Source organism: Humulus lupulus, chromosome 3 (genome assembly GCF_963169125.1).
Source record: "Humulus lupulus chromosome 3, drHumLupu1.1, whole genome shotgun sequence".
NCBI classification, from domain to species: Eukaryota; Viridiplantae; Streptophyta; class Magnoliopsida; order Rosales; family Cannabaceae; genus Humulus; species Humulus lupulus.
In genome coordinates, this window is record NC_084795.1 from 178,712,222 (window position 1) to 178,784,310 (window position 72,089).

Here is a 72,089-nt window from a genome sequence, read left to right on the forward strand (position 1 = left end):
CTATAGGTCTTGGACCTATCTTTTTTGTTCATCTGTCTTTTTTCAATAATTCTTCATTTTTCCCTTATTTGTGATGCCAGGTGCCGCTTTCTCATTCGCCACATCATCCCTTGATTTTTGAGGGATAACTTTGTGTTACTGAAATATAAGTGGATGGTAGATGAAGTTAATTTCCCTAGTTCATTTAATTATTGAATTCTATTTCCTTTGCTATCTTTTATTCATGCAATTACATTCTTATTTCTATAGTTTTCCTTAATTCTTATAATCAAATTATCGTTCACTAAATAGAATATTATGATTAATGATTGGTACTTGGTAACAACCCTTGTGGGTTCGACCTTTCTTACATTATATTACTTGTTAAACAAACACATATACTTGCGTGTAGAAAATCTGTAACTTTAGGGCGCTATCATCTCTTCTTCTTTTTTTTGTTTTATTTAGGGTTTTTTTTCATATCCCTTGTATTTATGTTTTCATAGACTGAAACAATTGCCTTCGGGCTTAGTTCAAGGTTATTTCTCCTCGTGATATCCATATACTTGTTTAGTACATTTTCATTACTTTATGATCTATTTTTGTTCCATTTAATATATTATCTTGCTATGCTTATGAATTTTATGTCCTTGCACACTCGCAATTATTGGGGTTATCTTTAGATTGAGATAGATTTATGATGGCTTGAACAATTAATTCTAGTCGATATCCTGGTTACACCTAGGAATTGGCCTGCCTAATAGTGTTATGCCTGTTAGGAATCAGGTCTCGGACCTGGTTATATCTAGGAGTTTGTTCGCCTAATAGTGTTACACCTGTTAGGAGTCAAACATCAGACCTGGTTATATCCAGGAGTTCTTCCGGCTAATAGCATTATACCTATTAGGAATCAGGCCTCGGACCTTGTTATATCCAGGAGTTTCTTCGCCTAATAGCGTTATACCTTTTAGAAATCAAGCCTCAGACCTGGTTATATCTAGGAGTTTGTAGTTGAATTCTAGGTTTTGTTACTTTGAATTTTCCTAACTTAGTTCGTATTTGGAATTTATTTGAAAATTTGAGCTAGCTATAAAAAGTCGTTGAATAATTGGTAACATCCAAATTTCCTTAATAAGGCTTAGTGCCTTGATTACGGGGCCAGGAGGGAAATAATTTAATTAATTATGTATTTATGTGTTATTAGTGTATTATTATGTGAATTGTGTGAATTGTATTATGATATGATCATGCTTGCATGTTTAAGTGTACTAAATATGCACGTGGGGTCGTTTCTTATTAGAAGGGTAATTTCGTAATTTTGACCCATTGAGGGTATAATTGTGAATATATGTGATTTATGATTGAGACCATATTATTATGTGGATATATTTGAGTTACCCGACACGAGGTGATCCTATTGAGCAATTTAGGGGTATTTTGGTAATTTGATAAATTATCGAGAATTATTGAGTAACATGAGTTAAATTGGTAAATATTTGGTGTAGTGAGCTAATTGGGAAGTCGTGGTGAAATTTGGGGATTAACGTGAATTCTGAGAAAAAGACTAAAATGCCCTTGGGAATGCTTTGGGGATAAGTTAAGGGCTAGAGGTAAAATGGTCTCTCAGCCACCTAGCTAGTGAAAAGAGGCTAAGGCTGATGAGTTGGTGTCATTCATATGTAAGACTCTTTCTCTTTCTCTCTTTGTGTGTTCACTTGGAAGCTTTGAAGAAATTCTATCTAGATATCAAGCTTAGAAGCAATTTTGGTGAGGATTGAAGATGGTTCTTGTGGATTAGTAGCTCTTGATTGGGACTAGAGGTTTCTAGGATCATCACTAACCCAAGGAATTTGAAATTTCAGAGGTAAGCCCCTGCTTTTGGCATTTCAATGGTGTTCTTGAGTTTCTTTTAGTTTTGATTCCTAGTGGTGAGTTTATGGATGTTTTGTGGTGAGATGAGTATTGGGTTTTGTTGCCTAAGCTTTGTGATACGTTTTTGAGGTTGGAATTCTGATGAAAACGTCTGTTTCCACTGGAAATTGTATGTTTGGAAAATTGGGGAAGAAAATTATGTTCTGGGTTCGATTTTGTGTTTCTGGTGACCTAACGCGACCGCGCTAGGTTGGGTGCGACTGCGCTAGGATGGGTGCGACCGCGGTAGTGTGCTTGAAACTGGGGGATTGAAATTTGATTTGGGGGCTAGAGGCTTGGGGCGCGACCGCACTGAGCAGGGCGTGACCACACCAATGCCATGGAAAGCCCAATATTTCTCTAAGCGCGACCGCGCCAGGTGCCCCCAAAAGTTGTTTTGCTGAATTTTTAAAGTAAGGCCCTGGGGCTCGGGAATCCAGTTTGGGAGCGCACTTGGGAGCTTGGAGGATGTTTTTAGCTCCCCGTTAATTGGGAACAGTGGTTCTGAGAGTTAGCGTCCAGATTGGAACTCGTAATCTGGGGTTGGTTCCTGATGAATGTATACTTGTATTGTGACTAGGGTTTTCGCAAGGCTCAGGTCAGGGATAGCGCTTGGGGTCGTTTCATCATTCACACAAAAATCAAGGTAAGAAAATTGCACCCTGGTTGTGATTAGGGCTCTATCCCCTGTTAACGAGCCTGATTATAATTATGCTTGTGAATATCTGATTAAGCATACTTGAATTCGTTGTGTTTGATTACTCATGATTGGAAAGCTTGGCTTATAAGCCGTGGTAGGCACTATGCGTACAGAACGTAGGCCGTTATGGCTAGGCCTCCCTGGGAGTGCAGTATGCACTTGTCTAGTTTGGATGTCACTTGAATAACTAAAAGTGTGATATGCACTTGTGTGACTCTGTGGTTGCATACTTGTATAATGCTTGAGCACAATTATTACTGCTACACATGTTGTTTATATTTTGTTGACTATCTGAATTTGTTTAATTAAGTTTTCTTGTAGAGCCTTGGCTCATGGGTGCTATGTGGTGTAGGTAAGGGTGAGGAGAAGATTGGCCAGCCATGAGTTGGAGGGTTTCAGGGGCGATGTGTACATATGCAGTCTGCTTGATTGCCACGACTGAGATATCACAGAGGAACTAGGGTTGGACCCTATTTTACGGCTTAGGTTGGCTTATTTTGTAATCCTCTGAGTTGTAAATCACTTTTAAACTTCTATTTTGGGATCTCATGTACAGACCAAAACTTGAATGAAAAGGTTTATTTCTTTGACCAAAATTCTTAATACCGGAACCATTAGTTACTTTAAACACACGTTTAAGTCCAAATGACTCATTTAACAAGTCCAACACTATCTTTAAACACACACAACAAGGAAAAAGGGCTTTTACTTCGGTTTTTAAGCTTGATTTACTTCGGTTTTCGCTAAAATTCGCAACTGCAGTAGTTCGGAGCGAAATAAAAAGTAGTTAAAAACCGAAGTAGAATCCTCACTTTCTACTTCGGTTTTTACATAATAACCGGAGTAGAAAGTGGTGCATGCATCCATCGTGGGCTACTTCGGTTCTTAGGTAAAACCGAAGTGGAAAGTGACCCTTTTACTTCGGTTTTTACCTAAAAATCGAAGTAGAAAGTGCCCCGCCTTTTTTTTTAATATATATTTCTGATTATTTTTAAATGGCCGAATTCTATTTATATATATATATATATATTTTGGCCTAATTTTATTTAAATGATCTAATTAATATATATATTTTGGCCTAATTCTTTTTCAACGGTCTAATTATATGAATTTACAGTTATATATATTTTTACAATTGGAATTGGTTAAGAATTTTTTTTGAATGAAAATATGATAACTTTATAAATTAAAATGTCATACATAAGCATATAAAACACAAGTACTTAAGTAAGATAGCTAGCCTTAATATTAATACATTTACAAAATAATAAACTTACAACTAAACGAACTTATAAACAAAATAGGCTTACTAATAAATGTATGTCATCAATTGACCTAACCATTCGTGTTGGATTGGCAAGAGGTCTGTAATCTCACAATATTGCTTCTTCCCATCAAACTGTAAAATTAATAAATATAAATTAATTTTATAGATTATCGATACCAAAATAAGTTATAAAAAATGATCTTACTTTTTCTTTTAAGGTTTTTATTGCATTTGATGCCCGAACAAGATCTCTAATGTACTTCAACACATAAAAACCACATTCATGACTTTGTAGTTGTCTTGGACAAGAAACATTGAATATCTTTGTAGGATTGCCAAGTAATTCATTGGAAGAAGCCTTATAATATGCACTATTTAAAAAGAAAATTAACAAAAGTTATTAAAATGTAGTAACATGTAATAGTTGTTGCATATTAAGAAATATTTTAAAAAATTTAAAACTTACCTCATTATCATTGAATCAATTTCTTCAGGACGTTTGTGTGCTTTCAGTGGATCCAAGAACACGATTTTTCCTTTTGGCATAACAATCACCAACATCCAATGTTCCCTAAAATAAGAAGTGTGTTAAGTAAAATAATTAAATTTTTAATATATGAATAATCAAATAAGAAAAGTTTACACTATTTCTTACCGTATGTTCCAAGGTATAAAATATAGTTGACCAACTCTATCCATGGTCATCAACCAATTTGCCAAGTCAATGGCTGATCGTTCTACATCGTTAACATTATTAATGCTAAGACGTTCAATGTCAAAAAACTTGTAAAAGACACGCTGATTTGGAAATAGGGACTCCTAAATGCATCTGCAAAATTTTCTTAAGTGTTAAATATTTTTGAAAAATTTCGGCAGAGTTTCCCCTATAAATAGGACTATCCAAACCTGTAAACATTCAATTTACTATGAAAATTTGAAACAGATCACAGAGCATTACTCATAACTGATTCTTCATATCATTCCAAAGAATTAGTTGAAGGGATACCTTAATCCGAATATCATTTCTAATATATTCCCCATCATCATCATCTTCATTGAAATCATGGATTTGCTCAACTTGCTCATGAATTGGTTGTCCAACAATAAAATTGTCATGAAACAAATCATCATTTTCTTCGTCATTTTCATCTTCTATAAACTACCTTTCCGGGGTTCGTAAAACAACTGACCATTTATCATCAGCAGGATCAGTTATGTAAAACACTTGTTTTGCTTGGGCAGCCATGATGAAAGGGTCATTCTTGTGACCTTTCTTACTTAAATCAACCAAAGTGAATCCAAGTTCATCAATTCTAACCCCAACATTGTTGTCCACCCAAGAACACTTGAGCAGAGGAATTTGAAATAAGGAATAATGAAGCTCCCATATTTCTTCAACAACCCCATAATATGTCATAGTACCAGCTACTGGATTATTGTCTTTTGCACTAGCGAAATGCATTGCTTCTGCAACAATACTTACTCCACTATTTTGAACCATTCAAGCATCATCTCTTGACTTTGTGTGAAATCTTTTTCCTCCAACAATGTAAGCATGGTGCTTTATTACATGAACACTTGCTCCAAATGATATGCGTTTTAACTCTGTTGACACTCCATGATTTTCTTCTCCCAACCTTGCTAGAATAGTATTTTTCAACCATCGACTAAATGTTTTATTACGCTCATCTATAATCCATTTCTGTTTATTTTTAACCTTGTTGGGAATCATTGATTGTAATAACTCCATGTGCTCACTGCAAATACAAAGTACAACATTAAAATTTCAATTATACATAAAAATGAGCATAATGTTTATTAAATTTATAACTTACTTTATATATGGTTGAACCTCAGGATTGTTTTCCAACACAACTAAATGAGCTTGATCTAATTCTGCACGAGATATGGTCACTACTGCTCCTTTCCCTCATAATCCTCTATCAACTCCATCCGAGTTATTCCGTTGTTTGCTAATTCCGATTGTGTCGATTCCAACCATGTACTCTGAACAAAATTCCACAGCTTCTTCTGCTAAATAACACTCAACCATACAAGCTTCAGGGCGATAGTGATTACGTACATATCCTTTCAACACCTTCATATTCCTTTCAAATGGATACATCCATCTCGCCAAACTGGCCCACACAACTTCGCTTCTCTTACTAAATGGACCATCAAATGTATCATGATGTCAAAAGAAGATGGTGGAAAATATTTTTCAAGCTTGCATAAAGTTTCAACTATTTCATCATGCAATGCATTCAACTTCTTCATTTCCAATTCTTTTTCGCATAGTTTATTAAAGAAGATGCACACACTTGTCACACTATCTCGAACTCTTTTTGGTAAAACTGACCGAATGCCAATTGGAAGTAATTGTTCCATTAATATATGACAATCATGTGATTTCATTCCAATTAACTTCAAATCTTCCATAGACACCAAGTTTCGAACATTCGATGAATAACCATCAGTGTAACGCCCTACTTCCTTAGAGCCGTTACTAAGTGAGTTTAAAAACGTGCATTTAACTCGCTAATCGAGGTTTTAGGTCAAATAGTGTAATTAAGCCATAAACAAAGGAAAAACTTTAGAAATAATCCCATTTCAATGAATATCATAAAAGCTTAACACCTGGGATCCCAAAATACAGTTTAGAAACATTTACAACATATAAATTGAACCAAGTCGACTAAACGAAAAAATCTAAGTTTATTTACAAACATCTCCCAAAATCCACTGGCTGTGGCAGCCAGGCTGACCAAACATGTACACGTCGCTTCATGCCTGCTACACTCATGGTTGGCTGGCTTTCTCCTTGCCCTTACCTGCACCACAGAGCATCTATGAGCCAAAGCCCAGCAAGTAAACCCATAACAGATAACATATGCAAGACATACACCAAGTATACAAACTGGCCATCCATAGGCTAAACACATACGGCCTAGCCATCCCAAGCGCTTTACCAGGCCTTGGGTTCGCGGTCCACACCGTGAGGATATCCCAGGTATCCTTTAGGGACTCGCCCTAGCAACTCACACTCCACGTGCTCATCGCTGCTCCCGGCCCCTTACCGTACTTGACCTTGCACTCAACGTGCCCAACGTCGATCCTGGCCCTTTAGCGTTCCCGACTCCTACTGACCTCGGCCTACATCGTTCCTGGCTCTTGCCGATCATTCACATAATTGCACTCATAGCATAATAAACAAGTACATAATACTAACAAATACAATCAAAGGGCAACGCCCTGCAATTCAAACACATTAGGCTCAGCCCTGCATACAAGCTCTATGGGAACAAGGGTTTTCTTACCTGAGTCCCGAGCTCTCCGAGGACCGCTATCCCGAGCACAGTCCTCTAACTTAAGCCTCGCTGAAACCCTAGTCACAACACATTAACAATATCCATCCATCAAGTTCTAATCCATTAAATAACTTTGAGCCATATCTCTAACCTCCGGGACCTTGAATTCTATCATTCCGGGTGATAAAATCCATCCCGAGCCTTAACCATTGAGTTCCCAAGCCTAAACACCCTTAAAAACACAAACTGGCACTAAGAGTCGCGGCCCTAGCCACAAGCGCCACGGCTAGCATCTCCCTGGAGCACACACGGGCCGCGGCGCGAATCACCAAGCGCCGCGGCGCGCCTTAAGCATCTCGGCATCCCATGGCCGCGCGCGCACACGGGCCGCGGCCCTCACCTCCAAACCCAGATTTCTTCACCCTTTTTCTTGCATTTTCTTCAAACCAATCCTCCCCAAAACTAATCTAACAGTTCCAGTTTATCACCATAATAATTTCTAACACAGAATCAGCTTCAAAACCCAACAGAGTCTAGCTCCAAATTCAGCCAAACCATCAAGAACAAACTACAACCTCATCCAACATGCAAGCTCAGATATTCAACCTTAAACCAGCTAATAAATTGACACAATTTAACATGATAGGCACTTACCTTTGCTGGATTGAATCTCATAATTTCTTCCTCAAGTGCCCAGCTTTAGCTCCTTAACTCTAACAGCCCAAAATCCTCAATTCTTGACTAATTCCACTAGAATTTTCCTTGAGTTTGTCTTAGAGAGTGAAAGAGAGAAAAAGATAAGAACTATCTTCAGCTGGAAGGAAAAGTAAGTGTCGGTTTCTTAAGCTTCTAAATGATTCTTCCTTTTTGTTTTATTTAACTTAGTCTATGAGGTTACCTCAAGGCTCGGGGTACCAAAACGTCCCCGATGGCAGAATGGTAAATTTCCCCAATATTCCTTCCTAGACATTCTATCCTCAAATATATCTCCAAATATTTATTTTCATAACCCGATAACCCCATAATATATCTAATACCCAAAGTACCCCTCGACTGGCCCCGAGTCGGATTCTCAACCCTATTGTGACTTTCTAGCTAACCGCTCCCCAGGACTGTCTCGGATCGTGTTGCACATACATATCACATACATATAGCATTTATCACATTTATGCCCCTAATATCCAGGCGGGGTCCACATGCACATTTAACTCAACTAAACATGCATCATTATCACATATTCACATTAATTCATATATTAACACAATAATTCATTTATTGCCCTCCAGGCACACTAATCAAGGCCCTAAGCCCTATTAGCAAATTCGGGTCGTTACAACTATCCCCTCCTTACAGAAATTCCATCCTCGAAATTACCTGAACAACTCAGGATACCGCTCCCTCATCTCTGACTCAAGTTCCCACGTCGCCTCCTCAACCTTGTTGTTTCTCCACAGCACTTTCACCAAGGCGATGGTCTTGCTCCGCAAGACTTTATCTTTTTGGTCAAGAACCTGAACCGGCTTCTCCTCATAGGACAAATCCTGATCAAGCTCCAGATTCTCAAAACTTAGAACATGCGTTGAATCTGACATATACTTCCAGAGCATGGATATATGGAAAACATCATGAACCCCTGATAAAGCTGGAGGCATCGCTAATCTGAAAGCTACCTCTCCAACCCGTTCCAGAATCTCAAAGGGGCCAACAAACCTGTGGCTCAATTTTCTCTGAACACCAAACCGTTTCACACCCCTCATGGGTGAAACCCTCAGGAACACATGATCACCAACCTGAAATTCCACGCTCCTGCGTTTCAGGTCTGAATAACTTTTCTGTCGACTCTGGGAGGCGAGCATACGCGCTCTAATCTTCTCAATCGCCTCATTGGTCCTCTGAACCATCCCTGGACCCAAATATATTCTCTCACCTGTCTCATCCCAATGAATAGGTGATCTACACTTTCTTCCATAAAGCATCTCGTACGGAGCCACTCCGATGGTCGCCTGATAACTGTTGTTGTACGAGAACTCGATCAAAGGGAGTTACTTACTCCACGATCCCCCAAAATCTAGCACACAGGCTCGCAGCATATCTTCCAGTATCTGAATCGTCCTCTTAGACTGCCCATCCGTCTAAGGATGATAAGTGGTACTAAACCGTAACTGCGTGCCCATAGCCGTCTCCAGACTCTTCCAAAACTTGGAAGTGAAGGTGGGGTCTCTGTCAGATACTATCGACCTCGGAGCCCCATGAAGTCGAAAAATCTCCTTCACATACAACTCAGCGTACTGCTCCACAGTATAAGTTGTCCTAACAGGAAAAAAGTGGGCGGACTTGGTATACCTATCCACAATCACCCACACCGAGTCATGCTGTCCTACAGTCCTCAGAAAACCAACCACAAAGTCCATAGTGATATCTTCCCACTTCCATTCTGGGATCCCAGAGGCTGGAGCAACCCTACTAGCCTCTAATGCTCAGCCTTAACCTACTGGCAAGTTAAGCACTTGGCCACTTAATCTACCACATCCCTATTCATGCCCGATCACCAATACAGAGCTCTCAAGACTAAGGTAAGGGTTTAATCCATCTTTTTTTCTAAAATTCAACTTTAAGCTTTAGCTGGATTATTGAGGGTGTTGTTCAATTGATGATTAGGGTGGAATTGAGCAGGGGAAATCCTTGGAGTCAGCTGAGTTTTGGCTAAGGGAGGAGTTCAATCAAGAAGGTAAGCTTTATTTCATGAATTGATGATTTGAGCTTGAGTTTTGACTGGTTATAACAAGGTGTTTGTGTTCTTAGAGTCTCAAGGGTTGGAGGTGAATCTTCTATGGTTTATTGAGCTGAATTTCTGTTGAAATTGTGTGGCATGAGTTGGGGATATGTTGGGTGTTGAAGTAGGAAGCTTAGGGGTAGTTTTGGTTGAGGTTTTAGGCTTTTAAAATATGGGTTTTCTGGGCACGAAGGGAAGGGCCGCGACTCTGTTCTAGAGCGCTGCGGCCCTAGGATGAAAAAGGGCCAAGGAGGCTCAGCCATGGGAGGGCGCCGCGGCACCCAAAGCAAGGGCCGCGGCTAAGCTTCAAGGGCCGCAGCCCTTGGTTGCACACATGATCTTTTGAGGGTTTTAGGCACGGTAAAGTGGTCTAGTATGCTCGGGATTGATTTCACCACCATGCTTGGTGGAATTTGGAGTCCCGGGAGTCAGCTTTGTAACCAGAAACCTATATTCGAGTATTAATGGAACCCTATACTTTGGTTGTGACTAGGTGATAAAGGCTTAGGCTCAGGAACGGATCGTGCTTGAGGGGCGTTGATCGTAATTCAATAACCGTACAGACTAAAGGTAAGAAAACTACACCTGATTGTATATTTGAATGGGACTAATGGCTCCCTAATATAAATGATTGAAAGAACGGTATTATGCCATGTAAACTGTAACCAACGGCCTAAGCGAGCCACGGTTAACTTGTGCAATCGGCACAGCTCGAACACTGGTATCCGAGGACAGCTTATTATGCACTGAGCTCGGTTTAAGCGGGCCGGAGTCAGTGGGTCAAAAAGAGGGTGCGGCCTAAGGTGTCGGCCCTAGTATTTGTGAAACTGGACGCTGTATTTGGCTATAGATGAGATTGTTGAATAATCTAACCGTGGTTGAAGTTGTTTGTACCTTGAAATATGCTTATATGCCATGGATTTGATAACTGAACATGCTTACTAGAATATCTGTGTGAGATTGTCGTATATATTATGTATGTTGTTTTCTTGCTGGGCCTTGGCTCACAGGTGCTACGTGGTGAAGGTAAAGGCAAAGGCAAGGCCGATTAGCCCTGACTAGAGAGGTCTGCAGGGTGAATGTACATGGCAGGCCGCTCAGCCGCCACGGTTGAGGAGATTTCAGGGACAAGAGGACCAGAACCTTGTATTTTGCCTTAGTATGGCTAATATTTAATTTTAACTATTGCGTTTTGTAACCAGCTTTTGAACACTGATGTTTTGGGGATCCCTACTGGATACTGTTTATAACTTAAAAAACGTCTCTTTTGAGACCAAAATGTCTTTTAACCCTAGAACACTTAAACTAATGACACATTTTTAAATTGATGACTTAATTAGCAAGTCTTGCACTTTATAAGTACACAGCGTAGCGGTCCTGGCTATCCAGGGCGTTACAACTTCGTATCAGAGCGTCCTAGGTTTAAGGGTTCCTGAAGACAGGCTGGACATGTACATTCGTTGCTGGAGACAAGCTCAAATCAGGGTTCGGTAATGTGTACATGTGCTTATGTGCTTTTGTGCTTGTGATGAGCTATGAATGCTGTTCACTACTGGATTATTAGGAAGCATGAGATACTGATAGGGCATGGCCCTTGACTGCTATGTGAAAATATTGGGGCATGTTTATTAACATCACCGTGCATGTAAATGAGTATATGGATGATTAATTATATGTTGTGCATGGATGAATGGTTGTTTTACAGTTATTGTGTAGTGAGATTGGAGGCGTGCTTATTAGCAGCCAGTGCATCAGAATGGATGCTTGTATGAAGATTGTTTGAGAGTGGTTGTGTTTTGCTGGTGGATCTTGAAAAAGCTTTTACTCTGTCATCATGGTCTAATTTTCGAGTCGTTATTTGCAGATTGACTTAGATAGCTATGCGTCCAAGAAAGTCTACATGACTAGCCGGCACTAGGTCTGGGGCCGGAAATGATGACCAGGGCCAGAACCCTCCACCAGTCCCTGAGAACTGGCAGCAGTTAATGGCTGATATGCAGGCTCGACTACAGAGTCAGGACGAGCAGATCCGTATTCTGCAACAGCAGACTCCATCAGGGGGTGCTACCCCTAATGATCCACCAGCAGTGGTACCAGTTGTGCAGCCTGGGGAGGTTGCTAATAGGTGAGAACCGTTGTATGAGCGGTTCAGGAAGCAGCAACCCCCAATCTTTGAGGCTGGACCGGATCCGTTAAAAGCCAAGCAGTGGCTAACTATGATCACTAGAATTTTGGATTTCATGAGGATTGAGGGGCATGATAGAGTGTCCTGTGCCACTTATATGTTGAGGGAGGATGCCCGCATTTGGTGGGAAGTGGCATCACAGACTAAGGACGTTACTACCTTGTCTTGGGAAGGTTTCAAAGATTTGTTTGGCCAGAAGTACTACAATGTTGCTGTCAGAGCAGCAAAGGTTAATGAGTTTATGAGTTTGGTTCAGGGAAATATGACTGTTACTGAGTATGCCCTGAAATTTGATAGGCTTATGAAGTTTGCACCAAATCTTGTGCCTACTGATGCTGCTAGGCAAGATCGTTTTATCAGGGGGCTTAATGCTATGATAGCCCTGGATGTTAGGATCACAACGGTACCTGAGGGAACAACTTATGCCCAGGCCGTTGAGAAGGCTCTTACCGCTAAGGAAGCGGAAAACAAGATATGGAAGGAGAGCGAGGTGAGGCGTGAGGGCCACAGAGCGGTGCCTCCTTATTCACGGACAGGTAGGGGCGGAGGCCCCAGTGACTTCAAGAGGAAGACTCCTGACACTTCGACCGCTCCTGGTCCTGATAGGAGGGGTCGGGCTGGTCAGGGTGGCCGTCAGGGTGGCGGTGAGGCATGGTGGACCTATCCAGAGTGCCCGAGGTGTAGAAGACGCCATCTGGGCAAGTGTCGGGCCAAGGCATGCTTTGTGTGTGGGGCAGTAGGGCATCTCAGGAAAGACTGCCCAACGATGAAGAAAGGTGAAGCGGGAAAGGTGGATAGCTTGACTCCAGCTCAAGTATTCACCTTGACTCAGGCAGAGGCTGAGGCTAGTCCCTCAGTGGTGACAGGTCAGCTTTCTAGTGCTAGCTTTCCTTTTACAGTATTGATTGATTCTGGTGCTACACATTCTTTTGTTTCTAGTAGAGTGATTGATTGATTGTGTACACCTAGTGAGTATCGGACCACAGGGTTTGGGACTTTGTTGCCTACAGGGGAACTGGTAGTCTCTAGGAGATGGATTAGGGCACTGCCAGTGATGATTGATAGTAAGGAACTCTCGGTGGATCTAATTGAGCTAGATATGGAGGATTTTGATATGATTCTAGGGATGGACTGGTTGGCTAGATATGGGGCTACGATAGATTGCAGGAAGAAGATGGTTACTTTTGAGCCTAAGGGCGAGGACCCTTTTGTCTTTGTGGGTGCGGTGTCTGGACCCCGCGTACCCATGATTTCGGCATTGAGAGCCAGAGACTTGTTGCAGGGGGGATTCATAGGTTTTCTAGCTAGTGTAGTGGATACCGCTAGAGTTATGATGGCAGGGCCGGGAGAGACCAGATTGGTGTGTGCGTTTTTGGATGTCTTCCCTGAGGATCTACCAGGGTTGCCGCCTTGCAGGGAGATTCAGTTTGAGATTGAGTTGGCACCGGGGACAGAACCAGTGTCAAGGACACCATACAGAATGGCACCAGCAGAATTGAAGATACAGTTGCAAGAACTTCTGGATTTGGGGTTTATCAGGCCTAGCTACTCTCCATGGGGCGCTCCAGTGTTGTTTGTTAAGAAAAAAGACGGGACTTTGAGGATGTGCATCGATTACAAAGAAATGAACAAGTTAACTATCAAGAATAAGTACCCTCTACCAAGGATTGATGACCTGTTCGATCAGCTACAAGGTAACACAATGTTCTCAAAGATTGATCTTCGATCTGGTTATCACCAGCTGAGAATCAAGGATGAGGATATACCGAAGATGGCCTTCCGGACACGGTATGGGCATTATGAGTTCTTGGTCATGTCTTTTGGTCTGACCAATGCCCCAGCAGCTTTCATGGATCTGATGAACAGGGTGTTCAAGAATTTTTGGATCAGTTCGTCATTGTCTTCATTGACGACATTTTGGTATACTCCAGTTCAGAGGCAAAACATGAGCAGCATCTCCGACTGGCTTTGCAGAGGTTGAGGGAGCATTAGTTATACGCCAAGTTTAAGAAGTGTGAGTTCTGGCTACCAGAGGTGACCTTCCTTGGACATATAGTTGGGGCAGCAGGGATTAAGGTGGATCCATCCAAGATAGAAGCAGTTAGGGATTGGCCGAGGCCGAGGAATGCCTCGGAGGTGCGAAGTTTCCTTGGGTTGGCTGGTTACCATAGGTAGTTTGTAGAGGGGTTCTCAAAGATTTCTTCACCAATGACAGAATTGACAAGGAAGAATTAGAAGTTCATCTGGTCAGAGAAGTGTGAGAACAGCTTTCAGGAGTTGAACCGACGGCTTATTTCTGTGCCTGTGTTGAGTCTTCCTTCGGAGGAAGGGAAGTTTGTGGTCTACTATGACGCATCGAGGATGGGTTTAGGCTATGTATTAATGCAGAGCGAGAAAGTTATAGCCTATGCATATCGACAGCTGAAGGAGTATGAGCAGAGGTATCCGACTCACGATTTGGAGTTAGCAGCAGTGGTATTCGCACTAAAGGTGTGGCGACATTATCTGTATGGGGAAAAGTGCGAGATATACACTGACCATAAGAGTCTGAAGTATTTCTTTACTCAGAAGGATCTAAATATGAGGCAGAGACGTTGGTTGGAGTTGGTTAAGGATTATGATTGTGATATCCTTTACCACCTTGGAAAAGCCAACGTGGTGGCAGATGCATTGAGCCGGAGGGGCCCAGGGCAGTTGTATAGTTCTACTCAGATCTCGAGAGAATTGGCTGATGAGATGGTCAGAGCAAGGATAGAACTGGAAGTGGGCCAATTAGCCAATATTACTTTGCAGTCGACCCTGCTAGAGCAGATCAAGGAGAGTCAGTTAGTGGATGCGCAGTTGCAGGAAAGTAGGCAGCATGTCTTAGCGGGGACAGCTAAGGATTATTCAGTTTCTGAGACAGGTTTGCTCTGATATCAGGGACGGATATGTGTTCCAGCAGATGAGGGGATTAGGCGTGAGATATTGGATGAGTCTCACACTACGCCATACTCACTTCATTCGGGTACCACGAAGGTGTATCAGGATCTGCGGACATTATATTGGTGGCCCGGGATGAAGAAGGATGTAGTTGAGTATGTGTCCAGGTGTTTGACATGTCAGCAGGTTAAGGCTAAGCATCAGCGACCAGCGGGATTGCTTCATCCTTTGGGTATCCCAGAGTGGAAATGGGAAGATATTACGATGGATTTTGTGGGAGGATTACCCAGGACAGTTGGACTTCATGACTCGGTGTGGGTGATAGTGGACAGATACACCAAGTCAGCTCATTTTCTACCAGTGAGGTCAACTTTTACAGTGGAGCAGTATGCAGAGCTGTATGTGAGGGAGATAGTTCATCTCCATGGGGTTCCAAAGTCTATTGTATCTGATCGAGACCCTATCTTTACCTCTAAGTTTTGGGGTGCTCTGCAGAGAGCCATGGGGACTCAACTAAAGTTTAGCACAGCTTTTCATCCTTAGACTAATGGACAGTCTGAGAGGATGATTAAGGTATTGGAGGACATGCTTAGGGCATGTGTGATTGATTTCGAAGGTTCGTGGAGTAGGTATCTCCCATTGATCGAGTTTTCATATAACAACAGTTATCAGTCCACGATTGGAGTGGCTCCTTATGAGATGTTATATGGAAGGAAGTGTAGATCACCCATTCACTGGGATGAGATGGGTGAGAGAAGGTATTTGGGCCCAGATATGGTTCAGAAGACTAACGAGGTTATACAGAAGATTCGAGCTAGGATGCTTACCTCGCAGAGTAGATAGAAAAGCTACGCTGATCCTAAGCGTAGGAACATGGAGTTCCAAGTTGGGGACCACGTGTTTCTGCGAGTTTCACCATTGAGGGCTGTGAGGAGGTTTGGAGTGAAAGGCAAGCTGAGCCCTCGGTTTGTTGGACCCTTTGAGATCCTAGAGAGGGTTGGGCAGGTGGCTTATAGGTTGGCCTTGCCACCATCGCTATCAGGAGTTCACAATGTGTTCCAAGTTTCTATGTTGCGAAAGTATGTTTCTGATGCGACACATGTGTTGAAGTATGAGGACTTAGAATTGCAGACATATTTGTCCTATGAAGAGAGACCAGTTCAGATTTTGGACCGGAAGGACAAAGTTTTACGGAATAAGACAATTTCGTTAGTGAAAGTATTATGGAGGAATAGCAAGGCCGAGGAAGCGACCTGGGAGCTGGAGACAGCGATGCGGGATCAGTATCCCGAGTTATTCAGGTAAATTTTGAGGATGAAATTCTCATTAGGAGGGGATAGTTGTAACGACCCAAATTCGCTAATAAGGCTTAAGGGCCTTGATTAGTGTGCCGGGAGGGCATAATTGGGATTAGAGTGAATATTATTGACTTTAATGTGTGCATATGTGATAATATGAATATTTATGTGAAATATGTGAGAACCACATTATTATGTGGCCAGGTTCATAGAGCGCAACTTGAGACGATCCTAGGGTCAGATAGCGGGGAAAGTCACAACGGGACTTAAGATATGACTTTGGACAAGTCAGGGGTATTTTAGGTATCGGTTAGTGATTTGAACTATCGGGTCATGAAAATAAATATATGGAGATATATTTAAGGTTAGGATGTCTAGGCGGGAATATTGGGGGATTTTACCGTTTTGGCCTCGGGGACAGTTCCGGCACCCCGAGCCTTGGGATAAGCTTAACAAGTAAGACAAGAGTTAGGAAGCCTTTAGGGAAAAATAAACCGACCTAATCTCTTACTCAGCTGGTTACTCTCACTCTCACTCTCAAGAAAAACAAAGGGAACTAAATTAGAAGCACTCAAGGGAATTGGGGATTGGAGCTGAAGAATTGTTGGAAGTTTAGTGAGATTCTAGAGTAGATCTTGAGGCTTAGCTCAGTGAATAAACCAGGACTGAATCAAGACTAAGGTAAGGGTTTAATCCATCTGTTTTTCTGAAATTCAACTTTAAGCTTCAGCTGGATTATTGAGGGTGTTGTTCAATTGATGATTAGGGTGGAATTGAGCAGGGGAAATCCTTGGAATCAGCTGAGTTTTGGCTAAGGGAGGAGTTCAATCAAGAAGGTAAGCTTTGTTTCATGAATTGATGATTTGAGCTTGAGTTTTGACTGGTTATAACAAGGTGTTTGTGTTCTTAGAGTCTCAAGGGTTGGAGGTGAATCTTCTATGGTTTATTGAGCTGAATTTCTGTTGAAATTGTGTGGCATGAGTTGGGGATATGTTGGGTGTTGAAGTAGGAAGCTTAGGGGTGGTTTTGGTTGAGGTTTCAGTCTTTAAAATATGGGTTTTCTGGGCATGAAGGGAAGGGCCGCAGCTCTGTTCTACAGCGTTACGGCCCTAGGATGAAAAAGGGCCAAGGAGGCTCGGCCATGGGAGGGCGTCGCGGCGCGTGTTTTGTTTAAGATGGCATTGGTTCTGTTTTGAGACAAGGGTCGCGGCTAAGCTTCAAGGGCTGCAGCCCTTGGTTGCACACATGATCTTTTGAGGGTTTTAGGCACGGGAAAGTGGTCTAGTATGCTCGGGATTTATTTCACCACCGTGCTTGGTGGAATTTGGAGTCCCGGGAGTCAGCTTTGTAACCAGAAACCTATATTCGAGTATTAATGGAACCCTATACTTTGGTTGTGACTAGGTGATAAAGGCTTAGGCTCGGGAACGGATCGTGCTTGAGGGGCGTTGCTCGTAATTCAATAACCGTACAGACTAAAGATAAGAAAACTACACCCGATTGTATATTTGAATGGGACTAAGGGATCCCTAATATAAATGATTGAAAGAACGGTATTATGCCATGTAAATTGTAACCAATGGCCTAAGCGAGCCACGGTTAACTTGTGCAATTGGCACAGCTCGGACACTGGTATCCGAGGACAGCTTATTATGCACTGAGCTCGGTTTAAGCGGGCCGGAGTCAGTGGGTCAAAAAGAGGGTGCGGCCTAAGGTGTCGGCCCTAGTATTTGTGAAACTGAACGCTGTATTTGGCTATAGATGAGATTGTTGAATAATCTAACCGTGGTTGAAGTTGTTTGTACCTTGAAATATGCTTATATGCCATGGATTTGATAACTGAACATGCTTACTAGAATATCTGTGTGAGATTGCCGTATATATTATGTATGTTGTTTTCTTGCTGGGCCTTGGCTCACAGGTGCTGCGTGGTGAAGGTAAAGGCAAAGGCAAGGCCGATTAGCCCTGACTGGAGAGGTCTACAGGGTGAATGTACATGGCAGGCCGATCAGCTGCCACGGTTGAGGAGATTACAGGGACAAGAGGACCAGAACCTTGTATTTTTCCTTAGTATGGCTAATATTTACTTTTAACTGTTGCGTTTTGTAACCAGCTTTTGAACACTAATGTTTTGGGGATCCCTACTGGATACTGTTTATAACTTATAAAACGTATCTTTTGAGACCAAAATGTCTTTTAACCCTAGAACACTTAAACTAATGACACATTTTTAAATTGATGACTTGATTAGAAAGTCTTGCACTTTATAAGTACGCGGTGTAACGGTCCTGGCTATCCAGGGCGTTACAGTTTTCTTACCTGAGTCCCGAGCTCTCCGAGCACCGCTATCCCGAGCCCAGTCCTCTAACTTGAGCCTCACCGAAACCCTAGTCACAACACATTAACAATATTCATACATCAAGTTCTAATCCATTAAATAACTTTGAGCCATATCTCTAACCTCCGGGACCTTGAATTCTATCAATCCGGGTGATAAAATCCATCCCGAGCCTTAACCATTGAGTTCCCAAGCCTAAACACCCTTAAAAACACAAATTGGCACTAAGAGTCACGGCCTTAGCCACAAGCGCAGCAGCTAGCCTCAAAACAGAGGCTAGCATCTCCCTGAAGCACACACGGGCCGCGGCGCGCATCACCAAGCACCGTGCCGCACCTTAAGCATCTTGGCCTCCCATGGTCGCGCACGCACACAGGCCGCGGCGTGCCCCTCCTAGGGTCGTGGCCCTCACCTCCAAACCCAGATTTCTTCACCCTTTTTCTTGCATTTTCTTCAAACCAATCCTCCCCAAAACTAATCTAATAGTTCCAGTTTATCACCATAATAATTTCTAACACAGAATCAGCTTCAAAACCCAACAGAGTCTAGCTCCAAATTCAGCCAAACCATCAAGAACAAACTACTACCTCAGCCAACATGGAAGCTCAGATATTCAACCTTAAACCAACTTATAAATTGACACAATTTAACATGATAGGCACTTACCTTTGCTGGATTGTATCTCATAACTGCTTCCTCAAATGCCCTGCTTTAGCTCCTTAACTCTAACAGCCCAAAATCCTCAATTCTTGACTAATTTCACTAGAATTTTCCTTGAGTTTATCTTAGAGAGTGAAAGAGAGAAAAAGATAAGAATTATCTTCAGCTGGAAGGAAAAGTAAGTGTCAGTTTCTTAAGCTTCTAAATGATTCTTCCTTTTTGTTTTATTTAACTTAGTCTATGAGGTTACCTCAAGGCTCGGGGTACCAAAACGTCCCCGAGGGCAGAATGGTAAATTTCCCCAATATTCCCTCCTAGACATTCTATCCTCAAATATGTCTCCAAATATTTATTTTCACAACCCGATAACCCCATAATATATCTAATACCCAAAGTACCCCTCGACTCACCCCGAGTCGGATTCTCAACCCTATTATGACTTTCTGGCTAACCGCTCCCCAGGACTGTCTTGGATCGTGCTGCACAGACATATCACATACATATAGCATTTATCACATTTATGCCCCTAATATCCAGGCGGGGCCCACATGCATATTTAACTCAACTAAACATGCATCATTATCACATATTCACATTAATTCATATATTAACACAATAATTCATTTATTTCCCTCCAGGCACACTAATCAAGGCCCTAAGCCCTATTAGCAAATTCGGGTCGTTACAATCAGGCACTTTCATCCCTGCCATTGATTGACATACGGCTTACTTCTCTTCTTTAGACAATGTAAAACAAGCAGGAGGCAAATATGTGCGAGCCCCTTTTTCTTCAGGTGCCAAGCGGTGTCTTATACCCATCTCAACAAGATCTAAATGACTAGACAAACCATCTTTGGTTTTACCTGGGATATCAAGTAATGTACCGATTATACTTTCACATACATTTTTTTCTATGTGCATGACATCCAAGCAATGTCTAACGAGTAAATCTTTCCAGTAAGGAAGTTGAAAGAAAATTGATTTTCTTTGAAAACATCCATTGACTTTTTTGTTTTTATTCTTCTTCCCATACCTAAAGTCAACTTTTTTTACTTCCTTAAGAATTCGCTCACCTGACAATGGCAAAGGAGTAGGGTCTCATTCCACAGTATCGTCAAATGATTTTTCTTTATTTATGTCAGGATGACTTAAATGAAAATATCGTCTATGACCCATATAACACATTTTGTGTCCATTTGACAAGCGACGGGCCCTTGTGTTGGTGCAACAAATTGGACAAGCTTGGTAACATTTTGTGCTCAAACCTGATAGGTTACCATATGCTGGAAAATCATTAACAGTCCATAACAACACCACTTTCAAATTAAAAACTTCTTCTTTAAAACCATCATATTTCTCAACACCATTTTCATACAACTCTTTCAAATCATCAATTAATGGTGCCAAATAAACATCGATATCATAGCCTGGTTGTGTTTGGGCCTGAAATCATTAATGAAAGCATCTTAAACTTCCTTTTCATGAACAACCAAGGAGGAAAATTGTATATAACCAGGAAGACAGACCATGAACTATGCCTACTACTAAGAGATCTATGCAGGTTTACTCCATCAGTAGCTAAACCGAGACGAAGATGTCTTGGTTCATTTTTGAATTCTAGATTGATATATTCTACCTTCTTCCAGGCCTGTGAATCTGCAGGATGCCAGAGTTTACCATCTTTCACTCGTCCAGTCTCATGCCATATTAAGTTCTTAGAGTGTTGTGTACTTCGATATAATCGCTTCAGCCGCGAAATCAAAGGTAAGTACCATAGCACTTTCTGAGGAATAAGTTTCCTAATCTCCTTACTTTTGTTAGGTTTGTACCGTGATAAACCACATTCTGGGCAAGCGTCCATGTCTGCATACTCCTTACGATATAAAATACAATCATTCGGACATGCATGAATCTTCTCATACTTCAACCCTATCAAACTTAATGTTTTCTTTACTTCATATGTAGACTCCGGAAAACAATTTTCTAGCGGCAAAATCTCCTTGAAAGCAGCTAAAAATTGACTGAAACACTATCACTAACTCCATTTTCTGCTTTTATGTTATAAAATTTAACCATTGTGGGCAATCTTAGTTTATTGCAACCACTGAAAAATTGTCTGTCTGCATCTCTAACCATACTATCAAATTTTTCTGGATTATGAAAAAACTCTTCTTGTGCTTCATCAAGCAATTCTATAGGATGATCGTCAAAATCATTACTCTCAAAATCATCTACACCTCGCCTACCTAATGGATATGGGTCATCATTTAATAATTCTCCATGCTAATACCATTTACTATAACTCATATCAAATCCCCGACAAAATACATGATCCTTTATCATGGTAATATTCCCCTTTACTCCATTACCACAATCGATACAAGGACAACGAATTTTTTGTGGATCACTACAATTCTTTAGGCAAAACTCTAAAAATGTGTTGAATCCATCTTGAAATTGTGATGTTTCTCTCCTCTCAAGCATCCATGATTTATCCATACTAATAACAATATTAAATTCCTAATAAGTTAGAAAAAAACTTATATTAGGTTCTAGTCTTATAAAAATTTTAAAAAATTCGACAAAGTATCCTCTGTTTCTATAGCATACCGTAATTTCATAATTACCTATAAAACCAATACAAACAAACACAATAATCAAGCATAGATGAATCCATCATTATTAGGTTCTAGTCTTATAAAAAAAATTTAAAATTCGACAGAGTATCCTCTGTTTCTATAGCATACCATAATTTCATAATTACCTATAAAACCAATTAAAACAAACACAATAATCAAGCATAGATGAATCCATCATTATTAGGTTCTAGTCTTATAAAAATTTTAAAAAATTCAGCAGAGTATCCTCTGTTTCTATAGCATACTGCAATTTCAAAATTTCCTATAACAACAACACAAACAAACACAATAATCAAGCATAAATGAATCCATCCTTATATCACCACAGCACGCAAATTTCCCAGAGCCTACTTCACTAATTTTCAAACATAACTTTCACTAAATCTAATATGCATGATTACATTAGCCTTATCTTTATACATAAATCTTGTAGTAATATAAATAAATAAAAAATAACTAACTTCAATATTACTCTTCAATGCACCCGAAATGAACAACAAAGTTCACCACTCAATCAACAACCCTACTAAAACATTACATAATTAGTAAACTACATAATTAATTATCAAACCAATAAATTAAAAAAATCAAACTAGTTAAAGAAACTAATGAACAACACTTTGATCATCTTCAAGCTATTTATTTTTTTCAAATATTTAAAAAGAAAATTTATCTCTTGTCACAATTTCTAAAATTCACTAATATACATATATATTTATAATTGTTATTCAATAGATTAGCATTTGTGACGTGGCGAATAATCTCATGACACGTGGCTGACACCTGGAGCGTCTGCTAGAGTATCGACCAGGAAACACACCAGAAGCAGAACAGACCTGTCTTTACCACGACCAGACTGGTCGGTGGTTCCGCTGGCAAAGCAACATTTACGGAAAGATCTTATGAATCCCAAATTTATCTCATGCAATCTTCTGAATATCCGATGATTCAGGGGATAATATCTGTAACAATATTGGGCAACCCTCCATGAGCCTATAAAAAGCAAGAGATGGCTCATGGGAAGGGACTTTTGGAGCCCGGAAATCATAGAGATTATAGAAATTATCTGTGAAAACTTGTATTGTTTATGAGGAGTGTTGAAACTCATTGAACCCAAGTTCTCTGATCACACTTTTGATCCCATATCAATATCATTCTAAGTGGACGTAGGTCATTACCAGATTCTGGGGCCGAACCACTATAAATTACTGTGTTTTCTTTACTTTTGTCATTACGTTATTATCTATACATATTCGTCTATATCATTCATATTTTGACTCCGTGTCAGTTGGCTAAATCGTGGGTCAACATTCTGGTGCTTTCATTGAGAGGACGATTCATCGTTGTTGATAAAACTAATGGCGAAAGCAGGGAAGAAAGCTGCTCAGACCGCCGCCGCTGCACCGTCGAATCCGCCACCTCCTCCTCCCCCTGCAAGCATGGCGGAAGATGAGCCACAACTAGATTTTGAAGAGGAGGAAATGGATGATGCGACTTTGAGGAGCACCTTGGGCACGTTGCAGGAAGAGTTGGCTAGCCTGAGAGCCAATCAAGAGACTGCCGCAGAAGCTATGGCCAGGCAGCAGCAGGAACTTGATCGTCAGCGGGCGGAGTTAAGCGAGAGACAAGCGTAGGTGGATCGCCGCCAGACTGAGGCCATGGCAGCCCTTGAAGCGGCCTTGCTGTTGGCCAGAAATCAGGCCACGCCTGCCTCACAGCCTAATCAACCTGAAATTGGGCCACCCCAGGGAGGTCCCAATCCTAGCCCACCAGTCCATCCTGCAAGTCCGCAAAGGCCTGAACAGCCCCAGATGCCCCATGACGACGTCCCACTGGACCCCGAGGCAGATCCACCATCCCACGCTGCTCGAGGTAATCCCCCGTAGCAAAGGCAGAATAGGGCCGAGCGACAGCCTCGTAGTCCTAGACGCCGCGAGAATGATGGGCCACACCAAGCGAACAGGGGTCACTACCCTCCTGGTAACAGGAGAGACTCGGAGTTAGGCTCTGCGGTCCGTGGATCCCAACGGCATGATAATGCACGGGGACATCGCGACCAGCGCAGGCCACCCTCTAACGCTCGGGGTGTTTCTGCCAGAGACGGGAATAGAGGGAACAACCAGTCTTACCACAGCCAGTCAAAGTTCAAAGATGGCCACGGCTACAACGAGGCTGACTCAGGCAAGGACAATGCTGATGGGAGGAACGGAAATAGAGGTAAGAGCAAGAGCCAAATACCTCAAGATGATCAACCAAATAGACAAGATGCTGGGGGGCAACCCAGGAAAAATAATGTCTTCAACCGGCTCGGAGGTAGCGAGCAACGGAGAAGAGAGGAAGATCTAAGAGACATACTCAATGATCGTCGAGAGAAGCATGGTGAGAACATCCCCCCAACAGCAGAGACCGTAGCTATTCCTACTACGTTGCAAGCCCAGATAGACGCACTGAATCAGGCTGTGCAACAGCTGGTCGGAGGAAGGACCTCTTACATCGATCACGATAGGAGAAAAGGCACTCCATTTATCCAAAGAATAGCCAATGCAGAGACTCCCGGCAAGTTCAAGATGCCTACGCTCCCAAACTTTGATGGATACGGGGATCCCGTATCGCATGTGAATAAGTTTGAAATCCAGATGGACATTCAGAAAGTGTCTGAAGACGCTCGGTGCAGGATCTTTCCTGCAACACTTTCTGAAGCCGCGCAGGAATGGTTCTTTAAGTTCCCACCAGCAAGCATAGTTTCCTGGGAAATGTTCGTAAGGGAGTTCTACGGACAGTTCTACGCAGGTCGTGTCCACCCGACCGAAGCAAACCAACTGGTTGAGATCCGCCAGCAAGATGGAGAATCACTAAAAGATTACATCCAGCGCTTTATGCGAGCGGCAGCCGGAGCAAAGACAGTCGGGGACGAAGGAAAAATGATGGCTATAACCGCGGGAGTGAGGCGCCGTTTGCCCCTATGGAAAAGTCTTCGAAAGGATGGGGTCAGAACCACCCAGGAGTTCTTAGACCGAGCTGATCGGTATATCAAGCTCGAAGAAGCCATTGCCGATGATGGAAAACCCTCGAACAAGGGTAAGAAGGCTGCCGAACCCGCCAAAGCCGCCAATGGCACCAAACCAAATGGCAACGGCAACGGCAACGGAAACGGCAACGGTAATGGCAAGAATGGTGGGAAACGGCCACACAATGAGCCTTCCACCTCCGACAATAAACGAGCCAAGGGTAATCGTTATGAACCTAGGTTCACTAACTACACTGCCCTCGTTGAGTCTCGAGGAGAGGTTTACCAGGCCACAAGCTCTAGTGTGCCCTACAAGAAACCTGGGCCCATTCGAAAAGACATTTCAAAAAGAGACACTACCAAATTTTGTCGTTACCATAACAACTACGGACATGACACCAATGAATGCAACCAGCTAAAAGATGAAATTGAGTTCCTCATTAGACAAGGACACTTGAGAAGGTACGTACGGGCCTCGGGAACTTCCCAACGAGAAGCTCCAGGTGGCAACGAGCAGACGTCCACACGCCAACGCTCGCCACCATTACAGCCTGCCCCCGTAGCCGGAACACTTTTAACCATCTGTGGAGGCCCGCACCTCGCAGGAAACAGCAGAAAGGCTAGAGAACGATATGCTCGAACTCTACGCCACGACCAGGACATCGAGATGATGACTGTGGAGGACCGAGCGCCGAAAAAGGCCCGCTCAGAGGAATGCGGGATAACCTTCTCTAAGGGTGATGCCCAACACGTCCGGTTCCCACATTCCGATCCGCTGGTCGTGGACATCCAAATGGCCAATATGATGGTAAAAAGAGTACTGGTCGATACAGGAAGTTCAGTGAACATCCTGTATAAATCAACGCTGGAACGCATGAAGCTGTCCGTGAAGGACTTGGAGCCCTGCAATCAAACCATATACGGCTTCTCTGGAGAAGGACTCGCACCAGCCGGAATGATCAAACTCCCAGTGACAATGGGTACAACGCCTGCCTCAAGGACATTACTCGCCACTTTTGTAGTGGTCAATTGTCCTTCAGCGTATAACGTAGTTATTGGACGACCCATACTGGTTGAACTGAGGGCCATCATCTCCATGTGGCATCTAGCCATGAAATTCCCAACGGACACAGGGGAAGGATGCGTTTTGGGAAACCAAAGGGAATCCAGGGAGTGCTATAACGCCTCGATCACAAAGGCAAAAAGTGGAGCATCGAGGGGCGCTACCCCAGAACGATTGCAGATGACGGAAAACAGACAAACCCAATCAGGTGGAAAAGTCACCAAATAGGGTGTTGCCCAAAGTGAGGATATAGATTTGGATCCTCGCTTTGGGGATTTTGAAGAAAATTTTGGACCCGTCAAGGACCTGGAGGAGGTCCAGCTCGATGAAAAAGACCCGACCCGAATCGTAAGGGTTGGGAAGAATTTAGAACCTACCGCAAAGCAGGCGCTGGTGGAATTCTTGCAAGAGAACCAGGAAGTTTTCGCCTGGTCACATAAAGACATGGTCAGAATAGATCCTATAGTGATCAGCCATGTCCTGAACATAAACAAAGTCTTTCCACCGGTGCAATAGAAAAGAAGGCTGCTCGATAAAGACAGATCAAGAGCCTTGAAAGAAGAAGTCGAAAGACTTAAAGAGAATGGGTTCATCAGGGTGGCGTTTTATCCATCATGGGTCTCCAATCCGGTGCTGGTCCCCAAGCCTAACGGCAAATGGCGGACCTGTGTGGATTTTACAGACCTCAATAAAGCCTGCCCAAAAGACTGTTTCCCACTCCCGAGGATCGACCAGCTAGTCGATGCAACTGTTGGGCATGAGATCCTTTCGTTCATGGATACGTATTCAGGCTACAATCAGATCAGCATGCATCCACCTGATGAGGATCATACCAGCTTTCGGACCGATACGGGCTTATATTGTTACAAGGTAATGCCTTTTGGACTAAAAAACGCAGGTGCGACTTACCAACGACTAGTCAACCACATGTTCAAGGAGCTGATCGGAGTAAGCATGGAGGTATATGTGGATGACATGCTGGTAAAGTCCAAGAAGGCTGAAGGACATGTGAGGGATTTGCGAAGGTGCTTTGATGTGTTAAACAAGTACCATATGAAGTTGAATCCCCTCAAATGTTCCTTTGGAGTCGGGTCAGGAAAGTTTTTAGGGTTTATAGTGAATTCAAGGGGCATCGAGGCCAACCCCGACAAGATAAAAGCCCTGATCGATATGAAGTCGCCAGAAAAGATCAAGGATGTCCAAAGTCTGACCGGAAGGATAGCTGCCCTTAGTAGATTCATCTCAAAATCAACTGACAAGTGCGTTCCATTCTTCAATCTACTTAGGGGAAATAAGAAGTTTGAATGGACGGAAGACTGCGAGCAAGCATTCCAGAAAATAAAGGCTCATATGTCGCAACCTCCCATCCTATCAAAACCAATCGAAGGAGAGACTTTGTATATTTATCTAGCGATTACCGAAGTTGCTGCTAGTGCGGTAATGATACGGGAAGAAGAAGGCGTGCAGAAAGCTGTTTACTACGTCAGCAAAAGGCTTATCGGTGCAGAATTGAAATATCCGCCGATCGAAAGATTAGCATATTGCCTAATTTTGGCCTCCCGAAAGTTGCGACCGTACTTCCAAGCCCATCCTATCATGGTTCTGACCGACCAGCCCCTTCGGCAAGTCCTCCAAAAACCTGAAGTGGCTGGACGACTGTTAAAATGGGCAGTCGAATTGGGACAGTTCGACGTAACTTATTCACCGCGAGCAGCAATAAAAGGGCAAGCTTTAGCCGATTTTATTGCGGAGTTCACCGAACTCCCCAGCAACGAGTTGTGCGAACAGCCTGAGGCGCCCATGCCTCAAGACAAGACTCCTTCTTGGAAGCTATTCACAGATGGATCATCTAATGAATCTCACGCTAGAGCGGGAGTGATATTGATAACGCCCGATGGGCATCGATTTCACTGCGCAATCAGGTTTGACTTCGCAGCGTCAAACAATGAAGCGGAATACGAAGCACTCCTCGCTGGACTGAGAATGGCCAGGGAAATGAATATAAAAGCGCTCGATATTTACAGCGACTCCCAGCTGGTCGTGAATCAAGTCCTGGGAGAATATCAAGCGCGAGGGTTAAAAATGATGGCCTACCTTAACAAAACAAAAGATTTGCTAGCGCAGTTTACAAAATACACCCTCCAGCAGATTCCGCGAGACCAAAATTCGAATGCAGACGCCTTGGCCAAACTTGCAAGTGCTAAAGATGCTGACACCTTGAACATAGTCCCAGTAGAGAGATTAAGTGAACCAAGCATTGATGCGGCCGGAGCCAGCATGGAAATTCGAATAGAAGATACATGGATGGCGCCTTACCTGGAGTATCTGACAAATGGGACATTGCCAGCAGATAGAAACAAGGCCAGAACTCTGCAAAGACAAGCTGCTAGGTACATACTGCTCGACGGTGTTATGTACCGAAGAGGATACTCAATGCCACTGCTCAGGTGTATCACGTCAGAAAAAGCTAAGGAACTCATGAAAGAAGTGCATGAAGGCTTCTGCGGAGATCACGCTGGGGGGCAGAGTTTGGCGAAAAAAATTCTCCGACAGGGCTATTTTTGGCCAACGATGAACGAGGATTCAATGGAGTACGTACGAAGGTGTGACAAATGTCAGAGGTTCTCCAAAATCCCACGAACAGCTCCAAACGAGCTAAAGCAGATGCAGAGCCCGTGGCCTTTCGCAATATGGGGGATAAATTTAATTGGATCACTGCCAACAGGAAAAGGAGGAGTAAAGTACGCAGTTGTGGCAGTCGATTACTTCACAAAATGGGTCGAAGCTGAACCACTCGCAACCATCACAACCAAGAAAGTTCTCGACTTTGTCATCAAGAACATTGTGTGCCGGTATGGTTTGCCCAGAAAAATAGTATCAGACAACGGTACCCAATTTGACAGTGACCTATTCATCGATTTCTGCGGAAGGCATGGGATAATTAAGAGCTTTTCTTCAGTCGTACACCCCCAAGCGAATGGGCAAGTCGAAGCTCTAAACAAAACCCTCAAGGACACCCTGAAGAAAAGACTTGAAGAAGCGAAGGGGGCATGGCCAGAACAACTACCTGAAGTCCTCTGGTCGTATAGAACATCTCATCGAACAGCCACAGGACGTACCCCATTTTCCTTAGCTTATGGGTATGAGGCCATGTTACCCGTCGAGATAAATCCCCCCTCACATCGGCATTTAACGTACGATCAAGAGCAAAACAGCCAGCTAATGCTAGAGTCCTTAGACTCAATTGATGAGATACAAGAAAAATCTCAACTCCGAGTTGCTGCTTATCAACAAAAAGTCGCCCGGTACTTTAACTCCAAAGTTAAAGAAAGAAGATTCAACGTCGGAGACTTGGTGTTACGACGAGTTTTCTTGAATACCCGCGACCCCACTGCTGGCGTGCTCGGACCTAACTGGGAAGGACCTTACCAGATTGAAGAAGTCCTTCACCCAGGCACCTACAAACTTGCACGCTTAAACGGAGATCTCGTTCCACATTACTGGAATGGAGAACACCTGCGCAAGTATTACCAATAAACAGCCCTTCTTAAAGGACTGGCTTGTTCAAATTTTTCTATTAATTTTTACAAGTTTTACAAAGAGGGTTAGCCACGGTGTTTGGCTAACTGCTCGTATATGTAAGATTCTGTTTCAGAATCATTCGTAAAGAAATGATTAGTCCATTTTTAATACGAAATTATAAGGGACTGTGCTCAGCCAGTCGTTCTTGCCAACCTTTGTGAATTTACATTTACAAGTATTTGTTCATTACGTGTGTTGTTTTGCTGTATTACAAGTATCATTTTTCCGCACGAACAGGAATGTTCGGACAGGCCATGGTCAAGGCAAGTGACCAAGGACCTAAAGCTCCTCGATCACTTGGGGGGCATATAAGGCACATCGATAGCAAAGCATACTCTCAAGGTATGTAAACACATGAACAAAATGAGTGAAAGCATGCTTCAAGTACTTAGAGTATTTTTTCAAAATATATGTTTTGATAAATCATGACAAAGTACTATGCTGAGTTCGGTCATACGGACAAACGTTATAATAAGTAAAAATATTATAACACCAAGAGTTAAGCCTTTACACCGCAAGCATTACTGCTTGAATGTAATTGTTCAAACAAAAAGATTTACTGCCCGTGCAGCAAAGTTTAAAAAGAAACTGTTGTTTTTACATTGCGACCCGTGGGTCACATGTTCAAAAAGAAAGAAAGACAGTTAAATAAATTAAGAGGCATGGGGGGCAGGAGGATCCTGGGCAACAACCTAGTCAGTCTCTTCCTTGATGGTTTCTTCGTCCAAACCAACGACGCTTGGGGTTGCAGGAATCGCGGCTCTTGCCTCCTCTTCAGCCAGTTGAGCAGCGCACCGAGCCAACTCCGCAACTCTGACTTCCTCTGAAAGGTAGCTAAAGTCAGCACCCTGATTGTGTTTCCAGAAGTTATAGAAACATCGGAGTGTCGTCCTCTTGTACTTTTCCAGATTCTTGGAGTTGTCAAGCTCCGACTGCTGCACCTTGCCCTCGAGAGTGGCAATAGTCTCGTCCTTAGACTTGACTACCCCCTCCAGATGCTTGATTTCGCGGAGATGAGTTTTGGTTTACGACCGGTACTCTTCCCTCAGCTTAACCGCTGCATCTTTTGCAGCTTCAGCCGCGGACAGTTTGGTCATCGCTGCATCCCTCTCTCGGACCACCGCCTCCAACTCCTTAGCATGTTTGGCCTCAGCAGCCGAAAGCTCCTCAGCCGCCTTCACCTGATGTTTCTCGAGAACTTTAGCCTCAATCTGCTCAAAGTAGGCCTGGGCTCGGGTACGAGCAGTAATGGCCGAAAGTAAGGCCTGTAAACGAAAGAAAAAGAAGTCAAGACTTATCACGAGAACTGAAAAAAAAAAAAAAAAAAACAAAGACTCAAGGAATAAAGAAATACTTACGCTGGAGATCTCGTTCAGAGTCCTGTTCAGGATCTGATCGACTGGTAGCTCTACAGCTTGGATCATAGCAGCCCCAACACGCTCACCTTTGCCTATGCGTTCAATTCGATCCAGAAACCAATAGATTCAAACAGTACACCATTTAAAAGCATGCACCACGAAAGGTTAGAAGCATGGAGTTTCAGAGTAACTTACCAAGGAAAGTGGTCGTGAAGATGGAAGTGAGAGTTTCGGGAGTCAATGAGCCCACCGTCTGATCCTACAGCACAAAGGAAGGTTCGCCGGAGAGAGTAAAGCTCTGGTTTTTAGGGTTTTTCGACAAAGAGATGACGTGCGTAAAAAGGAAAGAAATGGCTCAAGTAACCTTATATAAGTTTGTCTTTGGTATTCAAAAGGCGTGATCATTATTTTTCCATTTTCGAAGTATGGGGAACCGTAATGGCCGTCAAAATTGTTTCTGGGAAACTGAAAAGCCTTGATTAGACAGGAGTGGTTCGCTTTTTTCAAAAACGCACGAAGGGCTCTGACACGTCAGGAGGGGTTACCGAAGGGTCGTTCGCTCAAAGTTTATTTACTGTTCGTAGTAAATAAACTTTGGGGGGCAAATGTTATTCAATAAATTAGCATTTGTGACGTGGCGAATAATCTCATGACACGTGGCTGACACCTGGAGCGTCTGCTAGAGTATCGACCAGGAAACACACCAGAAGCAGAACAGACCTGTCTTTACCACGACCAGACTGGTCAGTGGTTCCGCTGGCAAAGCAACATTTACGGAAAGATCTTATGAATCCCAAATTTATCTCATGCAATCTTCTGAATATCCGATGATTCAGGGGATAATATCTGTAACAATATTGGGCAACCCTCCATGAGCCTATAAAAAGCAAGAGATGGCTCATGGGAAGGGACTTTTGGAGCCCGGAAATCATAGAGATTATAGAAATTATCTGTGAAAACTTGTATTGTTTATGAGGAGTGTTGAAACTCATTGAACCCAAGTTCTCTGATCACACTTTTGATCCCATATCAATATCATTCTAAGTGGACGTAGGTCATTACCAGATTCTGGGGCCGAACCACTATAAATTACTGTGTTTTCTTTACTTTTGTCATTACGTTATTATCTATACATATTCGTCTATATCATTCATATTTTGACTCCGTGTCAGTTGGCTAAATCGTGGGTCAACAATAATAAACCTAATTTTTATCACATTATTTAACCTAACAAAATAAACAAATAATTAGAAAAGTTAACAAAATATTAATAATATTAATTATAAAATTCGGAATAATAAAAAAAAAATTAAAAAAAACATAGAAAAATAAAAAAATTATCATCAAAACCATATTTTAGTAACCTATACCTGTTTTGAAGCTCAAAATCATCTTGCAATGACAAAACTCCGATCAAAATCCAGCAAGAAACACCAAGAAACCATGGAGAAAATACCCACGGCCAAATGCTTTTTTTTTCTCTAAAAAACAAAAAAAAAACAGATTTTTGGACTATATTTTGGTTTATAGTGAATAAATGTAGCAAGAAATAAAGAAAAAAAAAAGGGTTTGGAGAATGAAAATGGGTGTTGGCTCACGGTTGTTAATGGAGGTTTTTGGGGGTTTTTTGCACAGAGGAGAGAGAAGGGTTTGAGGGATATGACCGTTCGGGTTGGGGAAAAGGGTTATATAACCCTTTTACTTCGGTTTTTAGGTAAAAACCGAAGTAGAAAGTTCATTTTCTACTTCGGTTTTTACCTAAAAACCGAAGTAAAAGGGGCTTTGGACATATGGGTTGTGCACCTTTTACTTCGGTTTTTAGGTAAAAACCGAAGTGGAAAGTGCACTTTCTACTTCGGTTTTTACCTAAAAACCGAAGTAAAAGGTGCACAAGGGTCGCGTTTGGCTTGGCCATTTTTCACATTTTTATTATCTCTAAACATAAGTCACAGGCTTGTGCAACCAAACATGGCCCTCTTCACTTTGAATTTTTCACTTCGTTTTTTTTAAAAAGCGAAGTAGTATGTAATTTTTTTCAGAGCGCCAATTTCAAAAGTGAAGTAAAAGAGTTTGAAAAGGTTTTTACTTCAGTTTTTTTGTATGCTCACTATAAAAACCGAAGTAAATGCCTATATTTCTAGTAGTGGCACGTCGTAACGGTTCTTGATTAGTAGGGCGTTACAACTAAGTATCAGAGTTGCCAAGGTTTAAGGGTTCCTGATGATGGGTCGGGCATGTACACTCACTGCTAAGGACAAGATCGACTCAGGGTTTGGTAACTATTAATATAGTTATGCGTGCAATTGCTTAAATGAAATATATATGCGTGCAATTGCTTAAATAAAATATATATGCTATTTTGGTAATTTGGTAAATTACCGAGAATTATTGAGTAACATGAGTTAAATTGGTAAGTATTTGGTGTAGTGAGCTAATTGGGAAGTCGTGGTGAAATTTGGGATTAACGGGAATTCTAGGAAAAAGAATAAAATGCCCTTGGGAATGCTTTGTGGATAAGTTAAGGGCTAGGGGTAAAATGGTGTTTTGGCCACCTAGCTAGTGAAAAGAAGCTAAGGGTGATGAGTTGGGGTCATTCACATGCAAGACTCCTTCGCTTTCTCTCTTTGTGTGTTCACTTGGAAGCTTTGAAGAAATTCTATCTAGAGATCAAGCTTAGAAGCAATTTTGGTGAAGATTGAAGAGGGTTCTTGTGGATTAGCAGCTCTTGATTGGGACTTGAGGTTACTAGGATCATCACTAACCCAAGGAATTTGAAATTTTAGAGGTAAGACCCTGCTTTTGGTATTTCAATGGTGTTCTTGAGTTTCTTTAAGTTTTTATTCCTAGCAGTGAGTTTATGGATGTTTTGTGGTGAGATGAGTATTGAGTTTTGTTGCCTAAGCTTTGTGATACATTTTTTAGGTTGGAATTCTGTTGGAAACGTCTGTTTTGGTTGAAATTGGGGTCAAGTTCTGCTGGAATTTGTAGGTTTGGAAAATTGGGGAAGAACGTTATGTTCTGGGCTCAATTTGTGTTTCTGGAGACCTAGCGTGACTGCGCTAGTGTCACAGAAACCAAAGGATTGAAATTCAATTTGGGGGCTAGAGACTTAGGGCGCTACCGCGCTAAGCAGGGCACGACCGCGCCAATGCCATGGAGAGCCCAAAGATTTCTGTGGGCGTGACTGCGCCAGGTGCCCCGATAAAGCTGTTTTGCTGAATTTTGAGAGTAAGGCCCAGGGGCTCGGGAATCCAGTTTGGGAGCCCACTTGGCGGCTCGGGGGACGTTTTTGGCACCCCATTAACTGGGAACAGTGGTTCTGAGAGTTAGCGTCCATATTGGAACTCAGAATCTGGGGTTGATTCCTTATGAATGTATACTTGTATTGTGACTAGGGTTTTCACAAGGCTCAGGTCAGGGATAGCGCTCGGGGTCATTTCATCATTCACACGAAACTCGAGGTAAGAAAACTGCACCCTGGTTGTGATTAGGGCTCGGGCCCCTAATAACGAGCATGATTATAATTATGCATGCTTGAATGCGTTGTGTTTGATTATATGATAGATAATTTATATGTTTGATTACTCCTAATTGGAAAGCTCGACTTATAAGTCGTGGTAAGCACTATGCGTAGAACACAGGCTGCTATGGCTAGGCCACCCTCATAGTGCGGTACGCATTTGTCTGGCTCGGATGCCACTTGAATAAATAAATGTGTGATATGCACTTGTGTGACTCTATGGTCGCATACTTGTATAATGTGTCTGCTTGAGTACAGTTATTATTGCTACACATACTGTTTATATTCTATTGACTATTTGAATCTGTTTACTCAAGGTTTCTAGCTGAGCCTTGGCTCACGGGTGCTATGTGGTGCAGGTAAGGGTAAGGAGAATCTTGGCCAACCATGAGTTGGAGGATTTTAGGGGTGGTGAGTACATATGCAGTCTGCTCGACTGCCACTATAATGTCCCTGAATCCCTAATGTGGTTTAATGGTTGGATTAGTAGTCCGGGAGGGCCATAATTGTTTTATTATGCCATTAAATGATTATATGCATGTTTATGTGAATTATATTATAATATGATGTTAAATGCATGCATGTGGGTCCACATTTCATGATAGGGATATTTTGGTAATTTGGCCCGTTGAGGGCGTAATTGTATATTTGTATGCATGTCGGTGATATATTGTTGAGTCCACATTATAATGTGGATTTGTTCGAGCTATTTGGTCTGAGACGATCTTTGAGTATAAATTAGCAGTTTAGTCATAACGGGATTAAGTTCGAGGCTCGGGGTGAGTCTCGGGATGTTTAAATGATTAGAACGTTGTCGCGAATAAAAGGGTAACGGGATATGAATTATTGGTATTTGAGAATATCGAGAATAGCGGGAATTGGAGAGCGTTAATTATGATTAAAGAAATAGGTGGAAGATGACGATTTTACCCTTGGGGAAATTTTAGAAGCTTTTAAATGACCTAGGGGCATTAAGGTCATTTGGCATGGATATATATGACTTTGGTAACCTGTAGAAGAACAGAACAAAACAGAGCTTCACCTTCTTCCTCACGTTCATCATTTTCTCTCTTTTCTTCTTTGAAATTTTTGAAGCCAAATTGAGGAATTAAGCTAGGAAACTAAAGGTTTAAGCTTAGGAACTTGATTCATTCATTGAAAGGGATTCAAAACCAGTTTGAGGTAAGATTTTATTCATGAATTTCAAGAATTTCTATATTTTTCTTATAGTTTTCAGCCTATGGATTTTGATATGGATAATTGGAATCAATGGGAGTTTTTGGGTTTGGATGCTTGGGTTTTGATGAGGGTTTGATGTAGATGAAGTTTAGGGATTAAATTGGATGTTTGAGTGAAGTTTGGGAGTGGTTTGAAAGCTTGGATTCAAGGAGAATCACAAGGAGGGAAAAACAGGGATGTTGCTGGTCTGAAGCTGGCGCCCCAGCGCTAGGCAGGGCTGAAATTGGCCTTCTCTGGTATTTGGACAGCGCCCCAGCGCTAGGCCAACTTCAAGGGATGTCATTTTTAGGGCTCGAGATGGTTTTTAAGGCTCAGGGGTTCCTTTACCCCTTTTGAGTAGATTGGGAGTCCCGGGAGTGAGGGAGTGATCCCGGGAGTGTGGTTTTAGATTGTGAACCTTTTATTAATTTACTTTATTAATTGATTATAATTGGTTATGATTAGGTAACCGCTAAGGAATATAAAGGCTGATCGTTCTCAAGGGTCGTTCTTATATTATTTCTCACTCAAACCCGAGGTAAGAAAATTGTACCCTATATGTGACATGCAGGGTTATTATAGAGGCATGTTGGTTGTTAAATGTGGAAATTGATTGCACATTAAATGTTTAGCAAATCTTGCTTACTTGTGTATGGCACTGACTAGTCAGGGTCGACACTGGTCGCGTATTACTGACCTGAGAGCCAGAAAACGGCATAAGCATCATGAACGCATGGCCGATAAAAGATTAGATCTAATCGATATCATCGTTGAATGACTCTGGGAGCATTAATGTTGGACCGACCCTAAGGTCGATGAAAATTCTAAGCGCTTGACTAGTCTAGGACTAGTTACTCAGAGTCAGGGCCTAAGGCCTAGGTGACTGTTTGTCACGTGGCTAGGGAGCGGAATCCCATGGTTGTGACTCTATGGTCATGCGGTAGGTTATATTGATGACTAGTTCATCGAGCACCTATCTTGATAAGATAGTGAAAGGATCACTTATTTGAAAAGCCCAGGTGACCCTATCGTCACATGGCTAATGGGAACGGAACCCACTTTAGTGATTTTTCTAATTGTCACTCCTCTATTTTGGACTGAAAGTCCTGAATGATTATTATGGTCATTGTTGATATTATATTCATCCAATATTGTGTTTTCTTGCTGGGCTTTGGCTCATGGGTGCTATGTGGTGCAGGTAAAGGGAAAGAAAAGCTCACCCAGCCTTGAGTGGAGAGCTTAGGTTGTGTTGTGTACATATGCAGTCGCTTGACCACCACAGCCAAGGAGTTCTCAGATGAACTAGGGGGTTTACCCTATTTTTGCCGCTTACGTCGGCGGGTTGTAAATTTAAACAGTAATGACCATTTTGAGTTGTAAATAACTTGTAAACATTTTTTAGGGGCCCATGAACAGTTTTATGTTTTAAATAAAATATATCCTTTCCTTTTGATTGGTTTTTCACCTTAACCTATTAATAACACCTAGAAGCACGTTTTTAACCAAAGAACTTGGGTAGCGAGTTAAATTCACTGTTCATCATTCACCGTAACTGTTCTATGGTAACCAGGGCGTTACAGCCACGGCTAAGATATCACAGAGGAACTAGGGTTGGACTTTATTTTGTCGTTTAGGTCGGCTTATTTTGTAAACCTCTGAGTTGTAAATGACTTTTAAACTTCTATTTTGGGATCCCATGTGCTAACTGAAACTTTAATGAAAAGGTTTATTTCTTTGACCAAATTTTTTAATACCGGAACCATTAGTTACTTTAAACCCATGTTTAAGTCCAAATGACTCATTTAGCGAGTCCAACACTGTTTTTAAAAACACGTCGTAACGGTCCTTGATTAGTAGGGCATTACATAATCAATTTCCAAATTCTAAGTTTCAAATTTTATCCAATCACACTAAATATTTTTAAAGACTCATTGAGGTTTATATGCCCCCCAAGCAATTAGAATTTATGGATATTCAAGGTCAATTTTACAAAATGAGTACGTGATACATCACGTGAATAAGATAAACACGTAGTGATCCCGTGTCATTTAAATAGAATGGCTTTTATAAATAAGCCTTACACAGAAAAATATTGAAAACATCAAAAATTAACAAAACTGCCCTATTATTGATAATATTTTTTAAGATGAAAATCATTCCAAGTTTGTGGTACCAACTCTCCACTTAACCGAGCTAGCTTGAATTTTCCTTCACGTAAAATTTTCACCATATGGTATGGTCCTTACTCTCCAAAAACACCATTCGAAGCACCAAATTACCCGGTTCGAGTCTGCGTCCTTTTACCTTCGAGTTAAAGTAACACGTAATTCTCTGTTGATAATGGGCGAGTTGTAATTGTGACTCATCCCGCTTTTCTTTGATTAAATCTAGGGATACATTGAGAAATTCGTGGTTTCGATCTTGAACGAAGGGTTTCTGTCTATGTGTCATCACTGGAGTTTCAATTGAGAGCATAGCCTCACTTCCAAAAGTTAAAGAGAAAGGAGTGTGCCCCGTGGAGGTGTGATTGGAGGTCTTATAGGCCCAAAGTATTTGTTGGAGCTGCTCGGGCCATAATCCCTTGGCTTCATCAAGTCGCTTCTTTAAGCTCACCTTTAGGGTTTTATTTACACCCTCGACCTGCCCATTAGTTTGCGAATACGCCACTGAAGAGAAACTCTTGGTTATGTCGTACTTCTCACAAAAGTTTGTGAAAAGATCACTATCAAACTGAGTTCTGTTATCAAACACGATCTTCTTCGGGAGACCAAAACGACATATGATGTTCTTCACTATGAAATCTAGGACTCTCTTTAAGGTTATGTTCACCAGTGACCTCAACCCACTTCGTAAAGTAGTCGATGGCGACAACTTCATAACGAACTCCTCCTTTTCCTATTGGTAATGAACCAATTAGATCGATCCCCCATACTGCAAATGGCCAGGGGGATGAGATCATGGTTAACTACATGGGCACTGCCCGAGAAATCGTGGCAAAGCGTTGGCACTTGTCGCATTCTGTACTTACGAGGCCGAATCCTTTTTGAGTGTAGGCCAAAAATAGCCCTGTCTCAATATCTTTAGAGCTAGGTTTTGCCCCCCTAGTGTGGTCTCCACAAAATCCTTCATGTATCTCTTATAGGATGGTTTGTGCTTCTTCGGGAAGAACACACCGCGGGAGGGGTAGCGAATGCCCTCGTCAGTATAGAATTTCCTCAACCATAATATATCGTGGGAATTGATATAACAATTTTCTTGTGTCCTTTCTGTCATTTGGTAGTTTACCAGTTGTGAGGTATTCCACTATAGGGTTATCCAGGTTGGTTTTTGTCAATCACTCTGACCTCAACCATTCCAATGGTTATGGTTGGTTGTTCTAAGAAATCTACTGGAACCACGTTTAATGCATCTGCTTCTTTAGTGGTGGCGAGTCGGGCTAAGGCACCAGCATTCGAATTCTGCGTGCGGGGTACCTGCTCAATGGAACAGAACTCGAACTCAAACAACTCATCTTTAACCTTAGCTAGATAAGTTGTCATCTTGATACCTCGAGCTTGATACTCCCCCAATATCTGATTAACCACAAGCTGAGAATCACTATAACACTGGATCGCCTTTTCTTTCAGTTCCTTTGCCACCCATAATCCTGCCAATAGAGCTTTGTGTTCTGCTTCATTGTTGGATGCTTCAAATCCGAACCTCAGGGCTGTATGGAATCGATATCCCTCAAGTGAGGTCAAAATTATCCCAGCTACAGATTCGTTTTCGTTAGATGATCCATCAACGAAGAGTTTCCACAACTCTTGCACTGGTTCTCTCATTGGCTCGTCCTGAAAACCTGTGCATTCTGCCACAAAATCAGCGAGCGCTTGACTCTTGATTGATGTTCGTGGCTTATATAATATCTCAAACTAACTGAGTTTGATGGCCCACTTAAGCAAACATCCCGATGTCTCAGGTTTTTGCAAGACTTTCCTTAAAGGTTGATTGGTTAAGACGTGGATGGTGTGGGATTACAAATACGACCTGAGTTTTCTCAAGGCTAAGATCAAGCAGAACGCGAGTTTTTTTATTAAAGGATATCTGGACTCAGCTCCCAGAAGCCTTTTACTCACGTAGTACACCAGAATCTGCGCCCAATTTTCTTCTCGAACAAATACGGTGCTGACTGCATTTTCTGTCACAACTAGGAATAAGAGCAAACATTCTCCAGCTGTCGGTTTCGATAGTATGGGGATTCAGCCAGGTGAGTTTTCAAATCCTGAAATGCCTGCTCACATTCTTCGATCCACTCAAAAATTTTGTTTCCTCTGGGCAAGGGAATTTCTAATAACAACCTGATCTTCTCTGGGTTCGCCTCTATCCCCCTTGTGTTGACTATGATGCCCAAAAAAATTCCCGACAAAACCCAAAAGGTGCACTTATGAGGGTTTTGCTTCATGTCATATTTCCTTAGCATGCCAAAACATTCTTCCAGGTCAGTTACATGGTTATGGCAATCTTTGATTTAACGAGCATATCATCGACATACACTTCCATATTTTTTCCGATCTGGTTAATGAAAAATTTGTTGACTAGCCGTTCGTACGTTGCTCCAGCATTCTTTAGCCCGAATGGCATAACCTTGTAGCAGTATACGTTATGCTCGATCATGAAGCTAGTGCACTCTTGGTCTGCAAGATTCATTGTGATCTGGTTATATCCATAATGTGCATCCATGAAAGACACGAGCTCGTGACTGGCTGTTGCGTCTACCAATTGATCGATTCAAGGTAGTGGAAAACAATCCTTAGGACAGGCCTTATTGAGGTCGGGGAAGTCAATGTAAGTTCTCCAATTTCCATTGGGTTTTGGGACCAAAACAGGTGCTTCCCTGATGAATTTATACTTAAGTAGGCAAGCTACTTCTTCTTCTAAAGCTTCTGATCGCTCCTTCCCCAAAAGCCTTCATTTTTGTACCTTTGCAGGCACATTCTTGTCCAGATTCAGAGTATGCATTATTACATTTGGAATGATTCCCACCATATCTTCATTTGACCAAGCAAATACGCTAGGTTATTTCTCAAAAACTCGACCAACTCCTTCTTCCTTTCGGTTCCAACATTTTTTCCAACTTTTACTACCCTTGAAGGTACTTCTGGGTCGATATTGATTTCCTCGAGCTCTTCCAACGCTTGGAGCTCAGACCTGTCTTTGCCTAATCTTGAATCAATGTCGTCTTCCTGGGCGACCTTGTTACCTCCTTCCTAAGGTTCTTTCAGTCCACGGACAATTTCCATTTCCCGAGGCTCCTCTCCTCCCTCAATAACGACCATTTCTTGCTGCCCGGGTATTGATTTTCCCTTCATGGAAATGCTATACCATTCCCTAGCAGCAAGTTGATCTCCTCTTATAGTACATATACCTGAGGTCGAGGGGAACTTCATCGCTAGATGTTGGATCGATCTGATAGCCTCAAAAGTCATCAACGCAGGTCGTCCCAAAATTTTGTTGGATGTGACTGGACAATCGATTATGACGAACTCGAGTATTTTAGAAACAGTTCGTGTATCATCCCCTAGCGTAACTACAATTCCAATCGTCCCTATGGTTGTTGTTCCTTCTCCTAAGAATCTGTATAAGGTAATTGAGGTTGCCTTAAGATCAGTTACAGACAACCCCATCTTTTCTAGGGTGGACCTGAATAGCACATTTACCGAGCTCCCATTATCAACCAATATCCTTCGTACTCTTCGATTTGCGAGCTAAACGGTTATCACCAGTGGATCATTATGCGGGAACTGGACGTGGCTAGTGTCCTCTTTCATGAAAATGATTGGTTGTTCCCCAACCACTATTGTTTTGATAACCGCTCCAGAATAAATTCAGTGCCATTGTGGGTATTTAACTCCTGTATGTACCTTTTTTGGGCCCCATTACTCGTGCTCGCTAAATGGGGTCCTCCGACGATAGTGGTTATATCCCCCCCCCCCCCCCCCCCCGCCGTCTAGTGGAGGGGGGGGAGATCTGGTTCCCCTGATCTTTTTGAGCCTGGTGTTAGCCGACCGGATTTTCCCTAACTCGATGAATATTTTGCTAGGCTGGCTGATTGGGAACTACTCGGTTTTGGGCATACTGGCTAACGATCCAGCCTAGATAAGAGTTTTGATCTCGTCTTTTAGCTGACAGCAATCATCAGTATTATGGCCGATGTCGTTGTGATATCGGAAGAACTTAGCGGGGTCTCTCTTCACCCTGTAGTGCCTCAAAGGCTTCGACTTCTTCCATGGAAGGTGATTAGAGTTCGCCGGGATAATATGCTCTCGCATATCGGTCAGGTCGGTGTAGGTGGTGTAAATGGGCTTGAAATTTTCTCCTGACTTGTTCTTTTCAGTTCCATTCTGGTTGCCCTCACCAGTCTCATTCCGCTTATTGTTTCCCGCCTGGTAATTCTAGGTAACAGGTTGAGCCATAGATGCAACATCTACCACCGCTCCAATAGGATGAACATGGGTCTGTCTGGTTCCTGCGACAACAGATCATGCCTCCTCCAGATTTATCCATTCCTGAGCCTGAGCCATGAATTCATCTACAGTCTTTACTCCTTTTCGCTGGAGTTCTTGCCATAAATCACCTCCTACTGTGATTCATGTCCTCATTGCCATAAGCTTGGAGCTATCATCAACATCCCTTGCTTGTGCTGCTGCATTGGTGAACCGGTTCAGATATGCCTTCAGGGACTCACAAGGATGTTGTCTTATGTTGGCCAGTGAATCCACCTCAATGCGATCTTCCTTCAAAAGACAATTTCTTCCACGAGGTGATTGAATTCCTTTTGTACGTGTTGAACCACAATCTGGCTGGTCCAGTCAGAGTCGCGAGGAATAAGATACATCTTAAGTCGAACCCGATGTTGTGAGCCATCATTAATGTGTTGAACATCCCAAGGTGGTTGGATGGGTCATTGTTTCCATAATATGCGGGCATGGTCGACATCCTAAAGCCAATAGGATACGGACCTGTCGCAATGTTTGGAGCAAAAGGCTCGAGCTCCTCATCGAAATCACAATCATCGACTCATTTTCTAGATAGGAGTCTCTTCATCTATTCTTCCATTAAGGCTAGTCGCTTGAGGGTTGGGTACTTTGCATCTAAGTTATTTGGGAGCTGATTATTAGCCCCCATCCTATTGTACGCATTAGATGGGTAGTTTTCCCACCAAGCTTGAGCTCAGTTAGGTGGGACATTCTCATTATCGCATGTTGGGGGAGAGTGAGATAACACCACCTCAAAAAATAGATTCTACTCTAAATTTGGATTGACAAAGACTTAAAGAAGATTAAGAAAGAACTTGCAAACCCAAGTAGATCAATGGTGTTCATCAACTTTGGTGAAGCTTCAAAACCCTAGGCAATACCACAACTTTGAGAAAATCATTTGAGCAAACCAAAACACAAACCAAGGCTTATACACATTGCAAAACGCTGTCCTAAAACTCTATTTCCCAGGCACCGTGGATGCTTAAGACCTTCTCTTGAGGAAATGAAGATTGAGATTGAACAAGCCTTCAACTCTCAAAGTCAAGCACTTTCTTTGAGAGTTCTTGGAGAAAAAATAGAGATTCTTGGAGCTAGAGAGAGATTGGAGAGAGTGATCAAGTCTTCCAAAATACTATTTTGACCCTTATATAGAGTAGGCACCATCCTGAGGTCTAACCAACAGGATTAGACTTGAAAAACACATCATTAAGAGCAGTTTACGTAATTTCACGTACTACAGTAGGCAATGCGTCGCCTGTTAGGGTTTCTTGAAACCCTAGGCATCAGGCGATGCCTCGCCACTTGGGTAGCGACGTATCGCCACCCTCTCTGACTTTGGACACTTCCATATATCCTAAAATTGCGTTAAATTCTACCAAACTTTTTGGGAACCCTTAGATACTCTCATGCATCACTTTGGACCCAAAATTACATTTTATAATTGCCTACAATTGAAGCTCAAATTTCACATCTTCATTATGTCAATTTTACTAAGTGTTTATACCTTGCTTGTATTTTAACATTTATCATTTGTATTTAACCAATCATAACAATCCTCCACTTGGTTAAATACAAGCCTCATTCTCTAGAATAAAACAGTTTTGGTGCATAAACTTTCGGTTTGAACTTTACCTTAGTGAAAATACCACAAGGTCTTATCGAAATCATTAGTTGCTTAAAGCTTGAACCAAGTATTCCATATGATAAAATTGGTGATACCTCACACACCTCCACCACATCTTTTGTTTTTCTCACTTTCTCACTTAACACTATCATAGCCATGCGCTCATCTCTTCATGAACTTTCTGGGGAGAAACTCCAACTCCCATAAGACGCGGCACCACCTCTAAGTCCACATAGGTGAAGTTCTTACAGCATCTTTGCTACCTTTATATATGCTTGTTACACTCAACTAAACTTCATTAAAATCCCTAGGCTTAACCCTAACTCGGTAGCAACCAACATTAACCATCTCAGATGGAGCTCATCATAAATTTTAGTGTTGAAACTATTCACTTATCAATGACTTGTTCTTACCCATTGAACTCTTTCCCTTGATTTGCTTAAGTTGAGAGTTGGGTTTCCATCATTGGTGAATCTATTATTCATGGAGTTTCAATCTTATCCCTTTTAAAGTAGAACTTACTAACCTTCTCACAAGAGATTTTGTAAATGGATCTGCTAAGTTCTCACTTGTCTTAACATATGATATCGATATGATTCCACCTTGAATAAATTGTCTCACATATTTATGTCTTAGACTAATGTGTCTAGACTTTCCATTCTGCACTCTATTGTATGCTCTAGCAAGTGCGGATTGAATATCACAATGTATTGAAATTGTTGATACCATATCCGTGGTTAAAGGAATATCCATCATGATATTCCTAAGCCACTCGACCTCTTTCCCAGTTTCCGCTAAAGCTATAAACTCTGCTTCCATAGTTGAGTTTGATATACAAGTTTGCTTCTTGGAGCCTCATGAGATTGCACCTTCTCCAAGAGTAAACACCCAACCGGTGGTAGAGAGATTATCTCCAACTCTCGATTTACAATTAGTATCGGAATATCCTTCAAGTATATTTGGAAAATTTGTGTAGTGAAGAATATACTCTCTGGAACCCTTAAGATAACAAAGAATTCTCTCAATAGCATTCCAATGCTTGATAATTGGATTGATAGTAAACCTACTAAGTTTACGAACTGCATATGCAATATCCGCTCTTGTGTAATGAGCAGCGTACATTAGGCTACCTATTGCACTTGCATATTCAAATTGGACCACCGTTCTTCCTTCATTCTTTTCAAACTTCATGTTTGAATCAAATGGTGTATGTGCCTCTTTGATTTTGAGATGACTGAATTTATCGAGCACTTTCTCAACATAGTGGATTTCACTCAACACAAAACCCCCACTATTCCTTCTAACTTTGATATCTTGAATGGTATCCACATTTCCAAGGTCTTTCCTTTTAAAGTTAGAAGATAGAAACCTCTTCGTTTCTATTATATCTTTCATGTCATTACTCAAAATCAACATATCATCTACATGTAGACACACAAGTATGACAAAGTCACCACAAGTCTTATAGTATAAGCACTTGTCTGCATTGTTGTGTCTAAATCCATTAGAACACAATGACTTTATCAAACTTCTCATGCCGTTGTTTTGGAGCTTGTTTCAAACCATATAATGATTTGACAAGTCTACACACTTTATGTTCATTTCCTTGAAGAACAAAACCTTCCAGTTGTTCCATATAGACCTCCTCCTTGAGATCCCCATTTAGGAATGTTGTTTTGACATCCATTTGGTGAACATAGAGGTTATATATAGATGATAAGGCAAACAACAACATTATAGAAGTAGTTCTTGCTACCGGTGCATATGTGTCAAAGTAATCTACTCCCTCTCTTTGTTTGAATCCTTTGGCTACTAGCCTAACCTTAAAGGTTTGTATGGTTCCATCGGTATGGTATTGCACCCAATTGGTTTGGACCTTTTTGGAAGGTCAACCAATTCCCAAGTGTGGTTTGACATAATTGAATCAATTTCATCATTAATTGCTTCCTTCCAAAAAGCGGAGTCTCTTGAGGACATTGCTTCTTTCAATGTTTTGGGATCATCTTCTATTTGAAGTAATATTGGATGTTTCCGAGTAACTTCCTCATTATCACCTTCAACAAGGTATAGTGTCTATATTGGAGAACACTTCTCACTTGATCCCAAATCTTTGAGCATTTGGCTCCTTCTAGGAAATTGAGGTTACTCACCAACTATTCTAGGAGTCTTCTAGTTTGAATTGGTTCTAGCTTGTTGTCATCGCATGACATGTTCTCAAAGAACTCAACATCTCTAGATTCAATTATTACATTAGACTCCAAGTCTAATAATCTATAAGCTTTGCTATTTTGGGCATAACCCACAAATGCACATCTTATAGCCCTTGGACCCAACTTGGTCCTTTTACGATCGATGCTCTTGCAATAAGCAAGACACTGCCACACTTTAAGATAATCAATGTTTGGTTTCTTTCCTTTCCATAACTCATATGGAGATATATTATTTTTCTTCATGGGAATAAGATTCAAAATATGACAAGTGGATAGCAAGGCCTCACCCCACAAACTAAAATTCAATTTAGAGTGTAATAGCATAGCATTAATCATCCCAATAAATCTTCTATTTTTTCTTTCCGCTATACCATTTTGTTGTACAGTATAAGGGGTTGTACATTCATGAATTAGTCCATGTTCTTCTAAAAACAAGTTAAATTCATTTGAAAAATATTCACCACCCCTATCGCTTCTAAGCACTTTAATTTTCCTTTCAAGTTGATTTTTAACTTTCTCTTTATAAACCATAAATATATCAAATGCTTCATCTTTATTTTTAAGCAAATAGACATATGCAAACCTAGAGAATTCATCAATGAAAGTAATAAAATATCTACTTCCTCCTCTATTCAACATTCCATTAAGTTCACATAAATCACTATGTATCAAATTTAACAACTTAGAGTTCCTTTAAACACAAGGAAAAGGTTTCTTTACCATTTTAGATTTAACACATAATTCACATTTGTCATGCTCAACATTATCACAATCAATTAATCAACATTTGACAGCCCTTTTAATTGTGTTAAATCCTATATGTGCACGTCTAATATGCCATAAAGTAATATCATTTGATTAAAGCATATAACAAGAAGAAGAAACTTTATTGTCCACATGATCAATAGAAGTACAAATTTTGAACCTGACATCACAAGCATATCCCTTTCCCACAAAAACATTGTCTTTAGATAAAATGAGCTTGCAAGAATCTATCACAACCTGTAGAGATCATAGAGCCTATCCGAGAGGGCATTGAGGATGTGACCCCTACATATCAATTTATCTTCTTCGCGCTTCTTCCATTCTTTGACAACTTCTTGAGTATCATCTTCCTTGGGCTCTTCCAAGGATTTTAGGTCTTTATCCAAGACATAGAAAACTTTCAAAGTGGTGAGCAAGAATCTAATATTGTCTTGTCAACAAACAAAGTTAGTCCCATCAAACCTATTCATTCTAACAAAGTCTTGAGTAATGAATTTCAATGCCGAAAGAGAGTTAGATTCTTTCATGATATGCTATCTCAGATTTTAGAGTATTAGAATGTTGGGGGAGAGTGAGATAACACCACCTCAAAAAATAGAATCTACACAAAATTTAGATTGACAAAGACTTAAAGAAGATTGAAAAAGAAATTGCAAACCCAAATAGATCAATGGTATTCTTCAACTTTGATGAAGCTTCAAAACCCTAGGTAAGATCACCACTTTGGGCAAATCCTTTGAGCAAACCAAAACACAAACCAAGGCTTATACACATTGCAAAATGTTATCCTAATACTCTATTTCCCAGCCATCATGGATGCTCGAGGCCTTCTCTTGAAGAAATGAGGATTGAGATTGAACAAGCCTTCAACTCTCAAATTCAAGCACTTTCTTTGAGAGTTCTTGGAGAAAAACTAGAGATTCTTGGAGCTAAAGAGAGAGAGGATAGAAAGAGATTGGAGAGAGTGATCAAGTCTTCCAAAATACTATTTTGACCCTTATATAGAGTAGGCACCGTCATTAGGTCTAACAGATAGGATTAGACTTGAAAAACACGTCATTAAGAGCATTTTACGTAAATTCACATACTACATTAGGTGATGTGTCGCCTGCAAGCAGGTGATGCATCGCCTGTCAAGGTTTCTTGAAACCATAGGCATCAGGCGATGCCTCGCCACTTGGGTGGCGACATATCTCCACCCTCTCTGAATGCTACCAAACGGTTTAGGAACCCTTAGATACTCCCATGCATCTCTTTGGACCCAAAATTGCATTTTATAAGTGCCTACAGTTGAAGCTCAAATTTCACATCTTCATTATGGGAATTTTACTAAGTGTTTATACATTGCTTGTATTTTAACACTTATCATTTGTATTTAACCAATCATAACATCGCGTATGATAGACGGATCTCCCCTGTGCTCAGTATAACTCAAATCATCATGGCGAACTGGATATCCTCTTTGTGAATTCAAATGATCACGCATGTCAGGATGTGGGTTGGAATGAAGACTTTGTGCGGAGCTCAAGTGATTCCTCGGGTTGCACTCATGCTTGTCTCCATGCTAGCACTTCGTCCAGTAACTTCCATTAGCAAAGCTGACAGCTCGTGGTCGGGATCGATGACCTGGATTATTAGCCCGAGATCATGGGATATAAATGTCTTATGAGGGAGGAGGATTTCTCCTGCTATCCCCTCGATCTAGAGCATTCCTCTATGGGCGAGGTGACGTTGATGTCGAACTGACAACGACGACGGATGTCTTATTGGTGAAGCTATCCTTGTTCTGTAACACCCTACTTCCTTAGAGCCATTACCAAGTGAGTTTAAAAACGTGCATTCAACTCGCTAATCGAGGTTTTAGGTCAAATAGTGTAATTAAGCCATAAACACAGGAAAACTTAGAAATAATCTCATTTCATTGAAAATCATAAAAGTTTAACACTTGGGATCCCGAAATACAGTTTAGAAACATTTACAACATATAAACTGAACCAAGTCGACTAAATGACAAAATCTAGGTTTATTTACAAACATCTCCCAAAATCCACTGGCTGTGGCAGCCAGGCTGGCCAAACTTGTACACGTCACTCATGCCTGCTACACTCAAGGTTGGCTGGCTTTCTCCTTGCCCTTACCTGCACCACAGAGCATCTGTGAGTCGAAGCCCAGCAAGAAAACCCAAAACATATAACATATGCAAAACATACACCAAGTATATAAACTGGCCATCAATAGGCTAAACACATACGGCCTAGCCGTCCCAGACGCTTTACCAGGCCCTGGATTCGTGGTCCACACCATGAGGATATCTCAGGTATCCTTTTAGGGACTCGCCCTGGCAACTCGCACTCCACGTGCTCAACGCTGCTCCCAGCCCCTTGCCGTACTCGGCCTTGCACTCAACGTGCCTAATGCCGTTCTCGGCCCTTTGCCGTTCCTGGCCCCTGCCGACCTCGGCCTACACCGTTCCCAGCTCTTGTCGATCATTCACATAATTGCACTCATAGCATAATAAACAAGTATAGAATACTAGCAAATACAACCAAAGGGCTACGCCCTGCAATTCAAGCACGTTGGGCTTAGCCCTGCATACAAGCTCTATGGGAATAAGGGTTTTCTTACCTGAGTCCCAAGCTCTCCGAGCACCGATATCCCGAGCATAGTCATCTAACTTGAGCCTTGCCGAAACCCTAGTCACAACACATTAACAATATGCATCCATCAAGTTCTAATCCAATAAATAACTTTGAGCCATAACCCTAACCTCCAGGACCTTGAATTCTACCAATCCGGGTGATAAAATCCATCCCGAGCCTTAACCATTGAGTTCCCAAGCCTAAACACCCTTAAAAACACGAACTAGCACTAAGAGCTGCGGCCCTAGCCACAAGCGTCGTGGCTAGCCTTGAAACAGAGGCTAGCACTTCCCTGCAACACACACGGGCCGCGGCGCGCCTCAAGCATCTCGGCCTCCCATGGCCGCACGCGCACACGGGCCGCGACATGCCCATCCTAGGGTCGCGGCCCTCACCTCCAACCCAGAAATCTTCATCATCTTTCTACACTTTTCCTCAAGCCAATTCACCCAAAACTTAGCTAACAATCCTAGATAATCAACACAAACATTCCAGCTCAATATCAACATCAAAACCCATTAAAACCTGCTCAAAAACTCAACTAACATACCCAAAAATAGATCAAGTTCCATTCACATGCATATCCTAAAACACAGCAGAAATTCAAGCTTAATTCCCATGGTTAGAGCTTTCCTTTGCTGAGTTTAGTCCCTAAATTTGATCCTTAATCCTCAATCTTCTAGCTCCCAAGATTTCCCAGCTGAATTCCTCTAGCTTCTAGCTAATTTCTCCAAGTTTCTCCTTAAGCCGCCAAAGAAAAGATAAACACTTCTTGAGAGAGAACGAGTGGGTCAGTTTCCTGAGTGTTCTATATAATTCTAAGGTTTGTTTTATTCAACTTAAGTCTATGTGGTTACCTCAAGGCTCAGGGTACCAAAACGTCCCCGAGGGCAAAATGGTAAATTTCCCCAAAATTCCCTCCTAGACATTCTATCCTCAAATATATCTCCAAATATTTATTTTCATAACCTGATAACCCCATATAACATCTAATACCCAAATTACCCCTCAAACCGCCCCGAGTCAAAATCTCAACCCTGTTGTGACTTTCTGGCTAACCGCTCCCCAGGACTGTCTCGGATCGTGCTGCACAAACATATCACATATATATAGCATTTATCACATTTATACCCCTAATATCCAGACGGGGCCCACACGCACATTTAACTCAACTAAACATGCATCATTATCATATATTCACATAAATCCACATATTAGCATATCAAATCATTTATTGCCTTCCAGGCACATTAATCAAGGCCCTAAGCCCTATTAGCAAATTTGAGTCGATACAACTATCCCCTCCTTACAGAAAATTCGTCCTCGAAATTACCTGAACAACTCGGGATACCGCTCCCTCATCTCTGACTCAAGTTCCCACGTCGCCTCCTCAACCTTGCTGTTTCTCCACAGCACTTTCACCAAGGCAATGGTCTTGCTCCGCAAGACTTTATCTTTTCGGTCAAGAACCTGAACCGGCTTCTCCTCATAGGACAAATCCTGATCAAGCTCCAGATTCTCAAAACTTAGAACATGCATCGAATCTGACATATACTTCCGGAGCATGGATACATGGAAAACATCATGAACCCCTGATAAAGCTGGAGGCATCGCGAATCTGTAAGCTACCTCTCCAACCCGTTCTAGAATCTCGAAGGGGCCAACAAACCTAGGGCTCAACTTTCCCTGAACACCAAACCGTTTCACACCCCTCATGAGTGAAACCCTAAGGAACACATGGTCACTAACCTGAAATTCCACGCTCCTGCATTTCAGGTCTGAATAACTTTTCTGTCAACTCTGGGAGGTGAGCATACGCGCTCTAATCTTCTCAATCGCCTCATTGGTTCTCTGAACCATCTCTGGACCCAAATATCTCCTCTCACCTGTCTCATCCCAATGAATAGGTGATCTACACTTCCTTCCATAAAGCATCTCGTACGGAGCCACTCCGATGGTCGCCTGATAACTGTTGTTGTACGAGAACTCGATTAAAGGGAGATACTTACTCCACGATCCCCCAAAATCAAGTACACAGGCTCGCAGCATATCCTCCAATATCATAATCGTCCTCTCAGACTGCCCATCCGTCTGAGGATGATAAGTGGTACTAAACCGTAACTGCGTGCCCATAGCCTTCTGCAGGCTCTCCCAAAACTTGGAAGTGAAGGCGGGGTCCCTGTCGGATACTATCGACCTCGGAGCCCCATGAAGTCGAACAATCTCCTTCACATACAACTCAGCGCACTTCTCCACAGTATAAGTTGTCTTAACAGACAAAAAGTGGGTGGACTTGGTATACCTATCCACAATCACCCACATCGAGTCATGCTGTCCCACAGTCCTTGGTAAACCAACCACAAAGCCCATAGTGATATTTTCCCACTTCCATTCTGGGATCCCCAGAGGCTGCAGCAACCTTGCTGGCCTCTGATGCTCATCCTTAACCTGCTGGCACGTTAAGCACTTGGCCACATAATCCACCACATCCCTCTTCATGCCCGACAACCAATACAAAGCTCTCAAGTCCTGTGTAACGACCCAAATTTGCTAATCGGGCTTAGGGCCTTGATTAGTGTGCCTGGAGGGCAATAAGTGGTTTAATATACTTATATGTGGATTTCTGTGTATATATGATTATGATGCATGTTTAATTGAGTTAAATGTGCATGTGGGCCCCGTTTGGATATTAGGGGCATAAGTGTGATAAATGAGATAAATGTTGTATATATGTGATATGTCTGTGCAGGATGATCCGAGACAGCCCTGGGGAGCGGTTAGCCAGAGAGTCACAACGGGGTTGAGATTCGGACTCGGGGCGAGTCGAGGGGTAATTTGGGTATTGGATGAGTTATGGGGTTATTGGGACATGAAAATAAATATTTGGAGATATATTTGAGGATAGAATGTCTAGGCGGGAATATTTGGGAAATTTACCATTTTGCCCTCGGGGACGTTTTGGTACCCGAGCCTTGAGGTAACCCTTTAGACTTAAGTCAAATAAAACAAAAAGGGAGAATTGTTTAGAAACTTGAGAAACCGACACATATTTCCTTTGAACTGAAGATAACTCTTGTCTCTCTCTCTCACTCTCTAAGACAAAACTCAAAGAGAAACTCAAAGGAATTTGTTAGGAATTAGGAGGATTTCAGCTGGGATACTCTAGGAACTTGAAGCTCGGGGATTGAGGATCAAACTCAGGGACTAAGCTCTGCAAGGTAAGCTCTAATTACTAAGGTTTAGTCTTAAATTTCTGCTGGTTATAGGGGATTTCATGTTAGCCAAGCTTGATTTATCTTTGGGTGTTCTAGCTGAGTTTTGGAGCATATTTTAATGGGGTCTTGATGTTGTTTCTGAGCTGGAATAACTGTACTGGATATCTGGGAATATTAGTCAAGTTTTCGGATGAATTGGCTTGGGGAAAGGTTTAGGAAAATGGTGTGAAAATCTGGGTTTGGTGGGGAGCGACGCGGCCCTAGGAGGGGTGCGCCGCGACCCGTGTGCGCGCGCGGCCATGGGAGGCCGAGAGGTTCATGCGCACCATGGCCCGTGTGGGGGTCAGTGTGGTGCTAGCCTCTGTTTCGAGGCTAGCCGCTGCTCTTGTGGGTGGGGTCGCGACCCTTAGCATCAGTTTGGGTTTTAAGGGTATCTTAAGCTTGAGAACTCAAGGGGTAAGGCTCGGGATGGATTTTATCACCCGGATTGATAGAATTCAAGGTCCCGGAGGTTGGGGTTATGGCTCGAAGTTATTTATTGGATTAGAATTTGATGGATGGACGTTGTTAATGTGTTGACTAAGGTTTCGGCGAAGCTCACATTAAAGGACTGTGCTCGGGGCATCGGTGCTCAGAAAGCTCAGAACTCAGGTAAGAAAACCCTTGTTCCCATAGAGCTTGTGTGCAGGGCTAAGCCCAATGTGTTTGAATGGAATTGATATGCAGGTTCGAGCCCAATATGTTAGAACTGTGGGGCGTAGCCCTTTAACTAAATATGCTAGAATTCTATACTTGCTTATTATGTTATGTGTCTTATGATGTGAATGGATGGCTAGAGCCGAGAACGGTGTAGACCAAGAACGTCGAAGGGCCAGGAACGGCATTGGGCACGTTGAGTGCAAGGCCGAGAACGGCAAGGGGCCGAGGGTAGCGTTGAGCACGTGGGGTGCGAGTTGCCAGGGCGAGTCCCTAGAAGGATACCTGGGATATCCTCACGGTGTGGTCCGCGAATCCAGGGCTTGGTAAACGCCTGGGATGGCTAGGTCGTATGTGTTTAGCCATTGGTGGCCTGTTTATATGCTTGTTATATGTGTTGCATATGTTATCTGTTTGTGGGTTTTCTTGCTGGGCTTCGGCTCACAGATGCTCTGTGGTGCAGGTAAGGGTAAAGAGAAGATCAACCAACCATGAGTACAGCAAGCATGAGGCGGCGTGTACATGTTTGGCCAGCCTGGCTGCCACAGCCAAAGGATTTTGGGAGATGTTTATAATAAATTTAGATTTTGTCGTTTAGTCGACTTAGTACAGTTTTTATGTTGTAAATATTTTTAAACTGTATTTTGGGATCCCAAGTGTAAAACTTTTATGATTTACTATGAAAAATTACTATTTCTAATGTTTTTCCTTTATTTACGGCTTAATTACACTGTTTGACCTAAAACCTCGATTAGCGAGTTGGAAGCATATTTTAAAACTCACTTAGTAACGGCTCTAAGGAAGTAGGGCATTACAACTTGGTATCAGAGCGAGCCAAGGTTATTGGTTCTGGAGATTGACCGAATATGTACACACCCAGTCAGTGACAGGCTTAACTCAGGGTTGGTTGGTAAGATTGGCTGATATGTCCGAATATGTGTTTGAATGCCCAGTTTGCCTGCCTATTTTGTATAGAGCATGATGAATGAATTAACATATGCATGATGTTAGGGCACGGCCCACTGTGTGTTATATGCTATATGAGTTATTATGTGTGGATTACTGATGTGCCTGGGAGGTGGTTTTGGATGTTGTTATCATGCCTAATGAGCGGCGTCGTTGGTTGCAGGCATATTTGTTGTGATGCCTCAACAATCAGCTAGACTCCGCGGCAATAGGGCCGAGGATGACAATCAGGGTCAGAACCCTCCACCTGCCCCACAGAACTGGCAACAGATATTGGCCGAAATGGAGGCTAGACTGCAGAGAACAGAGGAAGAACTCTGTCAGATGAGGCAACAGGCCCCGCCTCAGGTTACTGGGCTGCCAGTGCAGCAGGCTGCAGTGCCGGTGCCAGTTCAGCCTGCTTTGGAGAATAAGTGGGGACCTTTGTATGAGAGGTTCAAGAAGCAACAACCTCCTACCTTTGAGGGTGGTTCGGACCCACTGCGGTCAGAGCAGTGGATGAACATGATTTCCTTGATCTTAGACTTTATGAGGGTCGAAGGAAGTGAAAGGATTTCCTGTGCGAGCTATATGTTTAGGGAGGATGCCCGCATTTGGTGGGATGTGGTGAGTCAGCGGAGGAATGTTGCAGTCACGACATGGGAGGAATTTAAGAGTATCTTTAATGAGAAATACTACAGTGTGGCAATACGAGCTGCGAAGGTTGATGAGTTTATCAACCTGACTCAGAATCGATCGACAGTAAGAAAGTATGCAATAAAGTTTGATAGATTGGCGAAGTTTGCGCCAAATCTAGTGCCGACAGATGCGGCCAGGAGGGATAGGTTCGTGCGGGGGTTGAATGTCATGATCGCCCGCGATGTGAATATTACCTTGGATCCAGCGACTACTATTTATGGCCAAGCTGTGGATAAGGCCCTTACTGCAGAGAGGGCTGAGGATCAGATATGGAAGGACAGCGCTGTTAGGCGCGATGCCAGGAGGACGGTGCCTCCTTTTGTTGGGACTAGTTGGGGCAATGGCCCCAATGAGCAGAAAAGAAGAGTTTCAGATTCATTTACCTCTCCTAGTTCTGATAGGAGAGTGCAGGGTGCTTCTGTTGGCCGTCAGAGTAGCAGTGATAATTGGAGGAGTTTTCCTATGTGTCCACGGTGCAGGCGTCGACACCAGGGTGAGTGCAAGATCAGGGCCTGCTTTGTTTGTGGGAGTGCCAGCCATCTAAAGAGGGATTGTCCTCAAGTTAAGAAGGAGGAGCAGAAGTAGAGTGACAATCTTGCCCCTGCCAGCGTATTCACTTTGACACAGACTGAAGCGGAGGCTAGCCCTTCAGTTGTGACAGGTCAGATCTCTAGTGCTGGTTCTTTGTATACTGCATTGTTTGATTCAGGGGCTACCCATTCATTTGTGTCTGCTAGAGTGATTGATCAGCTTTGTAGGCCTAGTGGAGTGTATGCTAGGGGATTCCAGACTTTGTTGCCAACAAGAGAATTGGTAGTCTCTAGGAAGTGGATTAGGGCATTTCCAGTAGAGGTAGATGGTAGGGAATTGTGTTGTTGATCTGATTGAGTTGGAGATGGATGACTTTGACATAATTTTGGGAATGGATTGGCTATCCAAGTATGGGGCAACAATTGATTGCAGGCGCAAAATGGTGACTTTTGAACCAGAAGAGGAGGTACCCTTTGTGTTTGTGGGGTCAGCTAATGGACCGCGTGTACCAATGATTTCAACCCTAAGGGCTAGGGACCTGATGCAGGAAGGTTGCATAGGATTCCTGGCAAGCGTTGTGGATACTTCTAGGGTGGTGCCGATTGGACCGGGTGAGACAAGGGTGGTGTGTGAGTTTCCGGATTTGTTTCCAGCGGATTTTCCAGGGTTGCCGCCGCGGAGGGAGATTGACTTCGTTATTGAGTTAGTACCAGGAGCGGAGCCAGTATCTAGGACACCTTATAGAATGGCTCCGATGGAGCTAAAGGAGTTGAAGATTCAGTTGCAAGAGTTACTTGACTTGGGGTTCATTAGACCTAGTTTCTCGCCATGGGGTGCACTAGTGTTGTTCGTTAAGAAGAAGGATGGGTCCCTTAGGATGTGTATTGATTACAGGGAGCTGAACAAGTTAACCATTAAGAACAAGTACCCACTGCCTAGGATCGACGATTTATTTGATCAGCTACAGGGAAGAACGGTGTTTTCCAAGATAGATCTCCGATCAGGTTACCATCAGTTAAGGATTAAAGAGGAGGACATACCAAAGACCGCTTTCCGAACGAGGTATGGACACTATGAATTCCTGGTTATGTCCTTTGGATTAACCAATGCCCCGGCAAATTTTATGGACATGATGAATAGGGTTTTCAAGGATTATCTGGATAAGTTTGTGATCGTATTCATCGATGACATCCTAGTACACTCCCAGTCAGAGGTAGAGCATGAGCAGCATCTACGGTTGGTATTACAGCGGTTGAGGAAGCATAAGTGATATGCTAAGTTCAGTAAGTGTGAGTTCTGGTTGCCGCAAGTTACATTTTTGGGCCATATCGTCAATAAGGAGGGGATTCTAGTTGACCCAAGTAAGATAGAGGCGGTCAGAGATTGGCCTAGAACGAGCGATGTTCCTGAAGTGAGAAGTTTCTTGGGTCTAGCAGGGTATTATCGGTGATTTGTTGAGGGTTTCTCCAGAATAGCTACGCCATTGACAGAGTTGACAAAGAAGAAGACCAGGTATGTCTGGACGGACAGATGTGAGAACAGTTTTAAGGAACTGAAGCGATGATTGATTACTGCGCCAGTACTTAGCTTGCCAACAGAGAATGAAAAGTTTGTGGTCTACTGTGATGCATCTAGGCAGGGTTTGGGGTGTGTATTGATGCAAGCTGGCAAGGTGATAGCCTATGCATCGAGACAGTTGAAGGAATATGAGCAGAGATATCCTACGCATGACCTGGAGTTGGAAGCAGTGGTGTTCGCACTTAAGATTTGGAGGCATTATTTGTATGGTGAGAAATGCGAGATATACACCGACCATAAGAGCCTAAAGTATTTCTTTACTCAGAAGGACCTGAATATGCGCCAGAGGCAGTGGCTGGAGTTGGTTAAGGATTATGATTGCGATATTCTTTACCATCTTGGAAAGGCTAATGTTGTGGCTGATGCATTGAGTCGGAAGGGCCCAGGACAGTTTTTTAGCTCGAGGCAAATATCTGATAAGTTAGCTGAGGAGATGACCAGAGCCGGTAAAGAGTTGGTGGTTGGTCAGTTGGCCAACATCACTCTTCGGTCTACACTCCTTGAGAGGATCAGGGAAGCAAAGGGGAAGGATTCTCAGTTGCGAGGTCATAGGGAGAATTCCTTAGTCGGAGTGACAAAGGACTTCTCCATTTCAGAGATGGGATTACTGAAGTATAAGGGTCGGATCTGTGTTCTGATGGATTCTGATATCCGGTGAGAGATCTTGGATGAATCACATACCACTCCCTATTTCTTGCACCCGGGTACGACAAAGATGTACCAGGACTTGAGAACTCTGTATTGGTGGTCGGGCATGAAGAGGGATGTGGTGGATTATGTGGCTAAGTGCTTAACTTGTTAGCAGGTTAAAGCTGAGCACCAGAGGCCAGCGAGGTTATTGCAGCTATTGGGGATCCCAGAGTGGAAGTGGGAAAATGTTACTATGGATTTTGTAGTTCGTTTACCGAGAACTGTGGGTCAGCATGACTCGGTGTGGGTGATTGTGGATAGGTATACCAAGTCTGCCCACTTTTTGCCTGTTAAGACAACTTATACTGTGGAGCAGTACGCGAAATTGTATGTGAAGGAGATTGCTCGACTTCATGGGGCTCTGAGGTCGATAGTGTCGGACAGAGACCCCACCTTCACTTCCAAGTTCTGGGAGAGTCTGCAGAAGGCTATGGGCACGCAGTTACGGTTTAGTACCGCTTATCATCCTCAAACGGATGGGCAGTCTGAGAGGACGATTCAGGTATTGGAGGATCTGCTGCGAGCCTGTGTGTTTGACTTTGGGGGATCGTGGAGTAAGTATCTCCCTTTGATCGAGTTCTCGTATAACAACAGTTATCAGGCGACCATTGGTGTGGCTCCGTACGAGATGCTTTATGGAAGAAAATGTAGATCACCTATTCATTGGGATGAAACAGGTGAGAGAAGGTATTTGGGTCCAGAGATGGTTCAGAGGACCAATGAGGCAGTTGAGAAGATTAAAGCACGTATGCTCGGTTCCCAGAGTCGATAGAAAAGTTATTCAGACCTGAGACGCAGGAACGTGGAGTTTCAGGTTGGTGATCATGTGTTCCTTAGGGTTTCACCCATGAGGGGTGTGAAACGGTTTGGTGTTCGGGGTAAGTTGAGCCCCAGGTATGTCGGCCCCTTCGAGATTCTGGAATGGGTTGGTGAGGTAACTTACAGATTAGCGATGCCTCCAGCTTTATCAGGGGTTCATGATGTATTCCATATATCTATGCTCCGGAAGTATATATCAGATTCAACGCATGTTTTAAGTTTTGAGAATTTGGAACTTGATAAGGATTTATCCTATGAGGAGAAGCCGGTTCAGATTCTTGACCGAAAAGATAAGGTCTTGAGGAACAAGACCATCGCCTTTGTGAAAGTGCTGTGGAGAAACAGCAAGGTTGAGGAGGCGACGTGGGAACTTGAGTCAGAGAAGAGGGAGTGATACCCCGAGTTGTTCAGGTAATTTCGAGGACGAATTTCTATAAGGAGGGGATAGTTATAACGACCCGAATTCGCTAATCGGGCTTAGGGCCTTGATTAGTGTGCCTGGAGGGCAATAAGTGGTTTAATATGCTTATATGTGGATTTATGTGTATATATGATTATGATGCATGTTTAATTGAGTTAAATGTGCATGTGGGCCCCGTCTGGATATTAGGCGCATAAGTGTGATAAATGAGATAAATGTTGTATATATGTGATATGTCTGTGCAGCACGATCCGAGACAGTCCTGGGGAGCGGTTAGCCAGAGAGTCACAACGGGGTCGAGATTCAGACTCGAGGCGAGTCGAGGGGTAATTTGGGTATTGGATGAGTTATGGGGTTATTGGGACATGAAAATAAATATTTGGAGATATATTTGAGGATAGAATGTCTAGGCGGGAATATTTGGGAAATTTACCATTTTGCCCTCGGGGACGTTTTGGTACCCCAAGCCTTGAGGTAACCCTTTAGACTTAAGTCAAATAAAACAAAAGGGGAGAATTGTTTAGAAACTTGAGAAACCGACACATATTTCCTTTGAACTGAAGATAGCTCTTGTCTCTTTCTCTCACTCTCTAAGACAAAACTCAAAGAGAAACTCAAAGGAATTGGTTAGGAATTAGGAGGATTTCAGCTGGGATACTCTAGGAACTTGAAGCTTGGGGATTGAGGATCAAACTCAGGAACTAAGCTCTGCAAGGTAAGCTCTAATTACTAAGGTTTAGTCTTAAATTTCTGCTGGTTATAGGGGATTGCATGTTAGCCAAGCTTGATTTATCTTTGGGTGTTCTAGCTGAGTTTTGGAACATATTTTAATGGGATCTTGATGTATTTTCTGAGCTGGATATCTGGGAATATTAGTCAAGTTTTAGGATGAATTGGCTTGGGGAAAGGTTTAGGAAAATGGTGTGAAAATCTAGGTTTGGTGGGGAGCGTCGCGGCCCTAGGAGGGGTGCGCCGCGGCCCCTGTGCGCGCGCGGCCATGGGTGGCCGAGAGGTTCATGAGCGCCGCGGCCCGTGTGGGGGTCAGTGTGGTGCTAGCCTCTGTTTCGAGGCTAGCCATGGCTCTTGTGGGTGGGGCCGCGACCCTTAGCATCAGTTTGGGTTTTAAGGGTATCTTAAGCTTGAGAACTCAAGGGGTAAGGCTCGGGATGGATTTTATCACCCGGATTGATAGAATTCAAGGTCCCGGAGGTTGGGGTTATGGCTCGAAGTTATTTATTGGATTAGAATTTGATGGATGGATGTTGTTAATGTCTTGACTAGGGTTTCGGCGAAGCTCACGTTAGAGGACTGTGCTCGGGGCATCGGTGCTCAGAAAGCTCGGAACTCAGGTAAGAAAACCCTTGTTCCCATAGAGCTTGTGTGCAGGGCTGAGCCCAATGTGTTTGAATGGAATTGATATGCAGGTTCGAGCCCAATATGTTAGAACTGTGGGGCGTAGCCCTTTAACTAAATATGCTAGAATTCTATACTTGCTTGTTATGTTATGTGTCTTATGATGTGAATGGATGGCTAGAGCCGAGAACGGTGTAGACCAAGAACGGCGAAGGGCCAGGAACGGCGTTGGGCACGTTGAGTGCAAGGCCGAGAACGGCAAGGGGCCGAGGGTAGCGTTGAGCACGTGGGGTGCGAGTTGCCAGGGCGAGTCCCTAGAAGGATACCTGGGATATCCTCACGGCGTGGTCTGCGAATCCAGGGCCTGGTAAACGCCTGGGACGGCTAGGTCGTATGTGTTTAGCCATTGGTGGCCTATATATATGCTTGTTATATGTGTTGCATATGTTATCTGTTTGTGGGTTTTCTTGCTGGGCTTCGGCTCACAGATGCTCTGTGGTGCAGGTAAGGGTAAAGAGAAGATCAACCAATCATGAGTACAGCAAGCGTGAGGCGGCGTGTACATGTTTGGCCAGCCTGGCTGCCACAGCCAGAGGATTTTGGGAGATGTTTGTAATAAATTTAGATTTTGTCGTTTAGTCGACTTAGTACTGTTTTTATGTTGTAAATATTTTTAAACTGTATTTTGGGATCCCAAGTGTAAAACTTTTATGATTTACTATGAAAATTACTATTTCGAATGTTTTTCCTTTGTTTACGGCTTAATTACAATGTTTGACCTAAAACCTCGATTAGCAAGTTGGAAGCACATTTTAAAACTCACTTAGTAACGGCTCTAAGGAAGTAGGGCGTTACATCCTGGTACATCTTAGTCATACCCGGGTGCAAAGAATAGGGAGTGGTATGCGATTCATCTAGGATCTCTCGCCGGATATCAGAATCCAATGGAACACAAATCCGGTCCTTGTACTTTAGTAACCCCATCTCTGAAATGGAAAAGTCCTTAGTCGCTCTGGCTAAGGCACTCTCCCTATGACCTCTCAACTGAGAATCTCTCTCCTGCGCTTCCTTGATCCTTTCCAGGAGTGTAGACTGAAGAGTGATGTTGGCCAACTGACCAACCACCAACTCTATACCTGCTCTGGTCATCTCCTCAGCTAACTTGTTAGATATCTGCCTCGGACTGAACAACTGTCCTGTGCCTTTCCGACTCAATGCATTAGCCTTCCCAGGATGGTAAAGGATATCGCAATCATAATCCTTAACCAACTCTGGCCACCGCCTCTAGCGCATATTCAGGTCCTTCTGAGTAAAGAAATACTTTAGACTCTTATGGTCGGTGTATATCTCGCACTTCTCACCATAAAGATAATGCCTCCAAATCTTAAGTGCAAACACCCCCGCTGCCAACTCCAAATCATGTGTAGGATATCTCTGCTCATATTCCTTTAACTGCCTCTATGCATAGGCTATCACCTTACCAGCTTGCATCAACACGCACCCTAAACCCTGTCTGGATGCATCATAGTAAACCACAAACTTTTCATTCTCTGTCGGCAAGCTTAACACTGGCGCAGTGATCAGTCGCCGCTTCAGTTCCTTAAAACTGTTCTCACATCTGTCCGTCCAGACATACCTTGTCTTCTTCTTTGTCAGTTTTGTCAATGGCGTAGCTATTCTGGAGAACCCCTCAACAAACCACCGATAATACCCTGCTAAACCCAGAAAGCTTCTCACTTCAGGAACATTGCTCGGTCTAGGCCAATCTCTGACCACATCAAACTTACTTGGGTCAACCAGAATCCCCTCCTTACTGACAATATGGCCCAGAAATGTAACTTGTGGCAACCAGAACTCACACTTACTAAACTTAGCATATAACCTATGCTCTCTCAACCGCTGTAGAACCAACCGTAGATGCTGCTCGTGTTCTATCTCTGACTGAGAGTACACTAGGGTGTCGTCGATGAATACAATCACAAACTTTTCCAGATAATCCTTGAAAACCCTATTCATCATGTCCATGAAGGCTGCTGGGGCATTGGTTAATCCAAAGGACATAACCAGTAATTCATAATGTCCATACCTCGTTCGGAAAGCAATCTTTGGTATGTCCTCCTCTTTAATCCTTAACTGATGGTAACCTGATCGGAGATCTATCTTGGAAAACACTATTCTTCCCTGTAGCTGATCAAATAAATCATCGATCCTAGGCAATGGACACTTGTTCTTAATGGTTAACTTGTTTAGCTCCCTCTAATCAATACACATCCTAAGGGATCCATCCCTCTTCTTAACGAACAACACTGGAGCACCCCATGGCGAGAAACTCGGTCTGATGAACCCCAAATCAAGTAATTCCTACAACTGAATCTTCAACTCCTTTAACTCCACCGAAGCCATTCTATAAGGTGTCCTAGATACTGGCTCCGCTCCTGGTACCAATTCTATAACAAAGTCAATCTCCCGCAGCGGCGGAAACCCTGGCAAATCTGCTGGAAACAAATTCGGAAACTCACACACCAATCTAGTCTCACCCGGTCCAACCGACACCACCCTAGAGGTATCCACAATGCTCGCTAGGAATCCTATGCAGCCTTCCTGCATCAGGTCTCTAGCCTTCAATGCTGAAATCATTGGTACTTGCAGTCCACTAACTATCCCCACAAACACAAAGGGTACCTCCCCTTCCGGTTCAAAAGTCACCATTCTACGCTTGCAGTCAATCATTGCCCCATACTTTGATAACCAATCCATCCCTAAAATCATATCAAAGTCATCCATCTCTAACTCAATCAAATCAACAGACAGTTCCCTACCATCTACCTCTACTGGCAATGCTCTAACCCATTTCCTAGAGACTACCAGTTCTCCTATTGGCAACAAAGTCTGAAATCCCCTAGCATACACACCACTAGGTCTACAAAGCTGGTCTATCACTCTAGCAGAAACAAATGAATGAGTAGCCCCTGAATCAAACAATGCAATATACAAAGAACCAGCACTAGAGATCTGACCTGTCACAACTGAGGGGCTAGCCTCCGCCTCAGTCTGCGTCAAAGTGAATACCCTGGCAGGAGCAAGACTGTCACTCTGCTTCTGTTCCTCCTTCTTAACTTGAGGGCAATCCCTCTTCAGATGACTGGCACTCCCACAAACAAAGCAGGCCCTCATCCTACACTCACCCTGGTGTCGTCGCCTGCACCGCGGACACACTGGAAAACTCCTCCAGTTGTCACTGCCACCCTGACAACCAGTGGAAGCACCCCGTGCCCTCCTATTTGAACTGGGAGGAACAAAGGAATCTGGGGCCTTCCTCTTCTGCTCACTAAAGCCACCACCACGACTGGACCCAACAAAAGGTGGCACTGTCCTTCTAGCATCGCGCCTAACAACGCTTTCCTTCCAAATCTGATCTTCGACCCTCTCAGCAGTAAGGGCCTTGTCCACTACCTGGCCATAAGCAGTAGTCTCTAGATCCAAGGTGACATTCACATCGCGGGCAATCATAACATTCAACCCCCACACAAACTTGTCCCTTCTTACCGCATCACTCGGCACTAAATCTAGCGCAAACTTCACCAATCTGTCAAACTTTATAGTATACTCTGTCACTGTCGATCGATTCTGAGTCAGGTTGACAAACTCATCAACCTTCGCAGCTCGAACTGCCACACTGTAATATTTCTCATTAAAAAATTTTATGAATTCTTCCTAGGTCATAACTGATACATCCCTTCTCTGAACCACCACGTCCCACCAAATGCGGGCATCCTCTCTAAACATGTAGCTAGCACAGGCTACCCTCTCATTCCCCTGAACTCTCATAAAATCTAGAATTGAGGAAGTCATATTCATCCACTGCTCCGCCCGCAGTGGGTCTGATCCACCCTCGAAGGTGGGAGGATGTTGCTTCCTGAACCTCTCATACAAAGGTTCCCACTTATTCTCTGTAGCAGACTGCACTCACACTGGCGCTGCAACCTGCTGCACTGGCAGCCCAGTAACCTGAGGTGGGGCCTGCTACCTCAACTATCGCAACTGTTCCTCTGTTCGCTGCAGTCTTGCTTCCATCTCGGCAAACATCTCTTGCCAATTATGTGGGGCAGGTGGAGGGTCCTGACCCTGGTTGTCATCCTCGACCCTACTGCCGCGGAGTCTAGCTGATTGCCGAGGCATCTCAACAAGTATGCCTGCAACCAACGACGCCGCTCATCAGGCACGATAACAACATCCAAAAACCACCTCCCAAACACATTAACCATCCACAAGAAATAACTCATATAACATATAACACACAACGGGCCATGCCCTAGTATCATGCATATGTTAACTCATTCATCATGCTCTATATAAGATAAGCAGGCAAACAGGGCATTCAAACAGATATTCAAGCATATTAGTCAATCTTACTAACCAACCCTGAGTCGCGCTTGTCACTGACATCGAGTGTACATGTTCGGTCAATCTCCAAAACCAATAACCTTGGCTCGCTCTGATACCATTTGTGACGCCCCACGTCACTATGGCTGCTTTCTGGAATGACAACTGGCCCTACAAACCAACACGAGTCTTTTCAGCGTGCTTTGTCCTCACTCACATGCTTCCTAGGAAAACTTCCCAGGAGGTCACCCATCCCTAGATTACCCTAGGTCAAGCACACTTAAGTTTGGAGTTCTCAACTTGGTATCAGAGCCTTGACCCAGCCGGAAGTGTGGCCGACGGGGACGTTGGGCCCGTAAGGGGGGGTGATTGTGACAGTCAGAATCCTGTGATCCGTAAAGGGAAAGACCGGGTAAGTTGTGCAATCCCACACTGCCTAGGGAAGGTCAAGTGTGATGATTCTAAGACTGTGTATGTATGGGACTACACAGTTGAAGATGGCTTAAATAGATTGATGGGTACTACCTATATCAACAAGATGCATCTTCTTTTCAATAGCCCATCACTTGAGAACTCCAAAGTTAAGCGTGCTTGACCTAGGGTAATCTAGGGATGGGTGACCTCCTGGGAAGTTTTCCTAGGAAGCATGTGAGTGAGGACAAAGCACGCTGAAAAGACTTGTGTTGGTTTGTAGGGCCAATCGTCATTCCAGAAAGCAGCCATAGTGACGTGGGGCGTCACATGTTCCATCGGGATGCACTAGGTTAGCTCGTCCCTGATCTACGCCAACTTCCTAGGTTGGAGGTAGGACTGGTCCATTCCTCCGTGTCGGAGGCTCTAACCGTTGTGCGGATGGATTTGCTAGGGTATTTCGCCTCCTTAAATTAGTCCCACCTCGCCATGTTGGATCGGGATGAGTATTCCGTGGGATCTATTCAAAAGGCACGGAGCTCGGGGTCACAATTCGAATAGATCGACTGACATGAGATCGATGATTCCTATGAGTATTGGCTCGCTGATTCCACTCTTAAGGTATGGAGCTTGGAGTTGCAATTCTGATAAAGCGACTAAGAATGGGTCGATTATTCCTGTGGGGCCTATGGGACCCACTTTTCCTCCTTCCGATGTTAACATTGGTTGTAGGAGGGGGTAATCGAGCCAAGATCTCCTCAATCTACTTGTTAGTCTTAGCAAGATGGCTCCTTAACTGGCAATTTTCCATCTCGATGGCTGTCAAATACCCTGGATGGGGATTTGGTGGGCATGATGCTGAGCTCCCAACATTGTCTAGGCCCAAATGTTTCTTTCGAGGACGATGTTGAGCAATTGGGCCTTCTCCAGCAGGGACTGCCGCACGATGCACCTCTTGATCATTAGGTTGTTCCATCTTGTTGTCACGCATAGACCATGTGACCACCATGGTGAATGTTGGGTGAAGCTTGCATGGAAGATTAAGCACTAATACGCTCTCAACTAAAGCACCAATCTGTTGACGCGGTTTTTGCCAACGGTGGATTTAGAAATCCGACAATAGAGATATTAGGATTTTTTACTAAACAGTTATCAAACAAATGTAAGATATCACAGACACTCACACTTTTATGTGGTACAGTGGTTAAAATCTACCTAGTCCACGAGACAATCTTATTAACCTATTTCGGGCTCTGGGTGAAATTGTTCCTAACAATTTCAACAGAGTTTTTGTATATCGAGAATTGGTCCATTTTTCTATCCATTCCCCTGGTATTTATAGAGGGTTTTCCTGGACAGCTTTGGGTAACTTCGTACATAAATATGGTAAATAAGAAATTTGGATATCCTCCCATTTACATAGGAATATGATTGCCTATGGAATTTACATCTGTGATCTCGGATAATAAATGTGTAATAAAATGTGGGCATTAATGAGCATATAAGGAATCTCCGAATCTTTTGGATCCTTCCTTGTGTGTCATGACCAAGCTTTCGTGAACTGGTCACTTCCTTCGAGTTGAATGCCTTAGAACTAGCCTATCCTGATAAAGGATAAGTTTAGAGTTCCAAAGTAGGCGATCTGGCCATCATGCATCTTGAACTAGGTTGTCGACGCAAGAGGCAATCTGAAAATTATCTAGTTGTCATAAGTTGTCAAGTTTATTTCTAACTGCTCACTCCAGAGAACTAGATATTCTATCTATACGCTTTCTCTATGTGCTTATCTGCTAGCTGTATCCCGTGCTAAGTGATTCAGTTCGTATTTATTTTGGGGTACAACATTGAGATTGTTAGAAAAAAAATATATACTTGAAAAATTTAACAAATTAGTTTGTATAAGTTAATTGATAAACTAATATGACAAATATATATATATATATGTTTGTTATTGTAGTTATTTTTTTTAATTTCATATTTTATTTTATTTTTCTATTTATTGCATTATTTAATTTTGTTAAATTTTATGTATAGTTCAGTCACATCAAAGATTATTTTATGGGGAAAGTTGGGGGAGATGTTCCACCCAAATTTACATAAATCTCTAATCTATTTTCTAATTTTTCTACATTTTTTATTCTACTTTCTTTAATTTATGATTATTAAATAATTAAAAAAACAAAATATCCAAAATCATTAATAATCGCAAATGCCTCTTCCGCAACCTTTTTTTAAAAATTTTATTAATAATTAATTTTCTAATAATTGTTATAATAAATCAACCATATAGGTTTTCATTTCATAATTATCTTTTTATTGCTTCATATTTCAAATTTAAAATTTGTCTTAATTTATTTATAAATAACTAATTTTTTAATAATTATAATGATAAATAATTATATATAATTTACATTTATCTTCAAAATTTTCCATTTATATTTATCTTTTTATTGTTTTGATATTTCAAATTTAAAATAAAAATATTTTTATTTATATTTATATAAAATATTTAGGAATAACTAGTTTTTTTATTAATTATAATAATAAATAAATCATAAATAGATTGACATTTATCTTCAAAATTTATTATTTTGATATGTCAAATTGAAAACTAAAATATATTAACAATTAAAAATATCAACATATATACATGTGATATTAATTTAATTTAAAACACTATCAATTAAGTTAATAAAAATATTTATTTTTAAAAAATATAAACGATTGTGCAAAATACTGCGCGAAACGCGGTTCTATTTTCTATTTTTAGTATAAAATATTAATTTATTGATAAAAGAGGTTCAAAGCCTATATTATTACTTTAAACAAAAATGATAAATTAAAAATATTATGCCTAAATGCATTTTAAATTTTGTTTAAAACCTAATGGTATGATTGGTTCAGGATCCAAATACAATTTTATGAATTTGAAATTAAAAAGTCAGTAGGACCCATATAAAAAGTTATTTGGTTGAATGATTTCAGAAAATGTTTTCAAATTTAAATTATGAAATTAACCTACCAACAGAAAACGCAAATATCACGTTTTCATTTATTCCAAAAATCTTGTCTATTGTCACCTGAAAGTGTAACTACATTCTACACTTCACTTCACGTGAAAGTAGGTTGTTATATAAAAATATATATATATATATTCTAATTGTCAATTAAATTAGTTATATATATATATCTCTTTTTGGTTTTGTATATAATGAAAATACAATATATATATATATAACTTTGTTTTAAAAAAGTTGAGTAATACATTTTATATATATAGTGTCGCATTAAGTTTTAACCATATAAACAATAAATGTTTTTTTTTATAATAATCATAGTCAATTCAAAATAATGTAACTTTAATTTAAAATTAAAAAAAATAGATGTGAATGAACTATTATTTAATATTTAATCAATGAGCTAATTTTAAATTTTATTTAACTAAATTCATTGATAAATTAAAATTTAATATCATGTAACATTTGTTAAAAAAATATTAAATTAAAATAGTTTTTAGATTCAATTTTATTTTGGTTGGATTATATTTTCATATTTTTTACCAATTACATATTTAATTTTTTTAAATTAAAAAACAATTTACATATAGTGAATCAATCACATTTTCAAAAACATATTTTCAAACACTCAAATTTTCATTTCAAAATTTTACTTTTTGAAAATACAATTTTCTAATTACGAACCAATCATACCCTAACTTTCTCCAAATTTGAAATCCAAAAAACTTTAATAACAGAAATAGTTTAAATGAATTTCAGTAGTAATTTATTCTAACTCGAACATGAAAACTTCAAACACCCACGTGATGTGTTCCCCTACTCAATTGTTCACTTTTCAGAATTTTTAATGTTCATTTCTTATCCTTTTTTTTAGTGTTATGACACATTCATGGTAGCTCCCCTTCTCTACCATAACTAGGTCTCAACTTTTATAGAAACAAAGAGTCATTCTTCAACAAAGGGCAGAAGTTTTCAGAAAGTTAACTAAAAAACAGAAAATAAAAAATTGTATTTAGAAAACAAATGTTGTGTTTGGTCTTGTTTTCTGAAAACAACTTTAAAAAATTTGAGTTTAAAAAAAGAACAAGAATTTTGAAAACACCTAAAGCATGTTCTCAAAAGTTCTGAAAAGCAACTCTCATTCTCTCTGTTCTCTCTCTCTGAAACGAAGGAAGCTACACTAATGGAGCCCTGAGCTTCCTCTCCGATTTCTCCTTCTCTTCTACAGAACTCCATTCTTCTCCTCTACTGCAGACTCAAGCCGAATCTCTCAGCATTTTAACTGTGTAATTTTCTCTTATCTTCCACTCTTGTGCCCTAATTTTTTTACTTCTCCCTGTATAAAATCTCTCTCAGGAAAATAATTCCATATATGCAGTTCATCTCTTGCTTGTATTGTGCCCTATGTAAAATCCCATAAATTGTAATGAGATTGGATTTATATATATATATATATATAACCTAAATTCCAAGATTTGGATTTGATTGGTACTCATGTTTCTATAGCATTTATGTATGTGAATATTCTCACAAGTTTGGTTGATGACGGTGAAGAGTTTAACAATGTGAATAACTCAATATGCTTGATATTGTTGTATACTTGCTAACTTTTGACTTTTAAATAGAGTTTTCATTCTTGTAACGGTTGGCATTTTTCTTTGGGAGTGTATATAGATTAAGAGGGGGAGAAATGGAAGGAAATGAATGAATGAATTAGTGGATGGATTTGGGGCAATGCTGGTTGAGTTTAGTACAAGGATTTTATATTAGAATGAATTAAGTAATGGATTTCAAAATTTATTTTTTCCATCGCTTTTAGGTGAAAACTAGCTGCCCATAGAATGATCATTGTAATAATGTTACATTGAGTTGATCTGGTTTGGGTGTTCAATTTTAGTACTAGATTTCCTTTATCTAATTTCAAATATATTGGCACTACTAATTTTACATATTGCCAATAATTTATGAGGAGTTTGAATCTTTGATCATGTGGGGTTTTGTGTTTCAACAAACTCATCACTTTTGCAGACGTAGGAGCCCTTAAAAAATATCCTGGTTCCCCTTTTCTTCCATCCAGTTCTGACATCTTATTAGAGTCTCTAAAGAATATATAGGTAAGGTCTATTGGAATTAATTTAGTTTTTCTCCTGTATTGACCTTGTGGAGTATTCATATAGCTCACTTGCGAAAGGCTTATGTAGTTCATCTGAACCTGACTTTAGAGTAGTTTAGGGACATAAACAAATTAGTGACATGTGAAACTCATTGGCCATTACTCCTTGGTTTTGCTTATTGCTTGCTACGTGTGATGCTGTATGTGTTTGTTGTCACTTGTGAGTGATCTTGTGGTTTGGATTTTGACTATTACAGCTTGTATCTACTATCTATATTGATAAGAGCTTATAGTACATCCATAATAAGATTGAGTAATAAAAAAAAAACTGCACATCTGTTAATATATTTCCTGGTAAATTGTTACATGTGCATTTTTTTTTATGTCCAGTTTTTATAATGGTCTAGTGCAGTTTGAATATTAACTACAACCTGTTATTACAATGGTTGTCTAGTACGATCTTATAAGTAAAGGAATGATAATCACTTTGGTCCAAAAGAGTCTAATGCTCATCGGTTATTGTAATGATTTGTTTGAGGCTAAATGTTGCCATTATCTTCATTGAGTATTTTGTTCATTTCGCCATTTTCATAGTTTTTGATTTAGAACCTTTATCCAATCACTGATTCCAAACTTCTTTTTTTAAACCATTGCTTGAAAACACCAAAAGAACATGAACTATATGATCCCTTAGAATTTTTGGGTTTGAATGGAGCCCAACAATCTATGGGCAGCTATAAAGCTCTACTAGTTTGGGGGTTGGCCCTAGCATAGGAGGTGGACTAGGATGCTCCTTCAAGTCAATCAGCCAACTTTGGTGTTGTTTGGCTTCTTTTTCATGTTGAGATATTTCCAGTGCCTATTCTATGTGTTATTTGGTAGTAATGATGATTTTCTATCTACTTCAAATTAAATATTTTATTTAAAATTTATTTAAGTATTAAAATTTCACATATTTTTTAAGCATTATAATATTTTATTGATTATCTTTTAAAAATTATTTAGATGTTAAAATTTCTAATTATATTTTTTAAGCAATAGGATATTTTGTTAATTTATATGAAAATTAACAATATTATAATTAAGTTAGATTAAATATGTATGTTACATGTCACTTTCTATTAAAAAAATCATAATAATGAGTATTAAAGAAAATATTGTAAAAAAAATGTATTTTCTAAAAACGGACATGTTTTTGGTTTTTTGGATTTTGAAAACTGATTTTAGAAAACATTAGCCAAACATCATTACATTTTGAAAACTACAAAAACTATTTTCTATTCTCATTTTTTTTAAACAAAAAAACAATGCCAAACACCCCTTTTGTTTTTCAATTTTCTTTTCTCTTGTAATTTGAAAGCTCTCAAATTTAGTATAATTCTTACAATATCAACAAGTATTGCGACATTCAAGAATACTATTAGTTTCAATCTATTTCTAGTTGCGGTAAAAAAAATTAAAATAATATATAGTGTTATAAAGGCCATATTAAAATTGATTAGGAAACATCTTATCAAATTTATTTAAGGAAAAATACTAGTTTGGTCTTTGTTTTGTTTGAATATTCGTTTAGGTATTTTGTTAAATGACAAAGTATATGTTTTGTAAAATTGAACAAAATGATACTCTGAGTTCAATTTTGATCATAAAGTTTTTAAATATAACCAAAATACCCTTAAATTTTTGTCATTAATGAATTAATTTATACAAAATAAAACATTATTAAATTAAAAA